The 57,010-nt window shown below is 47.8% G+C and overlaps 20 protein-coding genes across 20 annotated transcripts; 10 read left to right on the top strand and 10 right to left on the bottom strand.

The window, feature by feature from the left end:
• The first annotated feature begins 3,615 nt into the window (after positions 1 to 3,615).
• BO87DRAFT_381398 (class I SAM-dependent methyltransferase) lies at positions 3,616 to 4,861 on the top strand. The gene is made up of 6 exons (XM_025624519.1): positions 3,616 to 3,786; positions 3,838 to 3,948; positions 3,997 to 4,247; positions 4,300 to 4,420; positions 4,480 to 4,584; positions 4,644 to 4,861. Exons 1-6 carry the CDS (start codon positions 3,668 to 3,670, stop codon positions 4,804 to 4,806), a joined length of 870 nt encoding a protein of 289 aa, XP_025473845.1. The 5' UTR covers positions 3,616 to 3,667; the 3' UTR covers positions 4,807 to 4,861.
• Positions 4,862 to 5,607: 746 nt separating this feature from the next.
• BO87DRAFT_346903 (alpha/beta hydrolase) lies at positions 5,608 to 6,564 on the bottom strand. Its single transcript, XM_025620917.1, has 2 exons — positions 6,039 to 6,564; positions 5,608 to 5,977 (listed from the first exon to the last, which is right to left on the bottom strand). The coding sequence occupies exons 1-2, from the start codon at positions 6,465 to 6,467 to the stop codon at positions 5,624 to 5,626; spliced, it is 783 nt and encodes a 260-aa protein (XP_025473844.1). The 5' UTR covers positions 6,468 to 6,564; the 3' UTR covers positions 5,608 to 5,623.
• A 1,805-nt stretch (positions 6,565 to 8,369) lies between these two features.
• Positions 8,370 to 9,774, top strand: BO87DRAFT_371173 (uncharacterized protein; the record flags this gene model as incomplete). The annotated part of the gene is made up of 6 exons (XM_025622066.1): positions 8,370 to 8,543; positions 8,598 to 8,634; positions 8,688 to 8,908; positions 8,961 to 9,184; positions 9,236 to 9,363; positions 9,422 to 9,774. The coding sequence occupies 6 exons, from the start codon at positions 8,370 to 8,372 to the stop codon at positions 9,772 to 9,774; spliced, it is 1,137 nt and encodes a 378-aa protein (XP_025473843.1).
• A 2,173-nt stretch (positions 9,775 to 11,947) lies between these two features.
• Positions 11,948 to 12,352, bottom strand: BO87DRAFT_431586 (uncharacterized protein; the record flags this gene model as incomplete). The annotated part of the gene is made up of 1 exon (XM_025627597.1): positions 11,948 to 12,352. The coding sequence occupies one exon, from the start codon at positions 12,350 to 12,352 to the stop codon at positions 11,948 to 11,950; it is 405 nt and encodes a 134-aa protein (XP_025473842.1).
• A 2,073-nt stretch (positions 12,353 to 14,425) lies between these two features.
• On the bottom strand, positions 14,426 to 15,904 carry BO87DRAFT_402324 (general substrate transporter; the record flags this gene model as incomplete). Its single annotated transcript, XM_025625678.1, has 4 exons — positions 14,426 to 15,066; positions 15,117 to 15,254; positions 15,389 to 15,772; positions 15,856 to 15,904. 4 exons carry the CDS (start codon positions 15,902 to 15,904, stop codon positions 14,426 to 14,428), a joined length of 1,212 nt encoding a protein of 403 aa, XP_025473841.1.
• Positions 15,905 to 16,581: 677 nt separating this feature from the next.
• Positions 16,582 to 19,329, bottom strand: BO87DRAFT_322381 (alpha-L-rhamnosidase; the record flags this gene model as incomplete). Its single annotated transcript, XM_025619973.1, has 1 exon — positions 16,582 to 19,329. One exon carries the CDS (start codon positions 19,327 to 19,329, stop codon positions 16,582 to 16,584), a length of 2,748 nt encoding a protein of 915 aa, XP_025473840.1.
• Positions 19,330 to 21,595: 2,266 nt separating this feature from the next.
• BO87DRAFT_371171 (cytochrome P450) lies at positions 21,596 to 23,344 on the top strand (the record flags this gene model as incomplete). The annotated part of the gene is made up of 3 exons (XM_025622065.1): positions 21,596 to 21,811; positions 21,868 to 22,685; positions 22,741 to 23,344. The coding sequence occupies 3 exons, from the start codon at positions 21,596 to 21,598 to the stop codon at positions 23,342 to 23,344; spliced, it is 1,638 nt and encodes a 545-aa protein (XP_025473839.1).
• Positions 23,345 to 23,669: 325 nt separating this feature from the next.
• On the top strand, positions 23,670 to 24,882 carry BO87DRAFT_322418 (phosphotransferase family protein; the record flags this gene model as incomplete). The annotated part of the gene is made up of 3 exons (XM_025619974.1): positions 23,670 to 23,768; positions 23,828 to 24,123; positions 24,186 to 24,882. 3 exons carry the CDS (start codon positions 23,670 to 23,672, stop codon positions 24,880 to 24,882), a joined length of 1,092 nt encoding a protein of 363 aa, XP_025473838.1.
• Positions 24,883 to 25,136: 254 nt separating this feature from the next.
• Positions 25,137 to 26,744, top strand: BO87DRAFT_452254 (alpha/beta hydrolase; the record flags this gene model as incomplete). The annotated part of the gene is made up of 4 exons (XM_025628494.1): positions 25,137 to 25,431; positions 25,487 to 25,625; positions 25,697 to 25,805; positions 25,871 to 26,744. The coding sequence occupies exons 1-4, from the start codon at positions 25,234 to 25,236 to the stop codon at positions 26,742 to 26,744; spliced, it is 1,320 nt and encodes a 439-aa protein (XP_025473837.1). The 5' UTR covers positions 25,137 to 25,233.
• A 316-nt stretch (positions 26,745 to 27,060) lies between these two features.
• Positions 27,061 to 27,950, top strand: BO87DRAFT_431580 (enoyl-CoA hydratase/isomerase family protein; the record flags this gene model as incomplete). The annotated part of the gene is made up of 2 exons (XM_025627596.1): positions 27,061 to 27,251; positions 27,317 to 27,950. 2 exons carry the CDS (start codon positions 27,061 to 27,063, stop codon positions 27,948 to 27,950), a joined length of 825 nt encoding a protein of 274 aa, XP_025473836.1.
• Positions 27,951 to 28,372: 422 nt separating this feature from the next.
• On the bottom strand, positions 28,373 to 29,767 carry BO87DRAFT_402318 (bicyclomycin resistance protein; the record flags this gene model as incomplete). The annotated part of the gene is made up of 1 exon (XM_025625677.1): positions 28,373 to 29,767. The coding sequence occupies one exon, from the start codon at positions 29,765 to 29,767 to the stop codon at positions 28,373 to 28,375; it is 1,395 nt and encodes a 464-aa protein (XP_025473835.1).
• A 550-nt stretch (positions 29,768 to 30,317) lies between these two features.
• On the bottom strand, positions 30,318 to 32,937 carry BO87DRAFT_411321 (uncharacterized protein; the record flags this gene model as incomplete). Its single annotated transcript, XM_025626433.1, has 9 exons — positions 30,318 to 30,793; positions 30,832 to 30,968; positions 31,036 to 31,192; positions 31,298 to 31,790; positions 31,848 to 32,161; positions 32,370 to 32,408; positions 32,500 to 32,544; positions 32,655 to 32,678; positions 32,777 to 32,937. The coding sequence occupies 9 exons, from the start codon at positions 32,935 to 32,937 to the stop codon at positions 30,415 to 30,417; spliced, it is 1,749 nt and encodes a 582-aa protein (XP_025473834.1). The 3' UTR covers positions 30,318 to 30,414.
• Positions 32,938 to 33,724: 787 nt separating this feature from the next.
• On the top strand, positions 33,725 to 34,863 carry BO87DRAFT_402316 (A4/G1 family peptidase; the record flags this gene model as incomplete). The annotated part of the gene is made up of 3 exons (XM_025625676.1): positions 33,725 to 33,774; positions 33,943 to 34,610; positions 34,667 to 34,863. The coding sequence occupies 3 exons, from the start codon at positions 33,725 to 33,727 to the stop codon at positions 34,861 to 34,863; spliced, it is 915 nt and encodes a 304-aa protein (XP_025473833.1).
• Positions 34,864 to 35,475: 612 nt separating this feature from the next.
• BO87DRAFT_371165 (uncharacterized protein) lies at positions 35,476 to 36,296 on the bottom strand. The gene is made up of 3 exons (XM_025622064.1): positions 36,081 to 36,296; positions 35,747 to 36,031; positions 35,476 to 35,695 (listed from the first exon to the last, which is right to left on the bottom strand). Exons 1-3 carry the CDS (start codon positions 36,232 to 36,234, stop codon positions 35,538 to 35,540), a joined length of 597 nt encoding a protein of 198 aa, XP_025473832.1. The 5' UTR covers positions 36,235 to 36,296; the 3' UTR covers positions 35,476 to 35,537.
• Positions 36,297 to 39,527: 3,231 nt separating this feature from the next.
• BO87DRAFT_420428 (alpha-glucosidase) lies at positions 39,528 to 41,883 on the top strand (the record flags this gene model as incomplete). The annotated part of the gene is made up of 2 exons (XM_025627005.1): positions 39,528 to 40,522; positions 40,572 to 41,883. The coding sequence occupies 2 exons, from the start codon at positions 39,528 to 39,530 to the stop codon at positions 41,881 to 41,883; spliced, it is 2,307 nt and encodes a 768-aa protein (XP_025473831.1).
• Positions 41,884 to 41,981: 98 nt separating this feature from the next.
• BO87DRAFT_371160 (polyamine transporter) lies at positions 41,982 to 43,875 on the bottom strand. Its single transcript, XM_025622063.1, has 4 exons — positions 43,701 to 43,875; positions 43,496 to 43,642; positions 42,894 to 43,436; positions 41,982 to 42,833 (listed from the first exon to the last, which is right to left on the bottom strand). Exons 1-4 carry the CDS (start codon positions 43,806 to 43,808, stop codon positions 42,060 to 42,062), a joined length of 1,572 nt encoding a protein of 523 aa, XP_025473830.1. The 5' UTR covers positions 43,809 to 43,875; the 3' UTR covers positions 41,982 to 42,059.
• Positions 43,876 to 44,601: 726 nt separating this feature from the next.
• Positions 44,602 to 46,595, bottom strand: BO87DRAFT_411317 (nucleobase cation symporter-1 family protein; the record flags this gene model as incomplete). The annotated part of the gene is made up of 6 exons (XM_025626432.1): positions 44,602 to 44,919; positions 44,985 to 45,274; positions 45,329 to 46,027; positions 46,095 to 46,178; positions 46,245 to 46,403; positions 46,466 to 46,595. 6 exons carry the CDS (start codon positions 46,593 to 46,595, stop codon positions 44,602 to 44,604), a joined length of 1,680 nt encoding a protein of 559 aa, XP_025473829.1.
• A 272-nt stretch (positions 46,596 to 46,867) lies between these two features.
• On the top strand, positions 46,868 to 50,169 carry BO87DRAFT_463863 (hydantoinase/oxoprolinase; the record flags this gene model as incomplete). Its single annotated transcript, XM_025629268.1, has 6 exons — positions 46,868 to 47,200; positions 47,265 to 47,337; positions 47,391 to 49,256; positions 49,313 to 49,389; positions 49,442 to 49,645; positions 49,693 to 50,169. 6 exons carry the CDS (start codon positions 46,868 to 46,870, stop codon positions 50,167 to 50,169), a joined length of 3,030 nt encoding a protein of 1,009 aa, XP_025473828.1.
• Positions 50,170 to 50,379: 210 nt separating this feature from the next.
• On the bottom strand, positions 50,380 to 51,809 carry BO87DRAFT_420424 (short-chain dehydrogenase; the record flags this gene model as incomplete). The annotated part of the gene is made up of 1 exon (XM_025627004.1): positions 50,380 to 51,809. The coding sequence occupies exon 1, from the start codon at positions 51,370 to 51,372 to the stop codon at positions 50,380 to 50,382; it is 993 nt and encodes a 330-aa protein (XP_025473827.1). The 5' UTR covers positions 51,373 to 51,809.
• A 76-nt stretch (positions 51,810 to 51,885) lies between these two features.
• BO87DRAFT_420423 (SDR family oxidoreductase) lies at positions 51,886 to 53,457 on the top strand. Its single transcript, XM_025627003.1, has 4 exons — positions 51,886 to 52,493; positions 52,549 to 52,656; positions 52,715 to 52,871; positions 52,929 to 53,457. The coding sequence occupies exons 1-4, from the start codon at positions 52,192 to 52,194 to the stop codon at positions 53,112 to 53,114; spliced, it is 753 nt and encodes a 250-aa protein (XP_025473826.1). The 5' UTR covers positions 51,886 to 52,191; the 3' UTR covers positions 53,115 to 53,457.
• The last annotated feature ends 3,553 nt before the right edge of the window (positions 53,458 to 57,010 follow it).

Raw genomic sequence — 57,010 nt, 5'->3', positions numbered from 1 at the left:
ATTCTTAAATTTAATCTTATCCTTATCTTGTTTCAAGGACGGTTCAGATAATAATTAAAAAATCTTATAAATAATTTAATAAAGGATTAATTTCTTTATAAACAAATAATTCTCTGTTTCAGAATATTTATTTCTTTAAGTTGATAGATCTAGTCCTGAAATAATTATATTTCTTTAATAATAGAAATAATAACAGAGAATTATTCAGAATTAATTTACTTATAATTCATCTCCGGTTCAGAGTTATTAGAGTGGTTAACGGCCAGGGTAGGTTAATGGTAAACGGTTAAGAAATTTAGCTGACGGTTAAAGTATTTTATAAGAATTGAAATAGATATTTAATAATTATTAAATTAATAAGTGTAATCCAAACTAGATGATTATATAATTAATTTTTAAATTAGGTATTACATAGATATTACCATAAAATACCCAACGGTTAAAAGTTACCATATAAAATAGGCCTGAAATTGATTAGTCATGTATTACATACGGACCAACCGTATTAGATGGTAATATAAATGTAATTTATAAATGAATACTAGATATCCTTTTGAATTCAATTTTAGAACATTGAATATCTAATTTATTTATATCTAAATACACATTTTAAGAGCTTGGTTTTTAACCTATATTTTAACCGTTAACCACTCTGAATATTATAATTAAATAATATAAATAATTTATACTTTTTAGATTTATTATAAATGCAAAAAAAGTATTTTAAGTATATAAAAAAAATAATAAGTCTATTTATTACTATATAAAATAATTTTCAGAGAGATTTACCAGCCTGGAAAAGTAGTTTAGGGGATATTAATAATTTATTAATAATATATAATTAAAATAAAGCTGTAAATATATATATTTATTATTATTTTATATTATAAAATTTTTTTTTATAAACTCAATTTTTACTACCACCCGAGATAATATCAGGTTAAATAAGAAAGAATAGAATAAAGTATACTATTTTCTTCCTTCCCATTATTTTTAAAATTAGAAAAATTAGTCTTGTATTAATTATTAGCAAAGATATAAATAATTAAGATAAATAATTCTTAATCTGAGTATATCTTATCCATGTTAAAACTTGACAAAGTATAATAAATAAATCTTAGTACTAAGAATAATTAAGATAATTAATTATCCTATTTTTAGCTGTTCCGCGGTTAAATATAAGGAAATCTTATATCTAACTGTTAACCTGACAGCAGGTATAAATTCTTTCATTAACCTACCCTACCCTGGCTGTTAACCACTCTAATTCTGTGAATACAAAAGATCTCCTTAGTTATTTTATTTAGAATTTATATAATTTATGAATACTATTCAAAAATGTCATTTAAGGATTTTATTCAATTTTCTATTTATGGATGATAAATTATATTCAATCTCTGTTACTGTGAGCATATATATGAAGTTTAATCTTTATGAATATTTTATATAATAAAACGATTGCGTTTAAAAAGATTTTCATGAGTTCCTCTCCTGTTCGAATTTTTTATAAGAAAAAAAATCAAATTATTTATTATATTTATTCATTAATGCGGATTCATTAGTGAGCATGGTATGCCCGTTGACATCTATTTTAGCCATGTATTCAGGATCAATAATTAGAGTGTCCACGCCGTGACTTACTTTCGACCATATCATCACTTGGATTTTCCTTATCACATAAGATAAGGATCCCATTGCAAGAGCTGAATATATGGCTCTCCAAGTAACTTGTAATTATAGTCGCCCAGAAATCTTTTAATATTCATACCTAAGTTATCAGACCGGGGGAAAGAATCACGTACTGCTATTCTCAAATATGTACCGGAAAGAGTTCCAATTAAATTGAACCTAATACCTCCCGTTTGCTATGTCATTAAGAGTAATGAGAATTTTGTGAGATCTAGTAGGAATAGACTTTACCCAATATACATGAAGTAGGAGAGAGGGTTTGCCACCAACGACTACTCGCAGATGGTGTAAACGCCAAATATAAGTTATAGAAAGCCTACCTGGCTGTTCCTATCCATTTTGTCAGGATATATAGCTTCCGTGAATAATTATCAGCTGTTCTCATTTGTGCTCTGACATGGTCGTGTGCAATTATGCAGTCACTACTCAATAAGCTCACCTACGCAATGACACTATTGTGGCCAAAGTCAGGCATTATGGAAACCACGATCAGTGATGGGCAATCTTCACCTAGGGTAGCGAAGCAAGTTCTATGTTGTAATAGAGCTCGGCAGCGGAAGAGCGGTAGGACATAACCCATATTCTCTCTGAAATAAAACTCACAAGGTGTCCTTATCTATTATCAGACAGCTTATTTAATACCAACTACCCCTTTGATCTTATAAGCGTACATTTACCGTTTCCCGATTTAAACATAGTGTATCCCCTCGTGTCATGCCGTCCACCCGGTGCTCTTGTGAATAAGGTAAATTATAATCTGGATGCACTCTGGTTGCTTTAAGATCCTGCTGTCTGCGGTGCACCCAGATCCTGTTCGACTCGCCAATCCTTCAAGTCATTGAATGAAGTGTGTCTCCCCTCACACCCGGGAGGAGCCGGTGTCACCAGGCCAATACCTGTCTGATACTCAAGCGAAAGGATCTTTAGAGGGATGTATCGGCCCACCTGTGGTGAATGTATTACGTGTGTATCAGCGATTCTGCTCACCGTCATCATACCATGTTTTTCCGAAAGTCGGAATAGACGAAAAAACCTCTTAAGGATCACTAATGATTCTGACAATCTTTACCAACCTATCATGGTATAAGACCGTCTTTGCTCAGTGGCTCGTGGTTTCGGTGTTCCTCTGAGTCATTGCCAGGAATTCCGGGGGTGAGTGTGCAAGTCCCTTGGCTAGATCCACCAGGAAAGCCAGCCATCATCGCTAGAGAACTTTCATTCAATACATATACAGCTATCACAATTGCCCCTGAAGTCGGTGGTTCTGTTTGGATATAATGAAGAAATTACCTCACTAAACAATGAAGCCTGGGATAGTTTTTCCGGTAGGCCCGAGGTGCCGACTTAACCGTTGGGGCCATTTATGCCGTCCTATGACAAAGAGGGGGCCATACAGGCAAATTAACTAACCATCGGGGCCATTTATAACGCTCCATAATAAGCAGGGGGCAAGCAGCCAACCTCGGGGTGGGGTCCATAATGTAACGGTCCATAACAAGGATTGGGGCCGAATCATATCGTTCCTTCGCTAAGAAGTGTGCTCCATAATTGCCCCGCCGTGCTGAGGGGGAAGATCTGCAAATGGCCACAGCATGCACAGAACACTGTACCGTCCGCATTCTTGTATATGCTTAAAATGGATTGATGCCTGGAACAGGCATTTTAGCACATTTCTGGACGTTCACAGCTCCACAGTATCCCGAATCTGCCTTGCCTTCGTGGATGTCAGGCTTCACTTGGTGTTTCTGGTATGTAAATATGATAGTCATTCTATGATACAGTTAGTGTGTAGTTTGCGCGCTAGTAGGCATCTGTATTATGCCAGAAGTTACCAAACAGTACTTTTTCTACATCACAGCATTCTCATTTTATTATAAAGGCTGGCTTCTGGACCAGCTGGTTTCCTCTGGAAATCCATCACTCGGACTACAACCAGATCATTACAATTGTTATATTATACATCGATCAGATTACCATAATGAGAATCCCAAAGAATAACAATGCACTCCAGCTACCAACAGTTGAAAGCTGGAACGGGACAACTGTGAAGGCTAAGGATCCTTATGCATTGATGCGTGATTGTAACGCAAACACTCGGTCAGTCTAGAGAAGACATTGTCAATAGGTATTTTCCTAACAGTAAGCTAGACTTACCGCACAGCATTACCTTTGGAAAGAGTTACTTGGGTTCCTGGTTCATCCTGATATTGATACTCGGGCTGCGGACTTGAAAGTCGCTGATATTGCTACTGGTAACGGGTAAATTGATCTACCAAGCTTCGAAGTTCTCATAACTAATTATTCCAGTATTTGGCTTCAGGATTTTGCTCGTGGAAAACCACCGTCCGTTGATCTCCATGGCTTCGATATTAGCCTGGACCAAGTTGGCCCTAAGCCATGGCTACCCGCAAATATACACATGCATGTCTGGAACATTTTTGAAGAAGTGCCGGATGAGTTCATAGGCTACTTTGATGTTGTGCATGTTCGTCTGATTACTGTCGTTGTCAAGAATAACGACCCCAGGCCGATTCTAGCAAACTTGAAGAAACTGCTGAGTATGCGCTTCAATTCCATTTTCATGGCAAGGCTGACAATCCATGGGTTCAGAACCCGGCGGCTACCTTCAGTGGGATGAAGTTGACACCATTGGGTGCTCTATCAAAACCGTGCCTGGGACTTCAGCATCTAATCTTGATGCACTCTTCTCTCAGCTCAAAGGACATGACACGTAAGTGTACCGAGAAAAAGATAGTTGGAAGATCTAATGCGAACTAATCTCTTGAGCAGCTGGAAATATGACCTGACGCGAATTATGGATGAAAACGGATATACTGGCTCAATGCTGTATACTTATGAGTACGGACTTGGAAATGCTCGGTTCTGGAATGATGTGTAAGCTATGACCGAGAACAAAACTAGGTCTTCTATGGGAATACCTAACATTCATACAGATATGTGAGCACATGGAAAGAGTTTGCAAAAAACGCACTTAAGACCCCGGAGGCATCGAAAAGTCTGGAGCACAACGCTATGATGGAGACCTTGAATGGCGCTTCCATCATGGTCCCAAAGCTGGTCTGGGTGACGAAGAAGGTTGATACCGTAGAGCACTAGGTGGTTTTGATGTGCGGAATGTCTATACCCGTTATACGAATTGTGTACGCTAGGATGCTAGAATATTACATTACCAATTCTCTCGCCTGCTATGGCACACTTACTTGTCTTTTTCTTAATCGCTTAATAGCATGTATTCAAGGCTGGAGGCTTGCTCTAAAGGGGTTCATGCCTATATACTACGAAGCGGGGTTCCGAATGTCCCAGGACCATCGCCTTATTCACACCAGTTTTCATTCTCTTTGCATGTGGTTATCTAGGTACCATCATGAGATAAGTTTCCTTTAGAACAGTTGCATTCAGAATACATAATGTAACTGGACCGTCGTCCAAAAATCCTAGTATCTAATGTTTGAGACTGACTCATCAAGTACGTCTATTTTCCATATGAAACAATATATATGACGGGTATTCGGGATTGAGTGATGTATTACATTATAATTCAAGAAATGTAATTCGTAACATTTGGAGTCTGAGATTTTAGCCTTGGAAACAGGGCAACTACTGTCTGAATAGAGATGGGCAAAGAATATATCAATGGTCTATGTATCTTCAGACATCATGTATCAATAGCTTAAATCTTTAGCGAGCTAGCACTGTTAGAATTTCCGGTAACTGAGTGCCCCGAGACATTTGACCTTATACCGCAATGTCACTACTGTCACCACCACCGCTATTCTTGCCTATAGACCTTTGGGGTTGACCAGTCTGTATTACATTGCGATGATGTCAGTGGCTAATCATAGATAAATCAAGCCAAATCGGATGGTGTGTATTGGGAGTTCTACACCATACATTGGACTCTGTATTGATCTATCTACTTTGCAATAAATCCATCGATAAACTTGGTAATTTGCTCTGCCAGCGCCTGAGGTTGGCTCACAAATGGCATGTGACCGGCCTTGAAATCCACAACTTCCCATTCAACCTTGGACTTCTCCAGCCATATGTCCTGCAACAATGCAGGGTTGCAACAGTCATCCAGGGTACGTACATACGCCCTTCTACCATCAAACGCACTCTCCGCCCAGGCTGGGGCGGTGGGAGGAGTTTCAAAAGCGCGGAGTGCATGTGGCTGCATTAGCGTATCTAATTCCGGCTGCAGGGCACGGTCGCAGTCATTGTACAGCACGTCCATTGCCGGTTCGATGACAGCAAGGCCCTGGGATGGCTAGGAACAAAATCATTAATACTCGATCGTTATGACAGCATTTATGCAGGTTATACCATACCTTATCGACTTTGATGAAAGGAGGGTAAGCGCCGCCTACCGCCTGCAAGAGGGATTCCCCCTCAAGCGTGATATTGCCCACCACGTAAATAAGGCCAACAACGCCAGTCGATTGACCTTGGGCTGCTCTGGTTTCCTTTGCAAGTTCTTTTGCTGCGCCACCGGCAACAACACCCCCGTATGAGTGTGCGATGATGACAACATCTTTTCCATTCTCATTCAAAAGAGGGAGGAGTACATTGTTACGCAGGTGCGCGATATCCTGGGAAGAGGACACTTGGGTCGGATCGGAGGGGTTGCAACTGGGGTATGACCCTGGATGTGTGGTGTATCCAGCCTCGGTCAGATACGGTAGCAGTTTATCGAAACCTTCAGGTGTGCCAAATGCACCTGGGACAATGACAATGATCGGGAGGTTTGCCGACGACATTTTGGGTGGGATTCCGGGTTGGGAACAGGTTGCGACTTCGTTATGTTGAGTATTATGGAAGGGAAGAGAAGAAATTGAAAAAGGAAGCCCGGACTGCTGCCAGGAGTAGTAAGGTAAAGAAGGTGGAGTAGCAGATTCAGAGGTATGTATTTGTCATGGGTTGAGTAATTAACTTCGCCAAATGTATGAAATCCCTCCCTGCCCTCTGGAATCAGCCGCACGTCAGGTTGCAACCGCCAACTACGAGAGTAAGCCTAGTTAGACTAGGCTTAGCACGCTCGTCCAACGGAGGAGGTGCTGTACCCCACCCGGAAATTGAGACAGGCGCATATCTACGTAGTACCAAAGTAGGTACGAAATAGTCAATACATGTAAGGAATAATCCGTGTATTAGTCTAGCAGTTAGCACATGTACCTGCTGGTGGGGCCTAAGTGGTAGTTGCATACACTATGCTTATCTCAGTAGGTCAGAAGAGCCCCTCGCCTCGCCTCACACTGACAGGGGTGGAGCCAACAAGGCTTTACCCAGATACAGCAATGGCTTAACTCCGGTGTTCACGGCAGAACGTGGGGGCGGATGGATTTAGTCTGCTGATTGACACTGGCAAATTGATCCAACGCGAGAAAAAAAAAATAAATAAATAAGTAAATAAAATGTAATAAAATGCAAGATAAGAATCGGGTTCTCGGTTGATTTATTCCTATTGGGTGGGGATCAATCACTCGAAAAGTACTAAGACCTCGGAACCGTGGAATATAGTCGTTCGATCTACAGGCAGCGGAAGGAAAGAATAACTCGTCTCGAAATAGGAGACACTGGTTGTGGGAGAAAAGAGTGGAGCTGCAGTTTGCCGCACGCTAGTAGCAGATGATTCTTGGCTGTTTTGGGGGCGGAAATACCTTGTAAAACATTGGAACTCTGCTCGCAGATCGGGAAGGCTTTTCGCTCATCATGCTATACTGAATCCTGGCCAGATGGTGGGGATCTTTGCCGTTGAAGCGGGCCGAAACCTTGAAGAGCGCCTTGGATTGAAGACAATGTACCAAACTTTTGGCCCCAGGTTGCCGCGCTTACACGCACCACCCTGTCTGTCTCTTTGACATATCTACTAGTACCATGAGACCGTCAAGGTTGCGGATATATACTAAAAGGCCCGTAGACCCACTGCAGAGAGGACCAAATGAGACGCACGTACATCGGCGATCCAAAGCCAGCAATTATCCCGTGCACGCAGAGCCAGTCAATAAATAATTCTTTATTTCTCCTGGATGGAGAATTGGCTAGGGGCTGAACCAGACCAACAAGGAGAAAAGGCCCAACGGTACGTAGGACCAGGCAGGGAGGCAGAAAGCAGCAGGTGCACACAGCCCACGGATCGTCCACGCATCCACCCTTCCCAACTCTGCAATGTCTTTCTGCAGGACGTGCATTGCTTGATGGTTAGATGGCAGGCAGGCGCAATGGTGCATAGTGGTAATGTCCAGGGAGTCGGTCTCCCGGGGAAAAGCTTACCAATGAGCAGTGCCCGGGCCTGTCCAATTAGTGAATCTGTGAAGGGTTAACCACAGACCGGTGCCAGCCGAGGTTCGATGAGGCAAACCACCATGTATCCTTATTACCATATTTCGACTCGCTATCATCGGCTGTTGGTTTAAAAAAGTACCTTTCCAATACTTTGGCCCCAGCCCCAGTTGCAACATGTGAAGGGGCGGAAACGGCAAGCAGTGGCCCACCCGTCTGTTCACTGAACTTTATATTATATTGTCCGAGTACTCAGTACACGTAGTAAAGGATTTTTCTCACTTTATGCACTGTCTACACTTTCGTCTCCACGGGGAGGGTTTGAGTTCTTGCAGGAATACCTGTGTGCACATAACAAACTCACACCCCTTGTAATTATCATGTCTCAATCTCTGCCCTCTACAGACCTTTCCGAGTCCCGGCAACCTAATTTGTATGCCTCTTCGACTATACCTTTCTTCATCGCCGTTCTCTGTGTCAGCCTTCGATTCTGGTGTCGCTGGAAAAATACTGCGGGCTTATGGCTTGACGACTGGCTGATACTAGCCTCATTGGTACGTACTGTACACTTCTGCTGCCGATAAAGTGTCTCTAACATGGTCGATTAGGCTTGCGGCACTGGCCTCACAGCTTCATTACTGTGGTGTAAGACGACACCCGATTGGCTTCAGGGGTGTGTTGGATGTTAACAGATGTAGGGATACCTCGTGCTCTGGGGAGGCATATTCAAACGTTCGGACCAAACGCGACGGAGGACGCATATATCGGGCTATTCTCCTGTGAACTCACTTACACAGGCGTCATTGTCCTTGTCAAGTTCTCTATCCTCGCCCTGTACTGGCGTCTATTCAACAGGGCCAACATCAAGATCCCCATTAGCATACTTGCCACTCTGGTCTGCATGTGGGGTATTGCTGTAGTAAGTGTTGTAACTTTGCCCCTAAGAAGACCATTAATACTCACATTTGCAGTTTTTGCTCACCTTGCTGCAATGTATACCCACTCGAGGATTATGGGATCAATCAATCGATGCCTCCTGCAATGTTGACAGCCAAAAATTCCTGTTTGCGATCTCAATTCCCAACATCATAATCGATGTTACGCTTCTCGTACTTCCTGTACCTTACATCATGAAGCTCAACACCTCGAGAAGCCATAAGAAGGCTATCATGTCAATGTTTCTTTTGGGCAGTTTGTATGTGGACCTCACATTCTGAATGTTGCCAATAATCAGCTGACCGGACAGTGTGTGCATCGCCTCAATAATGCGACTTGTTTCAGTGATGACCCAAGGTACTGATGCGGACGTCAGTTGGAACTGGGTCAATCAAGCCATATGGGCCAATATCGAGGCTGACCTGGCAATTGTCTCGGGTAAGTAATCTGGTCCCTTTTTTGAGCTTGATGACTCCAGATATTGATTGCATCAAAGCTTGCCTCCCAACTTTGCGTCCTGTATGGGTCGCAGTTCGACGAAGCCTCTTTGGTACCCAAGCTACCAATCAATCGACTGACCCGTCCTCTTGGGCTACGCCACAAAAGCGTGTTCAGGCTTCTTCGTGGGCCACAAAGATACTGAAATCGAGCTCCTACGACAAGGAAGACACACAGCCCTTTTCAGCTCTGGATAGTCATACGGAGGAAGGACCGCACCGTTACTCGGCATTGGATCAATCGCAATCTAAAACGGCGGTCGCAATTCCATTGCCAACTCTCAATAAGGGACAGCCTCATGAGGAGGGTATCACGGTGAAGAGAGCTTGGGATGTTGAGTACAATCAATAGAACCAGTAAAATGAACTGTAAAAGTACTGACCTAAAATGTGGGACTAAACGGAGCAAAGAAGCTCGGGTGAAGCCCGTAAGCAATCCGTATGTATTTAATTACTCACCTACGCCCGGCTGAACACGAAAATCATTGTTTAAGCATCAAAACGAGCAGCCAGTGGTATTTTCACGTTACAAACTCTGCCAATCATGCACTCAAATTGGCTCATGGGGCTATCCAGAATGGTGATTCGTGTCAAAACACAAGGCTATGTCCGCCCAAATCCACCTCTAGGCGGTTGTGTCAAGCCAGGCTAATTACTCAACCGGATCGTGAGCAAGCGGAAGCAGTAACGCATTTCATCTCTACTCGCACGCAACGCCGCTTCCCATAAGCAGACGTGTACATATATTCGAAAAGCAGCGCTAAAATGCCATGTTAGTGCCTTACTTCGCCCCCAAACCTATTTTAGTAGCCTAGGATCTTACCAGTGCGATTAATGCATCGCAGAAGGCTCAGGTCACTGGATCTATCGGGTAGCCCCGGATATTACATAATAGATCATTTAGGATCAGTTGCAGCCACCCCTAGTAGAGGAGCCGAACTCATCCGGGTTACCAGCGCTGGGTAGAATAACACAGCGTAGATGAGATACAAGAACCTCAGCTATCTATATATAAGCCCTTCATCTTGGTCGGTTTCTCTATTCCTCAAAATTGAGGCGAGATCCGTTATCCAACAAGGTTAACTACTGCAGACCGGCCGCAGAGTGGCGTCTGTAGTCTTTGCAGCAGGGACTATCTCAAGAAGGACTGTGCGGCGCATGGATTTACAAACGTAGTCAAGCTACCTCCTCCTAGATGTGTTTTGGGTATTCTGTTGGTAGCTGCGGGTGATGATGGACTTTTGCCTTTGTTGGTGTTTCATCACCGGAGTTGCCTATCTATATATATATATGTACATGGTGCATTCATGTTAGTTATACAATGAAGGAACACGACACCTACACGAATCTACGGAACAGAGAGCATGAAAGTACGGAGGAGACGTGCCGTGGACCACAATTCTTGGATATTCAAATATAGCAGGGGTGACATGCTTAATGGGTGAGCATGGAGATTGTGACGCTTTTAATATGGCAACAACCACTGAGCTCATTAATATTAAAAGTGAGAAGTTCACCGTGTTTGGACACTACAGCGATTCAACCTTCATCCCGAAAAGCTATATAGCTGGCCCCTGGGCTTCACTGGCCTTTCTCCGTCAGGCAGGCATTGGGTGTGAGGTAGGGGTTGAGTGTGAACTGGTAAATGGTCACTCTTTGTGTTAAGTTCGCGCTGCTGGCGCTACTAAATGGGTTTCCCAGATTGGTGCCTTCAAGAGACCATATTACCCAGGACTTCATGGTAATGAACTCTGGATAGAGAATTTTGTAAGGCATTCCAGTCCATGCAGACCATGGAGTCCGCACCAGTCCAGGTTGACCCAGCATTGTTATCTCATGTCGGACCCCATCACACGCGCAGAGCACCAGTCCTAGAAACACCTAGGACTTCCAAGAAACATCTGTACCTGATTTAGGTCTCCCGAGGAAACATACCTTCAGGAGACCTACGACAAATGTACAACGCTCTACGGACCTCATAGATCTGCAGGGGCGAGCACTGGTTCGTCGGTATTTGACTTCGTTAGATAACACCAGGCCTCATGGGTAGGCGATCCCACCGGACCAAGCTATCGAAGGAAACCACCGTTCCACAGGTGCCATCACGTTGACAATCTTAGTAGGGTGAGTATCGCATAGCGGACCATTATCGCGCTGTTTCAAATACCCGAAACCGTTCTGATTGGCGTAATGATATGGACTGTGTTTGAGGAAAGTAAACCTTTCCCTATACTATTCACCTGGGAGAGATACTATGACCAAAAGGAAACTGACGCCATCTACTGCGAACAAATTTGACGTTGGATAAACGATCGCGCCATGTTTCTAGTTCGTCATCTCTAGTGCCCTGAATGCTGGCTTCAGCTAACCGGCTATAGCATGGCAGATCAAAACCAGCATTGTTAGGCTAACTTACGTACTGTCGTCCGAAATTATTAACGTCAATCAACAACAGAAATATGCGTGGACGAAAGCACAAGGCTCACATGTTACCGTTATTGATTGATGACCTCTCCCCGACCTTTCTAACGGCAAAGCTGCTTCAACTTGTCGATCTCAGCCATCCCCCCTTTAACTTCCTCTCCCAGCTTTGCAATATCCCCCGCATCCATTCCCCTTGTCGCTTTGGCGGCCTTTGCAAAAAGGGATGGCGCTTTAAGCATATCAAGTATACCCAAGCCACCTAGAAGAGCAAGGAAAATTTCACTGGCACCCGCATCCTTGACACTCACGACGCTATAAATTTCAAATCCCGCATCACCGGCTGCGCCGATAGCTCTGAGTGCGGCAGCAACAGAGGTGAGTTCTACGGAATCGGCAATCTCGCCGAGTCCAGGGATAAGGAGGAGGAAAGCAGTGACGAAGAGTAGAATAGCTTCCTCGACCATTTCCTTGTGATATTCTTCGCTGATACTTTCGACACCCTTCATGCTTGCGATGGAGTTTGAACATGCTCAAAGACGAATGGGCTATGGTGGTGCACGGTATTTATCATTATCCCTTCTTTGCCAAATGGTGGAGCACACAGATCCCGGAGCACCCCCAAGATAGACATGAGATTAATATTAGGCGCGCAATCAATGCCCGCCGCATCATGTCTAATGATTTATCCTAGCTCTCTGCGGATACTCCCGGAAAGCTATTGCCAGAGCTCATTTGGTACCCTAATACCTCGGACATGACAACCTATGAGAGGCTCGCTCACAAGAGACCAGACATGTTTGAAGAATGTTTACGAGCTTGCATAGTTGCAGGTTATACACATACGTGGGATGATTCGCTGTGCACTGCACCTGAGATTTTCAGGGAACAATTCGCACACGATTCTAGCAAGGCCGATTACAACCCCCAAGATCCTAAGCTGTGGTGGCTGAGCAAACATGCGAGCCACGCACTGTGGATAGAAGCTGCTGCCTCCCCGAACAATCACTTCTAAAACTGCATTTCTGAGGCTGTGCCTAACGCTGGTGACAAATTGGGGGTAGCGCACTTTAATAGTGACTGGTGGGGGGACTACGTCGTCGCGAAATCTCTTTACCACTCAAACAATCCTCCGACCATCTTTTTCCATGACCCAGTCCGCCCCGGAGCGTGTGAAGGTTCGTATAATGGAATGGATTGTGGAATTGGTGAGGGTATCGACCTTTGTTTGTTTCTCGGTGATGCCCTGTCAAAAAAGACCTGGACGAGGAAAATCTTGGATGAGGGATGCACAACAGCCAGTCTTCAGGAAGTGTGGGACTTGTTAGATGAGAACAAAAATAAAAAATAAATAGGCGCTATCTCAGAAACGCGAACCCGAAAGGTCCACATCTCAACACCTAATATACACTTACTCAGATCCTCATTTTCGCTGGAAATCAGGGACCAGATAAGCGAACAGATCATGAACCCTTTGAGGGTGGAGGGGTTGAAAAGTACCGATCTTCACCTCAATAGATGTAGTAATTCAGTGTTCATATAAGCTAATGGAACCGCGTAGTAGGTGTGGCAGCTACGTAGGTCGTCCTTCACGCCTGGAACCAAGACTTCCAAACCCCGTAGAACCCAACCTTACTTCAACTGTAGGAAGGCTCTGCCTAAAAGCCACTATACAAGAATCTATTTACGTTCTGATGTTATTGCGCATTTCAGACTGGACGACTCTAGCTCTCAGGCCCCTATTTGATTCCCCTTACCGCGTAGTTCCCATACATGCCCTTGTACAGGGATTGATCCCAACGCTGGCTTATCAGGCTGTCATACAGGACATTCCCAAATCATTATTCAGAGACCGCGTTCCCGTCCCTGCACCATGACATATTATGTGAGACATTTGTTTAGCCAGGCAACACCTGAACGCGTGATAGCGAGTATGGATTTCTGTCATACGATGGTCATTTCTCTCGTAAATAGTCTGTCGCTTGCTTCTCCTGCGGTATCGTGCTGCCCTCCCCACCGTCCTTTATTTTCCGGTCTTTTACTTTGCCAGGCCATGTTGAAAAGAATGATACAGACCCATTTTGTTAGTAGCTCACTAAACCTTACCGGAACTCCACCCAAGCTGAAGCGCATAGAATCCCCGAAAGCCTTATATTGGACTTGCTCTGATGTCTCGCTGATCTCGATACATGGATTTACTGAAACCTATTCGTAATTCATGTCACTATAGTGACATGGCCAAAAGAATTGCGTGAAGAAGAGAATGCGGGTATTTTCTCACGTAGACTAAGAGAAGGACCTTACTTATAGGGATCAGTTTACTGAATATGTCCAGCTTGAATGCCAAGAATCTGCCAGTAATTACGGAGATAGCGTAGGATTTCATATAGGGGAGTTCTATATGAACCGGACTTAGTATAATTACCCCTTGCTGGTGAAACCAACAGTGGGGCTATAAAGATATCAGTAGCCACAAGAAGCTGCGGATCGCCAAGCATATCACATTATCATTGAAGGCCTAACGAAGACATGAGTGATACCCACGAGTTCTAAGGCCCAAAAAGGAAAGCAAGAACTATGCCTCAGGATGACCGATTTGCAGCATCCTCAATCATTGTTACTTGGGGCTCTTCTTTCCCTTTCACGTCCCCAGGAAACACCATCACGTCCCCGAAAAGCTCGTCCATCTGTTCGAGGGTCTTACCCCTGGTCTCTGGAAAGAAAAATATATAGCAGACCATGGCAATTAGGTTGAACACGAAGAAGACGTAAAAGTAACGGAAGCCAATGTTGGATAGTGCCGTAGGTGAAAACTGCGCGAACACCAGATTGACGGTCCAATTAGTGAACGTGGTAATGGAATTGCCTTGGTTACGGATATCCACGGGGAAGATCTCCGCAGGGTAGACCCAGGAGATGATACCAGGGGATGTATAAAACAGGCTGAAGATAAAGTTCATTGCGACCATTGCACGTAGCTGATTGGTGTTCGTCTCGGTATAATGCTGGGACATGGCCGCATTGCACACCAGTGCTGCTGCCATACCCGCTGCTGAAACGATCAGGGGTCGGATGCGACCCACCCGCTCCAGGGCCCAGAGTCCGATGGTGCAGTAGACGATCGATAGACCGCCGGAGATACCGATGATCATCAGCGTTGTGCGCGTTTCGATACCCAGTGAGCTGTAGATACGCGTTCCATAATAGTTGATGACATTGATCCCTGACAATGGACCAAAGGCCTGCACACTGCAGCCGAGAATGCGCCATCACCATGCAGGCGGTGCAGTGTGGCTAATGCCTCTTCGTGGCGGTCTTGTTCCATCAGCCAGCGAGGTGATTCCTGGAGAAACCAAACACCGGCCATGAGAACGAGGCCAGGGACACATTGAAATGAAAGTGGGAAGCGCCCTGTGAATGTAAATCAGACTCTTGGTACAAATGCCGCACAGAAAGCCTGGGATCCGGATTCATGGTACATTAGAAATCAGTATTGTTGAAGGAGCACCCGTACCCCAGCCACTGCGCAACGAGAGATCCCCAACTTAACATCCACTGCAGCAGACCCGACATCATTCCGCGGGATGCGGCTTCGGCCATCTCGCCAGCGTACATGGGAACGGTGGCGGTCAGCATTCCCACAGCTACACCCGCAATGAACCGACCTATGATGAGCATGGTCATGTTGATCGCGCCGCCCTGCAGGGCACAGCCTACAATGGAGATGCAGGCACCGGCAAAGACGGACATTTTCCGTCCCAATCTATCGCCAGTGAAGATGTTAATGATGGTTCCTAGGATGGCACCGCCTTGAAAGGCAGATACTACACCTCCCGTCACCGTATCATTTGGGTTGTTAAAGTATCTGATAAACTCGGTTTGGCCGATCGTCGAGGTAATGATACCACTGTCATATCCGAAAAGGAAGCCTATTCGTCCTCGACCAGAGTCATTAATATATGTTTATCGTATCTGCGCAACAAAGAATCGATGGGAAAAAAAGTGTGACTACCTCCAATGGCCAAGAAGACAGCGGACAGTAAAGTTGATAGCTTGGCCATGTTGGTCGGAAGGTCAAAAATTCGCTCTTCAAGTTATTAAATATTCCGAATAAAAGGTTGGTTGCACTGTCGAGCTATATACAAGGGATCACGCTACTGTCCGTTACATTGGTGCGTGACTCAGTGAGTATCCTTGGTCAACTCCAGCACAAAAGGCGGAGTTGTTGTATAGCCTGAAGCATGTCTTCATTGCCGCCGCAACGAACCGAAATCACAGATCCTGGGGTAAACGTGGAGATGGCTTCGGGAGGCTCTGACCCGAAAATGTCCCCAAGGAAACACAACAAAGACTAACAATACCGAAGTTGAGTCTGGCCAGCTCGTATTGATCATAATAGGCGCAATAATCTCTGGCCCATCCGGGGTGGTGAGCCCTAAGCGCGACGCGCCAGTTCGAACCGGGTTAAGCCGCCAGCCAAGACCACAGACTAATAACCATGAACCTCGGATATCCCGAGCCCCAGCATGTTGACAGCTACAGACTTATGTCCAGGACTGGTAGGCTTTTCCGGAGCCTTTCAATTTAGGTTTATCTACTTTTGTCTCCAGCCTATGGTGCGATGAACTGGCTCGGTCATCATTCTACCGAGACAGCACGCGTCGAGCAATCTACCGTACGATCTGGCCAATTTAGAGGTTGGTCACACTGCCTAAACCAATTCCAGCTTTTATTATCACTAGCATTCAATGATAGAGTACAAGCCGTGGCTTAGGGTGACTTCCTTTCCGTTCACTGGCCGACTGTCATCTCCATCCCGTAAATAGGTTGAAGACTTGCCGCTGCAGGGAAGCTTAATAAACGCGGTGGTACCAAATGGCACACGCACATTCACGGTGGCCTGACGCCGCTCGTCGCGTCTAAACTCAATAGTAATCGTCCCGTAGGGACAGTCCACGCTACCCTTGACATGGTCGAATTCCGCATTGTAAGGCGGGTCTACCACGAAAGTACGATATGCCGGTCCTGTAGGCTTCAGGCCTAAGACCGCTGCGTAGAACCATTCATAAATGGTTCCTAGCATGTCGTGGCATTTGCTACGGCACTCGTCTTGCCAGAATTCCAACAGGGTTGTTTCTCCACGCCGCAGAAACCGCATATAAGACGGATGCTCTTCTTGACGGGCCATCTGCAACACCAGATCCGGTCGCTTTGCGTCAGCCAGGGTTTTAAATAGGAACCGCAGCCCGATCTCTCCGGCACGGATGCGCCCATCTGCTACATCATCCAAAAAGGAAGCCATCACATCCTTGCGATGCTGTTCAGGGACCAGTCCAAATTGCAAAGCCATGGCTTGGGCGATTGCATCTCGGTCGCGGTTCGGGTAGTTGTCTAGTGAGGTGTAGTAGGCGTACGGCCGAGACGCGTCGTCGGTGACAAGCAAGTGACGGTTGTACACAGCGTAGATTCGAGCGGCCCACTGTTCGAAGTCTTCTGCCTTTTGCAGTTCTCCCAGCTCACGAGCCATCATAGCGACGCACTGTAGGCACCGGTAGTATATCGCGGTTTCGATATTAGCTTGATTATTGCCAAAGGCAATTCCGCGGCCCCAATCCCCAAGTCCGTGTACAATCAAGCCGCCTCGGCGCTCTTTGTTGCGCATGTATTCCATGTATCGCACTGCCGCGGGGAACACCTTAGCGACGACATGTGTCGAACCGTAGTACTCTCTCAGAATGTCGGGCAGAAGACATATGGCACAACCCCAGGTGATGGTATCATGCAGCGGGCCGCACATGTATCGGAATTCGGGCGCCATGGTGGGAACCAGCCCACTAGGCTCTTGAGCGTCCAGAACATCGTCGAGGATCTTGGTATACAGAGCTTCCATATCGCGAACGTACTGCGTGGCTGGCGCCAGCAGATGCGTGACCTCCAGCCAGCCGAACTTTTCAATTTGGGGACAGTCGGTGTGGTAACTGAACAGATTGCTGCTGAAGGTCCAGGATAGGGCATTTAGCAGTTGATTCACATCTGCCTTGTCTGTCTGCATTGTGCCCAGGCGGCGAGCAGCCGATGAGATATGGCGTCCCACAACTGATCGGATGACCGGGAGGCCGTCACTACCATCCAATGAAACCCCTTCAACTTGGATATATCGTGCGCTGGTGAAACTAAAGTCGGGCACCCAGGTTTCAGGGGCGCCCGTGCCGGCCAGATAAATACGAGAGAAGACGCCAGTCTCGAATTCCTTGAACAAGGGATCCGGCATCAACACTGTGCCGTCTTCTTTGACCGTCTCGCTGTAACGGACAATAATCTCCGATCCCCTTGGTCCCTCGACCTCTATGTGCACCATTGTTGAGGCGTTTTGCCCCAAATCGTAGCAGACCATACCAGGACGCGGCTTTGTGACCTTCACTGGCTGGAACGTCTCATGCAACACCACAGGTGGCTGAGTTTGGTAGTAGATATGACCACGAGGGCCAGTCAGCGGCTTGGCGAGGTCCCAGTCGGCATCCTCGAAGTCGGGCGTGTCCCAGCCCGTTGGATATTGTTGCCGATCGTGGTTTTCGGATGCATAGATATTAGCGAGGCTGGTGGCGCTTTTACGGACGCGCCAGGATGGATCCGAGATCATTGTCGTGTGTGTGCCGTCGCCATAGAAGAGATGCAGCTCACCAAAAAAACAGAGCTCGTTGCCATAGCGGACATAGGTGTTGTCTTCGTACATGGGCCAGAAGAACCGATCATCCCCTTTCTCGCCCGCATAGAAACCATTGCCGAGGTGCGCGCCCAACACATTGGCCCCTGTCTGCAACTGGGCCGTCACATCGTAGGCTGTAAATTGCACGCGACGATGGTAGTTGGTCCAGCCGGGGTCCAGACGATGGTCTGACGCTGGGGCTCCATTGACAGTCATGTTGAAATGTCCAAGGCCGGATGCAAACAGAATGGCACGGATTGGGGGCTTCGCCAAATCGAAGGCCTTGCGTAGGTAGATCGGTTTGTCGCCACCGTCACCAATCCACACGGCTTTCCATCGATTCGGCTCGTCCTCGAACCACGAGCGGAAAATGAGACTGGTATGAGGCATATAGGTCTGGTTCATGCTATAGGGCGGTAGCAGGTGAGCTCGAGGGTAGGCTGTGAAGAAGTGATTGGCGGCGCTGTGATGGGGTCGCTGCGACTTATCCCAAACGGTCACTTTCCAGTAATAGCTGCAAGTCGACTGGAAGCCATTATCGGGTCTGCAGATGATGTTACGTTGCTCATTGCTCATCACCCGGCCTGAATCCCAGGCCAGCTTAGCTTGATCGGTCGCATCTCCTTGCACAGCCGTTTCGTCGGTGCTCAACACCACCCGGTACGCGAGCTGTGAGGCATGTTTGTCGTCGGTTTCAATCGTCCAATAAAAGCGAATCTCGTCCACATCAATTCCTAGTACTTCATGAAAGCCGTGAAGTCCACATCGCGTAATCTTCATTTTGGGTCTATATACTGCTCATAAAAATGGATGAGAGGCGGTGCTGTTTCTCCCCTTCTCGCTGGGATACCCCAATTTTTGAGGGGAAGAGATGGGGTTCGTCTGTCAACATCTGAGACACGCGGAGTGCCTCGCGTCAATAACACCCGAGACCCTGTAATTTCTACTATGGATTCCAACCATCTAGCTATCTTGTAATTCCCTATATTATCGCCTTAGGCTTGGCAGTGCGTAGCGTCAACTAGCGTAGGTGGGAGTGTTCGAGTCAGGGTGCGCGGGCTCTCCCCGCAACTGCCGTGTTTCCTTCCCGGGACTGACAGATTCCAGTAGTCGCTCAACTCGATGCAATTAGATCCCTCGTTTGACATCCTCCCCACGGGAACAGGCTTGCCGCAATAGGAGTCACACATATTCACTAGTTGATTTTGGTCTCAAGCCCATATCAACTACATGTTCTCAAATTAGGTGTCCCAAGTACCATTCTGGAAGATAGGGCCTTCGGCTCCCATCCGACATCTCGACTCTTCCCTGCTGACTCACAACACCAAAAACCTGAGGCAGGAGGCAGGAAGTTATCCACCTTACCCCGGCTATTTTAGTACCGTTTATTAGGTCTTCTCATATCAAATCCTGTGGTGTATTGCGCTTCAGAAACGTGGGCGTACAAGTATCGTCATCATCTAGTGGTAAGCGTACTTGGGTTCTGTATACATAATCTTCCCTGCATATGGGGTTGGAAATAGGAACCTGTTTAGTTAGTAGATTCCGCACCTTAGAGGCTTGTTCCGGCCGCAGGCCCCCTGCAAGAGCGCCCTGGCCGCGCTAGTATTAGGGTTTTCCAATATCTATCTATCTATCTATAGACTTCCCTGATCCAGACCCAATTCCTGCTCTTATATTCTCGCCTCATTAAATGCAATCAATCATCAATTTACATCATATTGTCGTCAAAGGCTCAATTGTATGAGGGTGGATGATGTACATCCATTTGGACTTGCCATATAATCGTGTTAACCTTGGCTGATATGTCTTGCTACGTCATGAGTTCCACCATTCCCATATCAGTGGAGATCTTGATCTGTGACGCTCTAACTCTTGCTTTTGCCACCGTAAGCATATGATTGGAAATGACCGTCGACGCTTGATCTCCAGCGCAATCTGCACCAAGACAGGAGTGGGGTGCTGGTTGTATGCTTTCCTGATTCTGGGTCGCTCTTACTGCCATCGAGCCTACCTCCACCGCAGATATGCTGCGACAGCGGAAGATGAGTGCAGACGCTCAAGCCCGAAATTCGGATGTGTTATCTTACCGACTACAACGTCAAGATAGAAGAGCCACGGCAATGTGATTGGTTGGGCTCTCTGGGGCTGTGATAAGGGAGACGCGAAAATTTGCAGAATGTCGGATAAAGATAATATTGGTTGATTGATAGGCAGTCGGTTTGGTACATTGTGATATATGCTATGCACGTGCTAACATTTACCTGTTCCTCCTGCTGATCAGGTGAGTACATAGTCAGACGGCATTATTCGGGGACTAGAAAGGCAAATTGCAGGAAACATGTACCGCTTACAACATTTACAATACATTTAATTCTCGTTTAAGGTACCAATCCAAATCAAGTTATGCCTCTTCTGATCAACAGATTGGGTTTCCATCGTAAGCTCGACGTTCATTGCTGGGAAAGGGCACCGGGCCAATTGTAACTTAGGCATTTATAGGTGTTTGGCTAATAGAATATGTAATCCTGTCCGTAATCACCTTTTAAGGTATACGTAGGTTGGTTGTTGACGCGCCTAACCAAAGAAGCAGCAGGGGTGAAGTAAGGGTGTTTGATCGACTCACGACAGGAGGGGAAAGTGCCATACGGGGAGTCTATATGACCACATGATTACTGTATGCGTTCGGTTCGCAGTTATACTCGACCTCCTCAAGGAATGTGAAAATGGGGTGGTATTATGCAAATTTCCTTCATCCAGTCTGTTCTCAAGATGCCGGGACAGAGCGTTGGCGGGTGGCGGTGGGGTGTTGTATTGGGAAGGCTCTGCAGAGGTCTATATGCAGGTTGTCGGAAAGAAGCAGTTAAGAAACGGTAAAGGCTTTTACCTTATTTAATGCCCGTGAAACATCGGCCGATTTACGCATCTCTCTTGTCGTACCAAACGTGGTGAAAAGCAATATATATATAGGCCCCATTCTCTAGTGGAGTTTTTAGATACATCCACACTGTCATTCCATTCACTGGGTACACAGAACTCCGACAAGATGCCAAAATACGAGACCGGGATCAAAGCTACTTACTATGTAAGCTGCGTTTGCCTTTACGTCCTCGCCCGATATTTCGGGCTTGTGACAAACAATCCATCGTCACTTATCGGTACCATCTTTGTGTCCTGGTCGACTTCCTTGCCTTTTGCTATTTGTGTCACGACCCTTCTAAGAAGGAGCCACAGCGCCTTCAACGACATTCCTGGCCCACAGGTTCGAGACAATACCAAAATACTCCCGCAAGTCTAGGTTGAAGCTAACAGCTATAGTCTGCCAATTGGCTCTACGACCACGTGTTCGATATCTTTGACGAGCCTCTAGCGAAGGCAGTGACTCATTGGATCAATGAGAGACCCTATCCGCATGGACTGATACATTTCTTCGGCTTATTTGGCTCCGAGTACATAGTTCCTACAGACCAGGATGGACTTGTCGAAGTACTCGCGACTCATTCATACGACTACGAAAAATCACGTGCCTTCCGGCGATACGCGAATCGGTTTTTTGGAGATAACCTCGTTTCACAGGAACAGGAGATACACAAGGCAAACCGGAAAACCTTCCTGCCTGTCCTCAATCAAACGAACATACACGTCATTCATCCACTCTTGACCGCCAAGTCGAGGCAGTTTAATGAGTATATCTCTTCATTATCAGATAACGTCGCCGAAAGTGACACGCAAAAAGCTGCCGTGCTTTGCATTACAGACGCTGTATTCAGAGCCACAATGGACACTGCAGGTATAGTTGCACTGGGAATTGATCTGGAGACGATTAAGGGCAAAAACATCCCCCTGTTCAAGGCAATGAAAACGTTGTTTACTAGCAATCGTGAGAAGAAGAAACGGTTTATCCTACATAACTTACTGCCACACTGGATAGACAGGTTAATTCCTTCCGACGAGGAAGAAGAAATGGATACCTCAAAATCTGTTCTTTTTACTGGCATCCGTTCCATGGTGCAAATAAGATTGGCAGAGACAGACAGAAAAGATGACCACCTTACTTACTTGTCCAACGTTCTACAATTGGGGTCCCTCGAAAAGAACGAATACATAGGACAGATAAACGCCATCCTTGCTGCTGGGTAAACCTTTCCAGATCTCCTTCCACCTGAACGAGATTACTAAAACAAGAGGTAGTTTCGAAAGCTCGGGCGGCTCACTCTCCTTTGTGATCTATTGTCTTGCAGCCAATCAAGATGCCCAGCAATTAGTACGCAAGGAAGTACTGCAAAGGAAAGGTGAAAAGGTGACCCTTGATGAAGATGAATATGACCGTCTTCCTATCTTGAACGCAATGGTCATGGAGTCACTGCGCCTTTTTCCCTCTTTTGGACTCCTCCTTCGCAAAGCCATTCGCGACACTACCATCAAGGGACGTCATATTCCCCGTGGAACGAACATCGCAATCTGTCCGAAGGCTATAAACTCTGCTCGTCATATTTGGGGAGACGATGCCGAGAAGTTCAATTTGGAACGGTGGATTGATCGGTCCGATCCGGAGAATCCCAAGCAGGTGCCCACAGGAGGCGCTCCAAGTACTAACTGCATGCTTTCCTTCGGATATGGAACACGGAGTTGTGTTGGGAGACACTTGGCTATGGCGCAAATCAAACGGCAAATAGCGCTGATTGTTGAGCGCTTCCATGTGGAGACTGAAGATGATAAGTTTCCACACCCTTCGGGATTGTTTGCCACAACACCACCACCGGACTTGCGTCTTCGATTCACCGAATTGAACTGATCGACAACGCTGTGTAACCTGCACAACCACAATTCTAGTCCGGATTTTCTTCTAGTGTTTAACATGATACAGTGACCGAATTCATGGTTGTCGCAGTAAAGTATGTCTAAATGTCAAATGAAACTTCATTTTCTGGGATTAAGTTTCTCCATGGCCTGCTATTGTTGGGACTTCATCATAATTAATCCCTTAGCCTGTTCCTTCCGGTCTATTAGCTTGCACATGGTCAGCATATAAAACCGGTGTAGCAGTCAATCGTGGATGATATGGTAGTTGTTAGACTCTCCAGTCGTTGCAGTATTTACAAGACATTGACTCCTTCACGATGTCTAATGCACCACAACAGCCAATAGACCTTCATGCCCTGCAGAAATATTTTGCTCGTGTGCTACCCATAATCCGAGCTCCTCTAAAAGTAGAACAAGTTGAGCTACCTCATTCTAGGTGCTCTAGTATGATGGGTTAACCGGTATCGCACGACAGTTTGAGGGGGGACAGTCTAACCCAACCTACAAGATCACGGATTCCGGTGGTGTACCCTACGTCTTACGGAAAAAGCCACCAGGAAAGCTCCTCTCCAGGGCTGTACATCAGATTGAGCGGGAATATAGAGTGCTCTCTGCTCTGCAGAATACGAATGTTCCGGTCCCTAGGACGTACTGTTTGTACGAAGATGACGACATTCTCGGGACACCATTCTATGTTATGCAATTCTTGGATGGTCGAATCTTCACCGACTCTACTATGCCCGGAGTGAGTCCCGCAGAAAGGACAGCTTTGTAAGTTTCCCGGTCTACTATGCCATTATTTTGTTTTGCATGAGCTGACTTTGGATTCTCAGGTGGAGAGATGCTGTGCGCGTGTTGGGTAAAATCCATACCACCGAGACCCGCTCCATCGGGCTGCAAAGTTTTGGTAAGCAAGGCGGGTATTATGACCGTCAGTTGTCGACATTTACTACACAATCACGAGCACAGGAAAAGGTGGAAGACCCCTTGACAAGAGCGCCGATAGGAGAGTTACCGCAGCTCGCCGAGATGATCGAATTTTTCTCACGCCACGATCTTCGACCCCGAGATCGACATGCTATGGTGCATGGTGATTACAAGATTGATAACCTCATATTCCATCCCACAGAATCACGAGTAATCGCGGTCCTTGATTGGGAAATGTCTACACTGGGCCATCCGCTTTCGGACTTTTGCAACCTCACACATCCATATTTCTGGAGTCTTCTAAACCAAGACGTGGCAGGGTTTCGCTCCGGGAAGGTGCTGGGATTACCTAGTCGCGCGCAGTGCGTGCAGTGGTATGCGGAGGCTGCAGGCTGGGATCCAGAACCAGACCTTTCGTGGGGTGATGCATTCTTCGCATTCCGAACCACCGTTATCTTGCAGAGCGTGGCCGCCAGGCATGTCCAGCGGCAGACCACCAGCCCTGACTCGGCAAAATATGCTTTGAAGGTGAAGCCTGCAGCGAAGGATACTTGGGAACTAGTTAGGAAAGCCAAGGTTGAATCTAAGAAGGGAAGATTGTGAACGGGGTTGTAGATCTAGTGTGAGATTTTTGGGGTTAGCCTTGCCCTGGTTGCAAGGAGAAATCTTGTGATGTCATGGTGTAACACACCAGCTCGCTAGATGCAAGGCAACTTGTGAGTTGAGATTAGCGCTTAGTAACGCGAAAATCTTTGTTGTTGCAGCATAGCTAGAGATCACTCATGGTGATGAGATGTATCTTCTTGTTTGGCTTTAGTCGTGAAACCTGTAATGCATGGTACTTGGTTGATCTAGGAATATAGTGTAGGGTGGTAATCTACAAGTAGATGCGCTACTGCAACCTTGCTACTGCGATCGTTCTTACATTGCCTATGCGGCGCCATCTCATCAGCCATGTCTTCATCTAGCACCTTTCGGGTCATTGAGCATACGGTGCCGTGCCAACATATTCGAGAATATCCGGCAGCCACCAGAAAAACACAAGAAGATGTTCTTCATCTGGCTGTTAAACAGTACATTCCCACAAACGACCCTACGCCGCTTCCTAGGGCCGTAACAATTCTAATCGCTCCAGGGAGTGGGTTTGCAAAAGTATCACGATTGTCTTCATTTCAGGAATTCTCACTAACCGCTACCTGAAATATAGGAGCTCTATGAGCCCCTCTGTGAGGAATTGCTGGTCCGCTGCAATAGAGACGGGCTCAGCATTCGTAGTATTTGGGCGGCAGATCCAGCGCATCAGGGTCAAAGCAGCATAGTCAACGAAGGCCTTCTTGGAATTGACGGTGAGCCCACCATCTGACACACTATGGGAGTTTTAGAAAACAAGCCAATCTAATAATTGACGGTCATACAGTAAGCCATTTTGATCATAGCCGGGATCTTCTCCATCTGATCAATGTCAAACGAGATGAAATGCCACACCCCATAATTGCTATTGCACATAGTGCTGGAGCTTTTGCACTGTTAGCTTCCCCAGATTAGTGATTCCTGGCCGTCGCAAATAGCTGGCTAACATGTTCCTTCTAAGAGTCAACCTGTGTCTCATCCATCCACGACTTTTCCAGGCTGTAGTTCTCATTGAGCCACCCATCACACGTCCAGTGACTCGGCTGAGAAACAAGAAACTGTACAATCACAGTACGCTGCTGCGTCCTCATTTACAGTTCTCTGTTCATCGACGAGAAAATTGGCCATCCCGAGAGGCAGCGGCTGAATCCTTTCGTCGAAAAGCCTTTTACCAGACCTGGGATCCACGTGCCTTCGAGCGGCTGGTGACATATGGCTTGCGGAATGACTCAAGGAAGTCTTCTGCACATGAGAAGAATAACCAGTCTACTAGGCCAACTGCTGTGACACTTTCTACTCCGCTGGCCCAGGAGCTTGCCTCGTTTGGGCGACCGTACCATGACCTCCCTGCTCCTGATGCAGGCCCAAATGATATTAGAAACCGCCTAACCCACCCAGATCTGGACCCTGAGCTCTTGACATCAATACCCTTTTACCGCCCAGAAATAACAGCACTGTTTTCTCGATTACCGTATTTGCGACCGAGTGTACTATATATCTTTGGTAGTGAGTCACATATAAGTCTCCCGGAGTTGAGGAGCGATAAACTTCAGGTTACGGGCGTTGCTACGGGAGGCAGTGGCGGAGCTGTTCCTGGCCGTGTGCGTGAAGTAGTCATGAAAGGGTATTCACATCAGGTTACTTTCGAAGCAGTCAATGAATGTGCGGATGAGATTGCTCGTTGGTTAGTTTGCGAATCAAGGCGTTGGTGTAAGGAGGTAAAGGCCTGCCATGAAAGATGGGATGGATTGCCTGGTGCTGTGGATAATACTACAGTCGAGAAACGTTGGAAGGTGCACATTCCAAAGGCGCATCGGATCAAATCAAACCTTTGAGGTGTGGCTGTCACCATCTATCCGGTTTCCATGTAGCTCGTAGAAACTCTAAGATAAAATCCGCCTCATTCGGTAGTATTCACTGAACAAGTAGATCCAGACCATTGTGCCTTTTGGTTGCAGAAGGATCGTCTCCATGCAGAGGTATGCCTTGCGCAAATGACGAAATTAAATATGCAGGCGACCCAAATAGGGGGGTAACCGCATATGCAGGTTGCCTGGTACGCTGGAGGGCGAGACCGATGCTTTCTTGGATAAATGTGGAATGGCGCTTTTACAGTGTGAACATTTGCATCGAATTGATGAGAGACCCAGGATGAGGGCCCAAAATCCGATAACAGTACACCTACAAGGCCATATAGCGGTCGTAACTATCAGCAACCCTGAGAAGCTCAATTCCATGCGCCAGGACCACTATTTTCAGTTAGGGGAAAGCCTTCGCAATGTCGACAGAACACCTGAAATCACCATAACAGTCCTGACCGGCACGGGACGGTTCTTTTCGGCGTGAGCTTCACTCAACCCTGGGTCGTGGCCAAAAAGCTAATGATAGTATCCGTTGATCAAAACAGGGGCACCGATGTTAGTTCTACGTCTCCAAACATGGCCCACGGAACTGATATACGACGCAACATGCGTAGCATGTACTTTTCAAATCTCGACCTCACCCATATACTCGTCAATTTCTCCAAAATTCTCATTGTGGCACTGAATGGGCCGGTTGTCGGGTTTCCGGCAGCTCTCGTTGCACATGCAGACTTCATATATGCTGCGCCCCATACCTTTCTCCTCACACCATTCTCTTTGCTCGGCGTCGCGGCTGAGGGTGCAGCGTCTCGCTCCTTCGTACGGCGCCTTGGGATTTCCAAAGCAAACGAAGCCTTAATAATGAGCAAGCGGATACCCTGCGAAGAGCTCGTTGCCAACGGGTTCGTCAATAAGGTTATCTCTGCCCCGTCCGGAAAGCCAGATGATTCTGTTGGGTTTCTGAAGCGGGTACTCGAAGAAGTACAAAAGCGATTCAGTCCGATTGCCACACAATCTAATTTGCTGTCTATCAAAAATTTGATTCGTGAACCGGGGAGACGCATAGATAGTCAGCAAAACTGCGACGAGGTTTTTGCGGGGCTAGAAATGGTCACAACGGGTATCCCAGGGGAGCAGATGCGGGCAATTAAGGAAGGCCGAAAGAGACATAAATTGTAAACGGTGTGTCATGTAGAGTGAGCACAGTTACCCCCAAGCTGATGCGCGTTCTTCGCACCCAAGTCTCGGTCATACAAGTTGGTCGAGTCCTCATCCTCTGATTCCACTTCTATACCTACATCGTCCTCAATAGACACGCTAGAAAATCAGCAAAGCCAGGCGTATCGCGAATCGTATGATAAATAGCTGCCAACCAAGCTCATCATTGTCTTTGTTTTATCCTCCGTGACAGGCTGCTACCCCTACGCAAAGAAGCGGGAAGCTGGACCGTAAGTAGATGATATCTTAAATTAGAATATATTCATGTCTATACCAGCTTCAAGACTGAGTGAAGGTTTTTCTCCTCCAAGGCTTTGCTGAAAGGCGTAGGATCCTCACAGCCAAAGGATCCAGGAACCTGCTCTTGATACAACAGGTCTAGCTCATAGTGTAGTCTCATACTTGCTCGCCTTCCTAATCTGCGATCCATAAATCCAAAAGATCCACGGAATCGGAGCCATAAAAAGAGTAAAAGCAGCCAAAAGAGTTGTTGCCCATCCTACACCAAGCCGTTCAAACATCTGGAGAGTGAACATGGGGAATGCGCAGCTGAGTATGTATTTACTGAACATCATTGCGCCTGAGGCAGATGCACCATAAAGTGGACCGTAGGTGTCCATCATGTAAAGGTTCGTCCCAGAATACACCAACAAGCAGGAAAACATCGAGAGGCCTTGAAATACTATGGGCACCATCCAATGGACATGGAAGTTGGCCGTCCAACTAAGAATCAGCAAGGATGGTGGAAGTAGCAAGCTGCCCCCCAAAGCTGATACAAGACGAGACTCCGGAGGCATTTTGAGACTCGGCTCGTGGACTTGTTTCCATGACTGCAGCCGCGGTAGGAAGAAGTATCGGTCTATCAGAGCGTGCGGTATACAGGCAACCATATTGCCCACGGTCACGCCAAGATACGAAAGAGCCTGGGCGGTCGTATCGAACCCATAGTACTTCTTAAAAACCCAAGGAACGGAAATTACGAATGCATACAACAAACCAAAAAGAAATCCGTTATAAAGGCTGATGAATGTCACTATCGGTTCGGTCAGAAGCATATGAATTGGCCGCTGGAAAAGAAGGATAAAGAGGTGCCGAAAGCTAGCGCCAGTAATCGTCTCACGGTTAATGTCCGCCGTGCCTAGTGACGTCGCCCGACGTCGTAGAATAACCGCTTTATAGGTCTCCCTGGTTAAGATCAACGGGGGATAGAAAGCTCCCGCGAGAATTACTGGTACCCATTGTGTCCAGCTCCACTTTCCGGTCTGAATCATGATAAGTCCCCCAACGAGAGGTGCCAGTGTCGCAGCAACAGTTGGGGCTGCATAGTAGATAGCGAGGACGGTGCCACGTTCACTGTCGTGAGTATAGTCCAGAATGGTTGCCGAGGCGTTGCTGATGTTTGATGACCCAAAGACAGCGGCAAAGAAACGACACAGGGTTAGGGCCGACATAGTCTTGGACACGGCGCCACCAATCATGAACAACAAGAAAATTGGAGTAGTTGCGAGATATACGGCTTTGCGACCGTAAGTTTCAGACAGGGGTGCCCCAACAATGGGCCCAAATGCTAGTCCCAGATTATATAGGGCGAGTGGGAGCATGGCGACCTCAGAGCTGCAGTTCATGACTTCCATCACTGCTGTCTGTGCGGGTGCATAGATGGCACCTGCAAAGGCACTGGCAAGAGCCAGCAGCGTCACACTGGCAATTCCCACGACACGCCTGGCCAGCGAAAAGTTCCGAGGATTATCAGGGTCGTCTGGTCCATTCCAATCCATTACAGGGTGAGTTGGGAAACCAGGGATCCCTTTTTCCTTGTGGTCCATCTGTCTACTGTGCTCGATTATCTAACGAACAGCGAACGGAGAGCGAACGGACAGTGAACGGACAGTGAACAGGCGGTAAACGAAAAGTAATATTATGAACGACGCTGGTCGTATACTGATTACACAGGACGATGCTTTGTTTTCTATCCCAAACCGAAGCGAAGACCGTGATGCTGTTGCTTCTCAGTATCCACCGCCGTGAAAAGGTTGCGCGAATAAATGTCTCGGTCAATAGAATTGTCTGGTGATCAAGTTCCTATTTTTGTGTTGATCAGAGAAGTCGCGACCTTTGTGCAACAGAAGGTGATGTCCTTACCGGTGCATCGGATATGCACTTCCGAACTCCGGTACATTTTCAGGTCAGCCAGGTGAATTGCTTGACGGAATTCAACTCACCACTACTTCATCATGACCAATATTCCCATCGATGCAGGGAACACATCCCCGGCCACTTCATACTAGCAGGGTGAGAGGACTACCTCTTACTACCCTTCGTAAAATTCCACAAGGGCAATCCCGAAATTGAACCGACTTGGATACACATGGTTTGAGCTAGCATCCAGCGCGCCTCCCTCACGCTTTTACAATGTGTATTGAAGTTATGGCTCGCTTCTCTCTGCCTCTCCCTTCTCTATCCATCGCCTCCTCGCACTGTAGAACCCTAGGCCCACCAGCCACAGTCCAATGAGCATCACGGCCTGCACGGGAGCAACAACAGCACCACAAGCAACCACAAACCCACTGACCAAAGTAAACACAACGGGGACACAGATTGTCGGCTTGTACGGGCGGGGCAGCTCTGGTTCACGGACCCGAAGGATAATGGCACCGGCCATGGTCAGAAAGAAACAGATATACGCAGACAAACCACTGAAAGTCGCCACGAGCCGAAAGTTCCCGAGGAAAATATACACAATGTAACAGGCGGTAGGGAAGAGAATTGCTTTGATCGGAGCATCTGCTGTCGAGGTCGATGCCCTGAAACGGAGCCCACGCGGGCCAGGAAGGCGGGCAACCAGTTCGAATTGGCTGCAGCAACCACGATGCGACCAGCGACAAACGAACTTCCCAACAAGGATCCTGCCACCACCAGGCAGATCAGAGCCGCCGCGATGGCACCAAATGTAGGTCCGAGTAGGTGGCTGAACGAAGTCTGCGGCAAAATGTCAGCCTGCAATACTCACTTCCATGGTCAGTGACACCCATGCGGACATTCATACCACTGCTACACTATCAGTTGTGGACACTACCCTCCAAGTCAACAGTATGTAATAGGCAATATTCACTACGATGAAACTGAGGATGATAATGGGAACGGCGGTATTCATGGCTAGAGGCAACTGACGGGCCGGAGCAGAAAGTTCGGCACTGACATAGCTTGCCTGGCGATGGATTGATTAGCCATCATGAGAGCATACTCCGGGGATTGGTTTGGCAGCTTTTCCACTGCCTCATGGCTTATCCCATTCCGAGTATGCCCACAGTGCACCATATAGTGCGGCGGAATAATGACCGAGAGATTCCCACCCATGTAACTTCTGCCACTCTATCTCCCTCCCGTCCAAGCCAACGGTAGTGCGAGCACCAAACCAGGCTTTCGTCAACCAGTCCTGTGGTTCGCGTGGATTGTCTCTATCCCAGCCAGCAAGGTGATAGAGGACGACACCCAGTCCCGCAACCACAGTGAGTGCGATAGCAGCGAACTTTGTGGTGAGAAAGAATGTATTCAACCGCGTACTAAACTGGGTACTGACCGAGTTCGCCATGCTAATGACGAGAAACACCAGAGATGATAAAAGCTTATATACCATTCTATCGGGTTGATCGGTCACCCCGATCGCAGAGTAGATGTTTTCCACGAACACAATGCTCGTGATTGCGAGTGAGGTCGGCACTACCGCAACGACCCATGTCCACGTGGAAAGGAAGCCAAAGACATCCCCGTAGATATACTGAAGGTACGGTTGAACACCTCCTGTGGTGAAAGATTGAGCTGGTGAAGGGTGTTCTAAAACAGAGGGTCTGTACTGACCTTCACCTGGAATCGCCGCCCCGAGCTCGGCGAGAGTTGCAGCACCTGTCCAAGCCAAGATACCCCCCACAAACCACACGACCAGGGCTGCCCCTGGGGAGGGAACGTTGATGTCAATGGCGCCAAGGGAGGTGAAAACCCCGCTTCCGACTACGATATTGACGATGATGCTGAACGCCTCGGCCGTACCCAAGTTCGGCCGAAATGAGGCATGATGGGCTGGGCTAGACGCAGGGCCTGCATTACTTCCATACTCCAGCGTAGGATTATCTCCCAGGAGAGGAGTATTACTATCTTCATCCTGGGTGGACATTCTGGTGGCAGTAGGCTAAACCCGAAGATTATTGACTTCGGCGAGACTGAAGTGTAACTTCCTGACCGCCGAATCCGCAGCGGAACTGGCGGCACACTTTAGCGGCGGGGTTCGAAAAGCCAATCAACCAAATCAATCAATCACAATGCGCTGTCGACGAGGCGAGCAAGCCATCTTCCCCACCCAGCCGGAACCCCTCCTTGCGTGACATGATGTATGAGTGGTAGGAATGTCTTGGGGCGTGGGTCCTGTCGGTCTGTTCCGGACACCAATACCAAAAAGGGGCTATCGTCGGGTCGTCCAATGCAGAATCTCGTTTGGTGTCTATACTTCGCCCACCATCCTCCAACTGTTTTGGTTGTGAATACTACGGCTGCAGGAGTACTAGATACCTTTATTCTCTGTTCCGTCTACCATGCTGGCTGATTTATAAAGATTTCGGCGTGGATTTTCCATTCTAATGCGCGTGTCATCGAAATATATCTTTGCTGTACTCATAAGAGTAGATATTCATCGTACTAGACCATCTTACATCGATAAAAAGAGCCACCGCAATTGCCGATAATCACTGAAAGTAGTTACGGAACCTTAATATATGGCAGGGGTCCAATAGTACTCCAGTCCCTGTCGAGGATGAACTGTTGTACTGGCTGTGCGCCCAATTGACCTACATCCACCCTTAATGGTGCCTAGGGCGGGCCAAGCCGGTCGCTGGAGCAGGGTGTCCAGTATAGTCTCCTCTACTCCTTTCCACCATGACTGAAAAGCAAGCGACATAAGAAAACAGGTAGACAAAGACAGTCCTGGAGGCACACATAGTTCGGATATTAGGATATATGACGCAACCCGGCCTTTCCATTGTGTAATTCACCACACTCGAATAGCAACAAACCCCAAGGGACTCTTGACGGTAACAGATAACGCAAACCATCCTTCTTTAGTCTCATCAAGGAGAGGGATTACCACACATCAACTACTAGAAACCCTGACTTGGACTTAACGGGAGCAGAACCTTCTCCGGGGGCAATTGGCCCAAGGGTTCTGCAGAGGCGTCAGGTAATCCGAACCAAAATGACGCAAACTAAGCCTGACCTGAATCTCGATGGCCCTGCGCGGAGATGACAGGCCGTAATGCCGATATTGTCTGCTCCAATGCCGAGCAAAATAAATTAACCGGGCTTACATGGCTGTCCTAACAAATTTCTTGACATCCTTAGCGGTGGTGCCTGGATGCGGACCATGCCCTGTGTATAGCTTGTTCATCGGTAGGCCGGATCCTTCTCTAAGGTTCCGTGTATCCTATATCAATGCCAACCCCTCAGATTAGATCGCTTATACGAGTGCCTTTACACTATGTAGCTGGATATCATTCACTGATGGACCGGTTAAAGATTTTCTGGTTTTAGGTGATTGTGGTTAACGTAATTTGACTTGCAATTTGCGTCGCGTAAGACGTGCTACTACTGGAATCTTCCTGGACACATAACCAACAGCGGACGCTATTTAAACTCTTGAATTTACTAGGGTGATTTGATTTCACCACCGGACTCCGATGCATCTCAATATGGACAGTCGGGATGTCGCCACTTTCAGCAGTCAGTTCGCTGTGGTATCGTCTCAAGATGTTAATGGCGTTGCCTCTGGGATGGTATGAGGAAGAATGATGCCATTAGTGAAGAGTGTTGACCTGATCGATACTCAGCCAAGAGCCATTCTATAAATATCAGGTTAAATCTGCTGTTCTTCTCATCTCATCCCCATCGCACTACAACGTTCTTCAAGACATCGAAGCTCATTCTTCCAACGCAGAAACACCTCTTCTCTCAGTTTCACCACCTCCCAACTCATCAAGATGAAGTTCACTGCTGCAATTGCTACTGCCATCCTCGCCAGCGTTGCTGTCGCGGCTCCCGAGCGTGGCCTCGAGGCTCGCCTCAAGGCCCGCGGCGCCAGCAAGGGATCCCGACCCCTCCAGGCAGTCGCGAGACCTGCCTCGACCAAGAACCAGACCAACGTCGAGTACAGCTCCAACTGGTCCGGTGCGGTGCTGGTGGAGCCTCCTTCTGCCGCGGCGACTTACACTGCGGTGACCGGCACCTTCACTGTTCCTGAGCCCACTGGCAACTCTGGAGGCAGTCAGGCTGCATCTGCCTGGGTTGGTATCGATGGAGATACCTATGAAAACGCCATTCTCCAGACTGGTGTTGACTTCACCGTGACCGATGGAGAGGTCTCATTCGATGCCTGGTATGAGTGGTACCCGGACTACGCCTACGACTTCAGCGGCATCGACATCTCTGCCGGTGATGAGATTGTTGCCATTGTCGAGTCCTATACCTCGACCACCGGTATTGCTATCATTGAGAACAAGAGCACCGGCCAGAAGGTCACCAAGGAGCTGTCATCCAGCTCCAGCCTTGGAGGACAGAACGCAGAGTGGATTGTGGAAGGTATTATCAGCCGCACATTCCTGTCCCAACTTTGTCAAACGCTAACGGGATCCTAGACTTCGAGGAAAATGGTTCGCTCGTCGACCTGGTGGACTTTGGCACTGTCACCTTCACCGGTGCTGTTGCCAAGGCCGCGGGAGGCCAGAGCGTTGGCCTTACGGATGCTACCATCATCGAGATCGAGGAGAATGGCCAGGTGGTGACTGATGTTACCATCGACAGCGACTCCGAGGTGACCATCACCTACGAGTAGGCGTGCCCACGAGGCCTGTCACTGTAACTGGAACGGTGGCAGAATACGTTGACCAGCTCAATCTATAGCGGATTGATTGGCATGCAGTGATGTGATGATGTGATCGGCTCAGCATTTGAGTGAGGAATTGGAGGAGGAATTTGTAGATAATTTTGATTTTCTAGTATTACTTTGCGGGGCCCCAGTTGAATATGAGTCATTCTTTTGATTGATTTTCCATAAACCGTAGATAAACATAAAATACAGCGTAGATGATGCTCGAAAAGGCAGACGAGGTGCAGGTGCTGCATTTCTTAGATTCAGTAAGGCAATAACGGTCCTGGTGTTCACAACTCCAGGTCGCTAACGTGGAGTACGACTTTCATTTATGATGTATATTCCAGTTGTGATACAGAGCACTCAATTGGAGAGGCATTGTACAGTTATGCTATCTTCCAATTAGGTCGTGGACGTCCTCAAGCACAAAAACAAGACAATACATGCAGGAAGTATTTGCTTAAACAATCCAATTACTGCTAACAACGACCGGATTACCTTTAAGAACGAGTAACTAAAATCCGACCACAGAATACTATTAATTCAGAAGTAATGTAAGCATGCCGTGGCAAACATACATCGCTCCTCCATTCACATCAGTCCCCGGAGAGGCACGAAGAAAATGACTTGCAATGGCCTCAAGCAGCACGGCATGTGCCAGAGATCTGGGTCTGCGGGGGACCAACGTCCACCGTCTGGGCACCATTGATGGTAGTAACGCTGTTGTCAACGCCGTTAAAGGTGCACTTAACGCCACCCGTGGTGGACGAGATGTGGGAGATGCTTAGGGGATTACCTGGGTTCCTCGGTTAGCTTTCCCAGAAAATCTAGTTTGCCTGATACCTACTGATTTTGGTGCTGACACCGTTGGTTGGGAACTGCTGCTGGAACTGGGCGTTTGCAGCACCGACGAAGGTGATGAGCACCTGACCCCCAGTGGGCTGTGTTTGACCGCGTTTGCTGGGAGTCGATCCAGATCCGAACCGGCAAGACCCCTGAACCTGGGTCTGCGGAGGACCGACGTCAACCTGACCTACGCCGGTCACAGTAGTCACGCTGTGATCAATGCCATCAAAGGTACAGACAGCACCCTGGGTGCTGCAAGATATGTGCGAGATACTGAGGGGGTTGGCTAGTGATATTAGGCTGGATACATAATGAATTGTGCGCGGAGAACGTACTTATCTTGACATTGGACCCGTCAGTGGGGAAGTCCTGGGTGAATTGGGCATCAGCTGCGCCAATAAAGGTGACTTTGGCAGTATCATGGGCTCTGCCGATGTTGAGCCCAAGGACAGAGGTCGAAAGAAGGGCAGGAAGCAAAGTAAACTTCATGTTGAAAGGAGGTAGTCTAGTGAAGGTCCGGTGGAGTTATAGTAGGACGTCTGCAATGTAACTCACTTGTTTTGAGCTGTTGAAGAGTCATCAATAGACGAGACTCGCCGGCCTTTTATAGACAGAAAAGGGAACAAGTCCAGCACCTTTACTGTATAGACACTGAGCGATTTCTTATGACCTACGACATCCCCGTGTACCACGTTTGCTCTATACGAGGAATGCAATTACCTCATCTGACTGAAACCATGGAAGCTGTTGGCTGGAAATCAGGATCCCTCACTAATCAAAAAATAATCCTTCATCAACCACCCAACTCAGCTGAAACTCCCATACAAATTCTATGGGAATTCCAGCAGAAATGGATAACATAAGAATGAACCATTACTTTTCACATGAAGTCTCGTATTATGGACATCATTCTGATTATTTGATTAATATTTCTTTGTTCACTATTCTTTATCCCACTTGCTTACCCCACTTTCTTTGTTTAATGATCAAACTAATGATTCATGATTCTGATCTAGAATCATTCACTGAAAATGATAAATAAGGTCTTTCATCCCCTAGCTGAAGCAAGCAAGCAAGCAAGTTGAATTCATTCACTTCCTATCTAAAGGATCCACTTATTTCCTATTTAGGAAGTAAATGAGTGTTTGCTTCCCTTTGACAAGTTTGTCAATTGTATTGACCTAATATTATTATTATTATTATTACTTTGATCTAGTTTCCTGATTGGGACTAGTATCACGTGACCAATATAGAGAGTCCTGTAAAAGGCTTTTACAGGATCCTCTATCTATTCCAAGCTGTTCATCAGGCGACCCCTTTTCTACCTACACGGACCTATTCGGGATGAATGTTGACACAATAATGACGCTGCTATTCATGGAATTTAGCCTGTTCCGGTCATTTTGATGATTCGGAGAGGGCAGTCAAAGCTGGTAATATGGGTGTTGGTCAGTGTGGTGACTTGGAGCTGGCTGGAGACGTACCATAATTCCGTCGAGGCACAGCAATGAAGATGTCTAACTCACGAAATGGTGACCGGCATAACCACTGACAGGACCCGGAAACTCTCGCATCGCCCCGAGGGGATCCTTGGGTAGTGGCAGTCGTACGGTTGGGCGTAGTTCACAAAACATTGCGCATAACCCGTCCTGGGTATCACAACAACACAAAGAAGCTGGAATTTACTCATAAGGTCGTCCACGGTGCCCATCATCGCGGGTATAATATCGAAAGGACATTCTTCTCAGACAGAGGGATGAATTAATGTCTCAAACGTAGGCACAGTTCATGTTAGCCATGTAGGTAGCCGGATGTCCATGGGAAATGGTCAGCAAGGTGATATCGAGGCTCTGGTAACGGTCAACGAGGAGTGCTACTTCGAGATACTGCTGGAAGCGGCTGAACCCTCCGCAAGAGGCATTGAATGGTTCCGCCAATCAATCCCCAAACTTGCCCTCGTATCTACCCGTTTGAATTCCTCGCCACCCGAACTCAGAAAGGACGGGGCTTATTCCTCCTTCGGAGAAAGGGTTTGGTCCTCTAAATCATACTCTGGAGTACCTGGATACTGACATCATCGACCCCAAAGCCGACGGGGTCTATACGAGGGGGCACTCGTACAGAGTAGAATTCATTCCCAGCCGTACTTCCGCTGCACTGCCACCTGCAGGCTAGCAACAAAGATCATCGCATGATGATGGGGTGTCTGATCTTCTGATTATGTTGGGGTCGAGAAAGGTTGACCCTTGCATCATCATCCTCTGCCATTTCCCCGCGGTCGGGGGTGGGCGAAGTAAATCTTAATCCCATCAAGCCTCCGACCACCGACTTCTAAAAATACGCTCAGTTCATTGTCAACGTATAAGCATAATCTATTTTTGGCACTAGTCTGGGCTATGCAGTAGGCTGCCTTACCATGGATCTTCTCAGACAAGACCAAGGAAACGTATACCGACTACTGGTAATATGACCAGATGAAGCTGAGCTCCATCATGATCATACTGGTGGTGTGAAACGAGCATAGGAAAGGTAATCCAAGTAGTAAATCCTTTGTGAATAGCACGTAATAAGGGACACGCCTCTTGTCCAACAAACTCCCTTCTTCCACCCCTAGATAGCAGTAGACAGCTTACCTGAGCCATCGCCGCTAGTACATATGGGGAGATAACCGCAGCTACGACACATAAATCAGGACGAATGACTATGGGCGGACAGGACTCGAGGTTAATCGGCTGACCGACAACAAGCACAGGGTGAATGCAAGACAATACTTCGACAAATAGGGTGATGGCCCCGATATAGATTGGTTTTAATCCATGTGGCCTGGATGATACTGAACGGTCGGAACCCAGAGGCTCACCTCCCCTTTTGCTCTGCAGCCATAGTAGGGTACTCTTGGAGTTTCCGACAGGCTATAGGCAGCCCCTGTAGATTGCCGTTGTTGGAAAAGGGCCGTGAACCTTGTGCGACGATCCAGAAACGGTCTAATGAAAATTTTCCAGTTGTGGAGACATCCATCGACTACTACACATCGTGTGCTTGTTTGACCACTAGTTACATCGTCGCCCGACAAGCATGTTACTCGTTAGGCTGATCCTGCTGCAGCAGACGCTCGAGCACATGGCCTGACCAGGGCACTATGGGGAGATACAATGATTGGTCGGTACCGAGTAGTCCATAGAACTAACATCGTCGGCAGAAGAGAGATCAATAAGTCCTGCTTGAAATCCAGGAAATATGACTTCATTAGCCGAGTTGATCAACTCCCCCAGCCGGCTTTGTGGGGAGGAGGGCGGCCGTTGAACGAGCATCATTGGCGTCTGGAGACTCTCCGGATACCCCAGATAGTGGACACTCGACTCTTTCGGGTAAGAATCGGCATGCTGGTTCTCGTGGCTTCCGATGCCTCCATCCGTGACTAAACACGATCGAATGCCCTTCACGCATTTCGGCCAGCTTTGCCGAAGGGTCCACTGCCTGCCCCAGAGTCGGGAAAGGTCCGCTCGTAGGGTTTTCTTTTGCTTCTACATTGTCCTTCATTTCTTTCCCACAGGGCAACTGAGCCGAGTCCTGCACCACCATTAACCTTTGTCTGTCCTAGACGGGAGTCTTTTACGAGCAAGCGACTCATGTATAGTCCCCATCAATTCAACCGGGTGGATGCTCGCAATGGCAATGATGACATCTAGTGATCCGGACGCGGTGGGGAAGCCTAGCTATAAAGCCGGACTGGAAGCCGGGATATTAGTAGCATCGTCACAGGATCAAGTGTCTCGCCCAAGATGCCGATGACCTATCTGGGAGCCCTGGCAATGCTGACTGCCCTGCCCTCATTGGGGCAGGCCCGGTCAACCTGGCCCCTGGGCAGTGGACTGGAGCTGTCCTACCAGGCAAGCCAACATCAGATCTCCATCAATCAAGACAACCAAACCATCTTCTCAGCCCTCCCCGGTCAGCCCTTCCTCAGTGCCAGCGCCGGGAAGGACCAGATTGTCGAGGATAGCGGCAACTTCAACATCACCAACGTGGCCCAGGCCCGATGCCAAGGCCAGAATATCACCCAACTGGCGGGTATCCCTCGTCGCGACAGTGTGAAGAACCAGGTCGCTGTGCGCGGTTATCTCCTGGACTGTGGTGGGGAGGACATTGCCTATGCCATGAACTTTTGGGTTCCTAAGACCCTTTCGGATCGCGTTGCCTTTGAAGCCACCGTTGACTCGGATGCGAATGCCAGTGTCCCCCTCGAACGTCTCTATCTCACATTCGCATCGCACGCGCGGGAGGACTTTTACGGTCTCGGTGCGCAGGCGTCCTTCGCTTCCATGAAGAATCAGTCGATCCCCATCTTCTCCCGCGAGCAGGGTGTCGGACGTGGTGACCAGCCGTACACGGCCATTGAGGACTCGCAAGGTTTCTTTAGCGGCGGCGACCAGTACACCACTTACACGGCCATTCCTCAGTACGTCAGCTCTGACGGTCGCGTCTTCTACCTCGAAGAGAATGATACGGCTTATGCTGTCTTTGACTTCCAGCGCCCCGATGCTGTGACGGTGCGCTACGATAGTCTCTCGGTGCATGGCCATCTGATGCAGGCTGACAACATGCTGGACGCCATCACCATGCTCACTGAGTACACCGGTCGCATGCCGGCCCTTCCGGAATGGGTGGATCACGGCGCACTTTTGGGCATTCAGGGTGGACAGGAGAAAGTCAATCGCATTGTGAAGCAGGGCTTTGAACACGACTGCCCGGTCGCTGGTGTGTGGTTGCAAGATTGGTGAGTACCCCCTGGCTTTTCTACGCTCATTATTACTAACGGACCGTAGGTCAGGCACGCATCTGCAGTCAGCCCCCTATGGCAACATGAACATCTCGCGTTTGTGGTGGAACTGGGAGCCCGACACTTCGCTGTATCCCACATGGGCCAAGTTCGTCCAGACTCTACGCGAACAGCACGGTGTACGCACCCTTGCCTACGTGAACCCTTTCCTGGCCAACGTCAGCAGCAAGTCGGATGGCTATCGCCGCAATCTCTTCCAGGAGGCTAGCAAGCACCGCTACATGGTGCAGAATACTACCACAAACTCCACGGCGATCATCTCCAGCGGCAAGGGCATCGACGCCGGTATCCTGGACCTCACCAACGAGGAAACTCGCACGTGGTTCGCCGACGTCCTCCGCACGCAGGTCTGGAGTGCCAACATTTCCGGCTGCATGTGGGACTTTGGCGAGTACACCCCAATCACTGCGGATACCTCGCTGGCCAACATTTCCACCAGCGCCTTCTTCTACCACAACCAGTATCCGCGCGACTGGGCGGCCTACCAGCGCTCCGTGGCCGCTGAGATGCCTCTGTTCCATGAGATGGTCACCTTCCACCGTTCCGCCTCCATGGGCGCCAACCGGCACATGAACCTGTTCTGGGTTGGCGACCAAGCCACTCTCTGGACCCCCAACGACGGCATCAAATCGGTGGTCACTATTCAAGGCCAGATGGGTATCTCCGGCTATGCCCACAGTCACAGTGACATTGGCGGCTACACGACCGTCTTCGAGCCTCCCACCACCAGCAACTCCTCCGGAGCCATCCCACGATCGGCTGAGCTTCTGGGCCGCTGGGGTGAACTGGGCGCCGTGTCGAGCGCCGTATTCCGGTCGCACGAGGGCAACGTGCCTAGCGTAAATGCTCAGTTCTACAGCAACTCCACCACGTATGCGTACTTCGCCTACAACGCCCGGATGTTCCGCAGTCTGGGTCCGTACCGTCGCCGCATCCTCAATACGGAGAGCCAGCGTCGCGGATGGCCGTTGCTGCGTATGCCGGTGCTGTATCACCCGGAGGATCTCCGCGCCCGACAGATCAGCTATGAGAGCTTCTTCCTCGGTCGGGATCTATATGTGGCACCGGTGCTCGACGAGGGGCGCAAGTCTGTGGAGGTTTACTTCCCCGGTCACGGTACCAACCGCACGTATACCCATGTGTGGAGTGGCCAGACCTACCGGGGAGGGCAGACGGCGCAGGTGTCGGCGCCCTTTGGAAAGCCCGCGGTGTTTGTGGTGGATGGAGCCTCGAGTCCGGAACTGGACGTGTTCTTGGACTTTGTGAGGAAGGAGAATGGAACGGTGCTGCATGCGTGAGCGTGTTGCTTCCTATTTAAGGTGTACTAAAAGTATCCCAGTTAGGTGTCTGAGATGACTAGACGATTAGACTATGATATAGATGATTTAGAATATGCCCGAAATTATAGATGGGTAAATTAAGTACACACATTACACTTCAGCACGCGATGTGCCGGTAGCAACTTCTAGGGGTATCAAACCTTCAACTTCTCTCCATCGTGTTCCACCGTCCCCTTCTCACTGATCCCATCCTCGATCTGCACGCCTTCCTCACTGCTGGCCACGCTAGCCAGCTGCCATTCGCGGATGGCATGTCCCTTCCACATCAGCAGCATGACAAACAAGAATGAGAAGATAGCAAAGAAAGCCATCATGCCATACACCCAGCCGACATCAACGGCAGCCACCCACGGGTCAATGTAGAAGCTGATAGTAAGACCGTAGACGATACGGTAGGCGCCGATCACAATACCCGCTTCCGCCGGGTAGCGCGTGAAGCATTCCACGACGTAGTTGACCGTCACCGGCACACTGGCCAGCGAGCCAATTGTTACAATGAACACCGCCAGTGCCAGCACCATGTAATGCAGGTGATACTGCAGAGTGGCGCCGAATAGGCCCAGTCCGATGGGATTGAGGATAAGACTGGGAATCCAGAGCACCTGCAGGCGGTACTCAGGCTTCCAAGCGCCGTGGTTGAAGCGTCGGGCCAACGCCAGGGGTAGTCTGTCGTTGTAGTAGTGGCCAACGAGCTGGACGACAAGGATGCCGATCCAGTGGCAGAAGGTGAAAGCGGCATTCTGCTTCAAGGAGAAGCCGTAACCACCTTCCTCTGGCGTCCGCTGCAGCCACACAGGCACCAGGGCGTTCATGCCGACGTAGAACCCGAAGGAGATCAGAGTGAAGGTACCCATGATGACTGTGACCGGACAGATACCGATCAGAATGGGCGCCACGGCGATTTTCATCTAGAACAATGAACATCATTAGAGAGCCTATAACTAGTTCTTTTGAGGGTGGTCACTCACGGTAACCGACCAGGTGGTGGGCTGCACCAAACGCTGGCCGAAAAAGAAGGTAGCCCAGCGGTTAGCCAACCAGTTGGTCGGTATGGCAGGATTCCGATCAGGATTCTCGCGATCATACCCAGTCTCCTCGAGGAAGAGGAAGATGAGGATGGCTGTGGCGCCCAATAGGCCGACAGTCCACCAGAACTCGACGGGGAAGAAAGCATTAGCCGAGATGAAGGCCGAGAAGGTCGGGCCGGCGATGGTGCCAAACAGAAAGGCCATATGCAGGGCCATGAAGGCGCGACCGCGCTGATGCAGAAACAGCAGGTCGGTGATGACACGCGGGCCAAGAACGGTGGGAACGGCGCCGAAAAAGCCGGCAAAAAGTCGCGAGATGATGTAGGGGATATAATCATCCGAACGGGTCATGACGGCCGCCCAGATCTGACAGACGAGGGCACAAAGAATGCACCAGAAGATAACGGAGCTGCGACCCAGTCGATGGGCGACTGGGGCAAAGAAGAAGGGCCCGAAGGCCATGCCCGCCAATGCGGCGGAGTTCTATACAGCTTGTCAGGACTACAATGGAGCAGATTGAGGACAAAAGTTGGTCGGCATACAGCATAGGACTCTTGGACCCTTGTTTTGCCATAGATCTTGGCCTGTTGGGCCAGATTCAGCTGACCAGATAGGGGAGCGATAGCCCCCGAAAAAGAGGCCAGGCAGAGAGTGGCCAGAATAAGTTGTTTCCGACGATATGGCCAATTCTTCAAGCTATCAGCAGACATTCCGGGGCCAAAGGTGTTCTTGGGGCCAGATGCTTACGAGCGGGTCCTGGGGATGGGAACTGGGTCGAGGCACCAGCACGACCCCCGGCGGGGAATGTTCGGGGTGTTTACCTTCACTGCTGGTTTGAACACCATCATCCTTCATTTTGACTGATCTTGGATCTATGGTGTCCAGAAAGGAGATCTCGAGAACAGGTTCAAAGAGGTTCAAGGCGTTCCCTCACGGTCCTGAAGAGGTTTTCGACGGCCTCAATTTTCGCCTGTCGATCGATTTCCGAACGCGTCATCCTCGGCGTTAAACCGAGCCCGGTAAGGATTTCCGGTCAAGCTACGGATTCGGATTGGTCGACTGGCGCACAATGTAATTTTATCGAGATAGCTAGACTATTTAGCAGCTGTTGTTGATACGGAATATTATTATCTGCAACCCACATCTCAGGTCTGGACCAGACCCTGCATCATCTCAGGGGGGGTTGGACCATTTCCGCATCGGGGTGAAGATATTTCCAGCCGCAGTGGAGACAGACGGCGATCGGACTCGGTTTATTACCGGCAAGTCGCTTGCACCACATCAAGGGAATCAATGCCGTGGCACCATGTAACTAGAGTGCTCATGAGAGAGAATATATTCGTAGCAGCCAGTTCGATACTGCAGAACTACTACTAGCCTGATCTTACAATGCCAGCAAACCTACAAGTCACCCCGAACTAAGTACCAGCTGGGAGTTACCTCTCATATATATATATATCCATGTCACTCGGGCAAGAAAGGTGAGAGCATCTCTGATGGGCCTTCCAAGAGTGTTCAACATAGGTGCATTTCTAGTATCGAAGTTTAGTCTACCAGATTACCATTTCAGCGTCTGACAAAGTGCACTCATCCATTGCCTTGACTGGAACGTGTCAATAACGGCTCGCTGTCCGTCCACTCGCGAAAATCAGATTCGTTGATTAATGACAGCTTCTCCCCAATCATCCGAGAGCTTCGGAGACCTCACATGAATCACTGCTTCGACAGTAATCTTCTGGTCCCGGTATTCCTCGATCAGAATCCGAGCTGGAGGGGCCGATGCGAGAAACGATCGCACCCGTCGGTCGGGAAAGACATAATGCAGCGCCGCAAACACGGCGCCAGCGATCAACGCACCGCTGAGGAAGCAGATGTAGTACAGATGCATCAGCCCGGCCGGAACATGGATGGTTGAATTGACGTAGGCTATGAAACCGGGAAGCGAGGGGACTGTCCCACAGATCCACTGGCCCCTGTGTCAGTCCACCAAACGGGAAAAGTAGGGCCTTTGGAGGCGGAAGAGGGACTTACCGCGATGATGGCGCGCCAATTTACCCCGTATGTATACCAGTAGATGCTCCGTGCATCTCCCACAAACAGGTCCGGGACTTTGATCTTACGCTGGTGGACGCACAGGTAGGACGCGATCATCAGCCCGATCATCGGCGCCATGAACACCGAGTAGCTACTAAGAACCGTGATAAACACCGTGGCCGTATTGACCAATCTCCATGGATTAGCTGCAATGGAAACCAATGCTGTTAGGTACGCGCCCCGACGGATGTTGATGTACCTAGGAAAGGTCGCCGCCAGATCGAACCCTAGCTTCGTCAATTACTGAATCCAACCAGGACTGCGTGCAAAGTTCTACCTACCCCCCGACAGAGCGTTGCCTGGTACATTGACCCCCATTTGGGAGACGATCAACGCGATGCCTCCGAAGAAGCCTGCTGCGCGCGATCGGGACCCCCCAGTCTCAATGACGGCGCCCAGGAGCTTGGGAAGATTCCAGTAGGCTTCTCCATAGCGTTCCTGCGTGGCCGCTGTGACGAGAATGCCAATCACGCCGATTATTATGGCGTACAGTGCCGCGCTGAAGAGCTGACCATAGATGGCATCCCGAGGTCGTCGTGCGAACCGTGCGTAATCATTCTGGTTTAGGATTCCGGCGCAGATGCTGCCGATTGTGCTGATAATTCCATAGGCAATCATCCACCCAGAGACATTCGATCCCGAAGCCAACGTGTCACCGAAGCCGTTGGGACCCATAGTAGCCAGTGACCAGATTAGCAGTACGAATTCGAAAACAATGACAATGACAGCCGAGATGTAGAACATTTTCTGCAATTTATGCGGTCGCACATAGATTACCGGTAGGGAAAGAACCATGAAGATAATGTATCCCACGAACTCGGCGGTGGTCATGCCGGTGTCGGCCGGCATGTGGTTGGGGATGCGCTTCTCCAGCGAAGGCCAAATGGCTTGCAGGCAAACATACACACACTCGCCTCCGATCCAGGCCTGAAAGGCATCTGTCGTGAGGTTGGCGGTTAATATCTGCTGTGACGGGTGAACTAAATGACTTACACCAAACTGGACTTATCAGTGGGAGCGTTGCAGACTTTCACCGGTGAAACTTACTGAGGGATAGAAATATACGGTTCCAGATGACAAACTGGCTGCCATACATGCCCCAGACATATCGATTCACCACAGGAAATCCAACTGAACATGATGTCAGTTAACACGCGACGGCACATGCATAACGGGTCAACTCTGCCAAACGCTTACGGTGATAATAGGCCCCGGGCAGCGAGTTGAGGACGATGAAAATGGTCGCCAGGATGTTCCCGACCACAATGGCGACGATAGCCTGCCACCAAGACAGTCCCAGGGCGATCAACGAGCTGCCGGTCATATAGCCAGAGATGTTGGAGCTGATGAGGACCCCTGCGCAGAATATCCCTGTTAGCTAGTCCTGCGCAAAGTAGCATGGAGGAGTGTCCCCTGACAATAATTGTTGAAGGTCCAAAACCCCCAGCGGCGGCGATCCGCCTGAATGGGTTCGATATCACTATTGATCCATCGGTCGGGAATGGTCTCTCCTTCTTGAGGCACCTCGAGCCACTGGAGGAGTGTCATGGCGAGCTGACTGGGTTACATCACAACTGATGAACACATAAAGCCCTATTATATGCTGGACACAGACAGATATGCCTGCTGGTTTGGGCGATAAGCGTTTATCTCGGCCGGCGCCAGCCAAGGATGAGCGGCATCAGAGGAAGCGGGGTTGGGCTCTAGCCTGATTGCGACTGCAGAGAATGAGGGCGCATGTGCCACAAGTACAAATGACGGTTCATTCCCGTCCATGAAGCCTATCTGGTTCCCCTATCAACTATCAGTGGTCCGGCAAGATGGCATTCTATCGAATCGGCGTGGATGTGGGTGGCACCAATACCGACGCTGCTATCCTCAACGCGGCACCCGCAGCCCTCCATGAACAGGACTTGCATCGAGATCGACAGAGAGGCGTGTGCGCTTCCAGCAAAGCTCCTACCACTGTCGATGTGACTTCTGGTATTTGCACGGCCATTGTCGATGTCCTCGCCAAGGCGCAGATTCCCGCCCACGAGGTGCGCAGTGTGGCCATCGGCACTACTCACTTCATCAACGCCGTTGTGGAGGCCGACCCCCGTCGACTCAGTAGGGTCGCTGTCATTCGTCTGTGTGGCCCTTACACTAGAGCTGTATTTCGATCCCCTAAGAAACCCTGATCTCGCCATGAACAACCTGTCGCTGATGGTAACCCAGGTCCCGCCATTCTCCGACTTTCCACCACGACTGCGTGAAATTATCGGAGGACCGGTTTTCTATCTCGACGGAGGTGCCTCAAACTAATCCTAGTGTCATTGGAGATGCTAATGAATACCTCTTAAGGTCTCGAAATTGATGGTCGGGAAATCGCGTCCATCTGCCCTCGACAGATTGAGGATGCCGTATCTGCGATCGAGAAGGCCGGAATCACCACCGTCGCTCTCGTTGGGGTGTTCTCGCCCCTTGACCACGGGGGCGCAAACGAGGTAGCTTGTAAGAAATTGATGTTACAGAAAAGCCCCGACTTATCTGTGGTGTGTTCTGCCGATATTGGCAGTGTTGGCCTGCTGGAACGCGAGAATGCGACGATACTCAACGCCTCCATCCTGGCTCTGGCGAAGAAAACCATCCGAGCTTTCTGTCTTGCCATGAAGGACCTACAGCTTGAATGCCCGTTGTATCTTACTCAAAACGATGGTACTCTGACGAGCGCTGTAATGGCTGCAGAGCGACCTATCCAGACTTTTGCCAGTGGACCAACGAACAGTCTGACGGGGGCAGCTTATCTGGCTGGTCTGGACCAACGTAGCAACAGTAGCAGCATCACAAGCAGGACTGATACTCAAGTCCTAGTTATGGATGTGGGAGGAACGACCACCGACGTTTGCGCTCTCTTGCCGTCTGGATTCCCCCGCAAGGCGCCTAACTTTGTTGAAGTCGGTGGAGTACGTACAGCCTTTCCTATCCCAGAGGTGCTCTCAGTGGGACTGGGCGGTGGGAGTCGCATCCACATTGATGGCGCCAAAGACACCGTGAGTGTTGGACCCGACTCGGTCGGGTACCGTTTAATGCAGGACGCCCTAGTCTTTGGTGGCAATACCATGACCTCAACGGATATCGTTGTCGCGTCTGGCAAAGCTGAGCTGGGAGAGAGCTCTCGGGTAAAGCACCTACCGTCCGCTGTTCTCACCAAAGCTCGTGCGGGAATAAAGCAAATCCTCGAGCGCGCTGTTGATGAGATGAAAGTGTCTGATCAGCCCGTGACCCTCTTACTGGTCGGGGGTGGCTCCATCGTGTACATGGACGCACTTGACGGCGTCACCGAGTGTATTCTTCCTCCGCACCATGACTCTGCCAACGCAGTTGGGGCTGCCATTGCCAAAGTATCTGGTGAGGTGGATGTTATTGAAATCCTGGAGGGTCGCGATGAGGCAGCCGTAGTTGAAGCGGCGAAGCAGCAAGCGTTGCAGGCTGCCATCGCACGCGGAGCTGATAAGGACGATGTCGGCGTCGTGGAGGTGGACAAAATTCCACTGCAATATGTCACGAACAAAGCGGTCCGGCTTGTTGTCAAGGCTGTTGGGAGGCTTGCAGCCGCCGTCGGCGGTAGTAGCTCCGCAGAGGACCATTTGGTATCTTGGATGTCAACTGATGTCGATGATTCGTCCTTCAAAGAAGCATCAGAAGTAGAGACGGCGGCGAACGGCACTTCCCCCTCCCTGATTAGCACCAAACACAGTGCCTCCCTCGATCTTCACACATATGTTCCGGAGGTGACGGACCAAGTCTGGTACCTTTCCGCCGTCGACTTGGAGTTCATCGCGACCGGAACCGGTGTGTTGGGCACTGGCGGTGGAGGCCCATCTTATCTGCAGTATTTGCAATGTCTTGACTGGCTGCAAAGCCCCGACGCAAAGGGACGTATGAGGGTGGTATCTCCAGATAGCATGAACGATTCGGGTGTCTGCGTGTTTGGATCGTGGTACGGCGCCCCCAGTGTGTCGGGGGAACGAATCCCGGCCAAGATAGAACTTACAACTGCCATCGACCATGTCGTCCGTCTCTCTGGACATACACACTTTGAAGGAATCATTGCTGACGAGATTGGCGGAGGAAATGGCATGTCAACCTTTCCCACCAGCGCCTACTACGATATTCCGGTTCTCGATGGTGATCTCATGGGCCGCGCCTATCCCACCATGGAGCACGGTAAGAAGCCATTACCCCTATCACCTGCTAGACTTAATGCCGAGTTCGTGTCCTAGGAACGCCATATGTTTATGGACAACCCATCACCCCGTGCGTGGTTGCGGACGCGAAAGGTAATGTGGGAGTGGTGTTGGTATGACTCTCCCCTGTAAAGAGCTCACACTTTCTCCGCTGATCATCTGTAGAAAGCCGAATCCAACCGTCGAGTTGAGGAACTGCTTCGATGCCAGTGTGTGAATCTCGGTATTTCCACTGCTGTCGCTGCTGTACCCTTGACCTTTGACATTGTCAAGAAATACTGCATCCCTAACACAGTGTCCCAAGCCTGGTATCTCGGTCGCGCTATCCATCGCGCGCGCCGGTCCAAGACCAACATTATCAAAGCCATTGTAGGTACTACTCTTATCTCATGATTCGTAAACTAATGCGACTATAGTTTGAAACCACACCTGGCAAACTGCTGTACAGTGGCAAGATCATCGACGTGAAGCGAGATGTCAGTCGCGGGTACACAGTTGGCCAGTGCACAATTGCCCCGTTATCCGGTGAGGAGAGAGAGAATATGGACAACCAGGTTTCGGAAGAGACACGTCACTTGGTGATTCCATTTCAAAACGAATTTCTGTATGCTGCGTACATCGACCCCGCAAATCCCACAGCCCAGCAGGTTATCTGCACAGTACCCGACCTCATCTCGGTTCTAGGCCAAGATGGCGAGGCAATCGGGTCGCAGGAGCTGCGGTATGGCCTGCGCGTGAATGTCATCGGCATGGCGGCGCATCCTCTGTGGACTGGAGATGAGCGAGGACTGCGTGTCGGAGGACCCCATGGCTTTGGATTGGATATGGAATGGACGAGTCTCGGTCCGTATCAGGCACCGCGCAGTGTCATTGCGGAGTTTAACCAGCAGTAATGAGATGGATTTGTCTGAAGATATGAGAAAAGGCCGTGTAAAACATTCACAATCTCAAGTTGAATATAGGGCCCACACTAAACCTCTAAAGTTCAGGCAATGCTAGGGTGAATGTCTCCTACTTGTATCCATTAAGCTGCCTCTGCTTTGGAATAGGATCCCGGTGAATTATGAAACATGGAATACGAGTTTTACTGGTGCAATCCATTGCTACTCCTGCAACTTCAATAAGTTTAATGATACATCCCAAAGCCTTGCTTCGCTCTCCGGACTATACGCCCATTGGGCATATCCCGGTCCCCAAGGACCAGCGGCAGGAACCCATGAATTGGCCACAGCACAATTCTCCAAGTACACTCCACCCTTCCCTTCCATTTCTGGGCTCACTGCTGCCCAGACTGCAGTGGCAGCTCCTTGCTCAGGAGTCTTCCAATATTTTTCCAACTCCTTATCCGCAGTCCAAATCGCCATTTGGTCAGCCGGCACATGACGCAGCAGGTCTGTGGCAATGGTCCCAGGATGCAAACTAACCGCGTGCAGACCGTGAGCTTCATACCGCCGCTCAATCTCATTAGCGGTCCAGATGTTGGCTGTCTTGCTTTGTGCATAGGCCATCCAGGTGTCGAACTCGCCCTCCCAGGTCAGGTTGTCAAAGTTGACTTGGCCAAAGCGATGCGAGCCGGAGGATAGTAGCACCACCCGTGAGTGAAATGCAGGTGAGGAAGATGCCAACATCACAGGACGGAAGAGATGGAAAAGGAGAAAATGCGCCAGGTGGTTGGTCCCAAATTGCGTCTCGAAACCATCTTCCGTCCGTCCTTCCGGGCAGCCCATGACACCGGCGTTGGCGATGAGAATGTTAAGCCGGGAAGATATTGCTTTCAATTCCCCTGCGCAGGCACGCACTGAAGCCAGGGAGTTGAGATCCAGAGACAAGAGGTGCACACGTGGGCTGTCCATCATATCACCAAGCGCTGTTTTCGCCCTCTCGAGGTCACGGGCCGTCAGGTAAAGTGTAGCACCGGTAGCGTATAGTGCTCTCGCAGTATGCACACCCAGACCTGACGAGCAGCCGGTGATGAGGATAACCTTGTCAGACCATTGGCCTTCGAGATGTTCATCCTGAATGATTTGCAGGGCAGTTGGGCGCGCGTCGCCAGCGCCCTTGGGCGACTGGTGCACTGCTGCATATTTGTCACTCATAACTTCTGCTTGTATATGCTAAGCTCTGAAGGTCTGGAACTGAAATGGGGGTTTAATCGAATCTCAAAATATGTTGTCAGGGTCTACTCTTCTTATATGGCGTGTGTAGCACGAATTATTGGATCTCCACTCCAGGAAGGCACTTTGATCCATCGCCCCATAAGTGGGGACCCCAGACTGGGGGCTGTTAACTGTCAAATATATCATATAGTATAGGGACCTTGAGCTGTATGTCCGACCGAGTCTTTATCAAAATCGGTGATAGCTTCTTGTTGCTGGCTTTGAAATAACCGGTATCGGTATCGATAATCTACGCTAACCCATATGGGTTAGCCTTGACGCCCGGGCTAATTCCGCGAGCGGATTCCCCCAAAAGGGGAAGCCGACAAGGCGCCTGATCCCGCGCGGTAATCGACGGGCAGAACCGGGTACAAGATATGCACGCTAAAGCGAGAGGTATAAGAAGACCAGCTTTCAATCATGACGCCCATGGGTGTGATGTAGACATCTACGGATAATCGCTGCTATGCTGGTAGAGATCGGTCCCTGCTCGGGGTTAGCGGACCTGTGCAACATCGCAAAATTTATGCTCCGGAGTTAATTATCCCCAGCTCACTAACTCCGACCAGTGGCTACAGGCACGGCAGGTATTGTAGACGGGGAAAACGGAGACAAGCATGGAGGGAGGTGAAGGCCATTAGATTAGGGGATTCGGAGGGGCTAGGGGAGGGATACTAGGACGTATATAAAATGTTGGGCTCTCACCATTGCGACTTTCTTTTGCACTAAGCGAATCCGGCTGTATATACAATACGCACCATGGCATCCTATTTAGTTACTGGTAGTACTCGTGGGATCGGCTTCGAGTTGGTGCGCCAATTATCAGAAAAGCCTCCCTCAGAAGTCAGCACCATTATTGCCACCTCGCGATCGGTCAATGTCTCCCTGCAGGATCTAGCGGACCAGCATCCCAGCCGAATCGTGCTAGTCCTCTTAGATGTTGCAGCCCCCGAGACCATACAAAAGGCTGCTCAGACCATTGGGAGCATCTTAGGAGATAAGGGACTGGATGTACTCATTAACAATGCTGGCATCGTGGGCTGGGGCCGGCTTGAGGACATGTTGGTTTTAACCCTTGGACCGCATCAATCTTTGATGGAAACTAACGTCCTGCAGGACAGACTTGGAAGACACGTTCCGTGTCAATATGACTGGTCCGCATATCGTAACCCAGAACTTCTTGCCGCTATTGCGGAAGGGCTCTATGAAGAAGATCATCAACATGTAAGACCCCTCTTGACCCAGGAACCGGATGTTTTTAATCCTGGCTCGCATCATCCAGTTCCAGCAGCGTCGGCTCCATTGCAAAGCAGTCCGTCTTCCTGGAACTGCCCGCCCCCTCCTACAAGATCACCAAGGCCGCTTTGAACATGATGACGGTGCTTTATTCTCAAGAGCTTGAGAAGGAAGGGTTCACCGTCTTCTGCGTGAGTCCTGGGGTGAGTGCCAATCCAGACTTCGAGTCAGTCCCATCATTTATCTGATTCCAACGTTAGTGGTTAAGAACAGACGAAGCCAATTCACACGCTGATCTTCCGGTCGGAAGTGGAGTCGAGCGCGTTTTGGAGATGATCCGTGATCGGGGTGTGGAAGTCAATGGAAGATTCTTGAATATTAATGTCGCTGGGTGGGAGAACAACCCTGGACTAAACCAGTATGATGGAAAGGAGCTGCCATGGTAGACCGGATAGATGGCTGATCGATGGTAGGAGATATGTCTCATGCGTTGTTTATACTTACCTATCAATAGATGGGCTTGAACATGCAGTTGCAGGAACTAAACATCGAACTCCGTGGAAGAGATAATGACGCGATGCGTAATACTTCGATATAGATACGCAACTGTGTTCTGATCTGCTATGCGGGAAATAGGTCTCCTCAGCTGTGGACTGGATCGTCCGATTCCGTGGAGGTTTTCATCTTATGGGCTGGGCTGTATCTCCAGAGAAAAGGCAATGATAGCAGGGCAGTCAAGTAGGGTGTCGGTGAAATTGATTGATTGTTTAGCTCTATTATAGATCGGTCTAGCCCGATTGGTGTTGTTTGGTGGCTATGCGGGCTTTCAGCAACTAGTAGGATACAGGCACTACCTATTTGTGTCACCACTGGGTGAGAGCCTGCCAATCACTTCATTAGAATGTCGTTCAGGTGAAGGAGACTTACACGGTACGATGCCGAGGTCCTGTCAGTAAAGTACATGTGATGAGAAGAGATGAACACACTAGCGATGCAACATACCGAGCGGGGAAACAAGAAGTGAGAGTCAAAGTAGATTAGGGTCGTGGGGGGAGAGCGCCACGTTGAGTCCCCAAAAAGGTAATCCGCGAGGCTGATCCATCAGCTGCTATCTGTCAGCACAATAACAATCAATTGAACTCAACCCATGCATACATTTCACTCAAACTCCGCGTCGGAGGTGTCCATGTTTGTCTATCATTATCTCGCAGATTAGGCCTGCTTCATAGATATCAATCTGACTGTCTCTAGTTGGTCTGACTGGCCATCGGTGATGAGTTGAAGGCTCAAGCGGTCGCTGCGCCAGCTGAGCCCGTCGCGGCGATCCCCGATCAGCCCTCTGTGGGGCATTGAGCAAAGCATGCGCGTGAAGTGGCATCGGAGATTTGTGGTGGCTACAGGTCGCGTGACCCTACGGGAAGGGTCGTGTGATCCTTACCCTTTACACGTGATCAAAACAAGTATTAGTCATCAATAACAAATCACATGATCTTTATAATTACTGTATCTTCCCGCTGAATTTCAACTTTTCTTTTAATTCATAATTTACAGTCTAACAGCAAGTAATTACTAAGTACTTACTAAGTACTCGAATATTATGGATTTTGAAGAGCTTCTATATATAAATTCTAATGGAGGATTTAATATACAAGAACTAGAGATATTTAAGTATTTAATAACTACTTATCTAGAACTTAAAAACTAATTAAATTTATATAGGATAATGCAGTTCTAATATCTTTAACTCAGGCTAAAGCCTCACTACTTACATCTTTAAATTTTAAATATATTAATAATCTATCTGAATATCCGATAACCCATCTTCAAGAATATACTTATATTATTTCAGCATTACAATAAATACAGAAGGAGGTAGAACAGTTAATTTAAAAGATAATATATAAATACTTAATAAGTACTTTACAATTAGCTGATAAGTACTTAAGATTTAATATAATCAGTAACTAGTTAAAGATTAAAAACATCTAATCTTCTGCTCATTTTTTAACTGTCTAATTAAATAATGGACTTAGAAATATTCTAGAATTTTAGCTTATAAATTTTTAAATCTAGAAATTACTAACTATCATTATACTTCTGTTAATAATGAATTCTGGGAGAAGATTCATATTAACTACCAAAATCTTAAAATTCTAGAAACAGATTTAAGCAAAAGAAATACTTTTGCATAAATACTTATTAAGTGATTATAAAATACTTAGCAAGTATTTTATAACTAATTATATCTTACTTTCAGATTCTATTATTCTCAAATAAAGTACTTCAAAAGAGATCTGATTTATATTAACCAGCTATTAATATATAAACCAGTTTTTAAAAGATATCCACAGCCAGTAAATTTTTAAAATTACTAATTATTTTTTAAGTACTTGATAAGTACTTAATAAATACTTATTTTTTCTAAAAGGTTCACAGGGCGAAGCAACTCCATATATTAGATATATTAATAATAATTTTAATTTTCTTAAAAAATATTACCAAGGTATTATTCAAGGAATAACAACTTTAAATTTTATCTTTTTAAAAAATTTATTTAATAATAATATTATTCCTCCACAGGAAGAATATAGAAGTATAAAGCTACTAATAATAAGATAAAAATAGTATAGTAAATACTTGGTAACTAGTTTATAATTATTTATTAAATATTTATTTATTTATAAAAGATAAAGATTATCTCCAAGGACCTGGACAACTAAAATATCTATAATATAATATTATATTTAATATACTAGTTCCTGTGGATATTAAATAGTATTTATATTATTTATTTATATTACATAGAATTTATAAATATCTATCTCCACTATTAAATAAGCTACCAGAACGGATTTTACAAAGACTTAAATAGATTATTACTCAAATTAATAATCTTATAATAATAACAGGTAACTACTTCTTAACTATTTCTTAATTATTTATTAACTATTTAATAATTACTTTAAAGTACAGTTTTTAAGAAATTCACAGCTTGAAGAGTTTTGCAGAGAATATTAAGTTTTTACTCTTACTAAAATACATGCCAGTTTATGTAATAAAGATTATATTTCTATAATTCTTTATAAATAATATTTACTTATATATCCAAGCAGGTAAGAAATTAATGGACTAATCTGCCTGTAAAATACTGATCTATTTATTAAGATATTTAATTATTTTATAACTACTTAGCAAGTACTTACAAAGTATTTAAAACTATATCTAAGAATATTACCATGATCTACAGGATATTATAATTCTATATAATTTTAAAGAATTAGTTTAACTACTTTCAACTCTTCTATTATTTAAGATTAATATATCTTTTAAAAGACTATAATCAAGAATAGTAAATAAGATTCTTTTTACAATTTTTTTACCAGATCAATGTAAAAGTAAGATTTTAATTTTATAATTACTTATTAAGTAATTATTAATTATTTATAAAGTAATTACTTTTTTCCGGGTTTTTACTTCACAGGACACAACTGATAGCTATTATTTATTTTTTCAGAGAATATTTAATTTATTTACAAAGATTACTAGCCAGTAATTCTAATTTCAGTTTATTCATAGTACTGGTGTCCAAGGAATTATTCTTGATATAAATCTTAAATAATATACTGGTAAGTTAGCTACTTCTGAATTATTTATTAATTATTTATTAACTGCTTGCTAACTACTTAGGACTTAGATAATATTTATAAGAAATTAATTCTAATTACTATATTATAGAATAATAACTTTCATACTTAGTTATTTTTTACTAAGTTTATTTTTAATATATGATTTTAAAGATCCTTGGGCCAGGATCTCAAGGAAATAGAACTTAGAGTTAAATAATAAATCTTCTTAATTATATAAGTATAGAAGACTATGATGAATATCTTAATTTTCTTAAAGATAAGTACTTATTAAGTATTTTATAAATATTTACTAACTACTTAATTAGATAATAAAAATGAGAATATCTGTAACTGGACTAGATAAAAGAAAAGTCCTATAATTAAAGCAGGATTAGTTCAAGCGTGCTTATTGTTGGAATTTTGGCCCAGGCGCTAGTCCAAAACAGGAAAGCGGTCTAGCGGGGCTAGGCCAATCAGATAATAGGAGGTCTTGTAAAAGGCTTTTACAGAAGACTCCTACTTGGTCATGTGATACTAGTCCTAATTAGGAAACTAGATCAAAGTAATCATAATAATAATAATAATATGAGGTCAATACAATTGACAAACTTGTCAAAGGGAAGCAAACATTTATTTCCTAAATAGGAAATAAGTGGATCCTTTAGATAGGAAGTGAATGAATTCAACTTGCTTGCCTGCTTGAGCTGGGGGATGAA

The sequence above is a fragment of the Aspergillus neoniger genome, assembly GCF_003184625.1.
Source record: "Aspergillus neoniger CBS 115656 unplaced genomic scaffold BO87scaffold_74, whole genome shotgun sequence".
Taxonomy (NCBI): domain Eukaryota; kingdom Fungi; phylum Ascomycota; class Eurotiomycetes; order Eurotiales; family Aspergillaceae; genus Aspergillus; species Aspergillus neoniger.
Note: the sequence above shows the minus strand (reverse complement) of the source record. Positions and strands in the feature narration are given on the sequence as shown.

What these genes read in the sequence shown, in the direction of transcription:
- BO87DRAFT_381398 (XM_025624519.1), top strand. Translation starts at nt 3,668, where the DNA reads ATGAGAATCCCAAAGAATAACAATGCACTCCAGCTACCAACAGTTGAA. An exon ending in GATTGTAACGCAAACACTCG is followed by an intron (nt 3,787 to 3,837) that starts GTCAGTCTAGAG and finishes ACAGTAAGCTAG; the next exon opens with ACTTACCGCACAGCATTACC. An exon ending in GCTCGGTTCTGGAATGATGT is followed by an intron (nt 4,585 to 4,643) that starts GTAAGCTATGAC and finishes ACATTCATACAG; the next exon opens with ATATGTGAGCACATGGAAAG.
- BO87DRAFT_371165 (XM_025622064.1), bottom strand. Translation starts at nt 36,234, where the DNA reads ATGAAGTTTACTTTGCTTCCTGCCCTTCTTTCGACCTCTGTCCTTGGG. An exon ending in CGGGTCCAATGTCAAGATAA is followed by an intron (nt 36,032 to 36,080) that starts GTACGTTCTCCG and finishes TAATATCACTAG; the next exon opens with CCAACCCCCTCAGTATCTCG. An exon ending in CGGTGTCAGCACCAAAATCA is followed by an intron (nt 35,696 to 35,746) that starts GTAGGTATCAGG and finishes CGAGGAACCCAG; the next exon opens with GTAATCCCCTAAGCATCTCC.
- BO87DRAFT_346903 (XM_025620917.1), bottom strand. Translation starts at nt 6,467, where the DNA reads ATGTCGTCGGCAAACCTCCCGATCATTGTCATTGTCCCAGGTGCATTT. An exon ending in CTTTCATCAAAGTCGATAAG is followed by an intron (nt 5,978 to 6,038) that starts GTATGGTATAAC and finishes TTTTGTTCCTAG; the next exon opens with CCATCCCAGGGCCTTGCTGT.
- BO87DRAFT_371160 (XM_025622063.1), bottom strand. Translation starts at nt 43,808, where the DNA reads ATGAAGGATGATGGTGTTCAAACCAGCAGTGAAGGTAAACACCCCGAA. An exon ending in CCCATCCCCAGGACCCGCTC is followed by an intron (nt 43,643 to 43,700) that starts GTAAGCATCTGG and finishes GATAGCTTGAAG; the next exon opens with AATTGGCCATATCGTCGGAA. An exon ending in CCACCACCTGGTCGGTTACC is followed by an intron (nt 42,834 to 42,893) that starts GTGAGTGACCAC and finishes TCATTGTTCTAG; the next exon opens with ATGAAAATCGCCGTGGCGCC.
- BO87DRAFT_420423 (XM_025627003.1), top strand. Translation starts at nt 52,192, where the DNA reads ATGGCATCCTATTTAGTTACTGGTAGTACTCGTGGGATCGGCTTCGAG. An exon ending in TGGGGCCGGCTTGAGGACAT is followed by an intron (nt 52,494 to 52,548) that starts GTTGGTTTTAAC and finishes AACGTCCTGCAG; the next exon opens with GACAGACTTGGAAGACACGT. An exon ending in ATGAAGAAGATCATCAACAT is followed by an intron (nt 52,657 to 52,714) that starts GTAAGACCCCTC and finishes CGCATCATCCAG; the next exon opens with TTCCAGCAGCGTCGGCTCCA.